Here is a 72,089-nt window from a genome sequence, read left to right on the forward strand (position 1 = left end):
ATATATACTTGAAAAGGTCCTACATCGACTCCACTACCGTGCATATTGGCGCATCCTCTTGGAGCTTCACAATTTTGAAAACAATTTTTTGGGGTCATTTTTGTATGGGCTGTTAGCCGGTTTGGTCCACTTTTAGTCGATTTGCTCCAAAACGTAGGGAACGATTTTAATGAAATTTTCAGGGCATATTCTCAAAAGAATGGGCTATAAGCTGGTGTATCGCGCTTATTGGCGCATCCTCTTATTTCTGAGATAATGCTCAATACAGTGTAGGGGAAATTTTTCAACCCCATTTTTAAGCTACTTATAGAGTGAAGAGCCCGCTCAAAGTAAGAAAAAACAATAGTTTATTCAATTCTTAACAATTCTAGTGTTTATTTGATTAAATTTAGTGGCTAAATACGGAAATAATTGAAAAACAAAATATTCGTTGCTGTGTTCCAATTCCACCGTTCCACTTCGACGCTAACTGAGCGACGCTAGTTTGACGGACATCAATTATGTATAGAAGCTTTGAAAGCTCTCAGAAGCTTTTAACGGTATTTTTTGTTTATACTTGCACAGAACATGTGTTTCGCCGCGTGTGAAATTTGAGCTGCAGTGAAGTGGGATTTCTTTTGAATATAAAAGTTAAAATATAAAACTAAACCAAACCATTAATTTTTTACTGAGAGGTAAGTTAATTTAGTATTAAAATAATATTACAGATATGCAAATATGTAATTGGTATGCATTGTATAAGTGAAATAGTGATAAGTGCCTTGAGGCATCTTTGGGCCAGTAAGCAAACTTTTGTTCCAAGTAGCTATTTCACAATTATTTGCAATCTGCAGTGGTTTAAAGAGGTTTTTCTTAATAAAAATTCTTAAATTAGGAAATATGGCAAATCGAAAGCGCTTCAAGTTATCCGACTTGACAGATGATCAGTTAATGAAATTATTTGAGTCAGTTCCGTCAGATGAGGAGGTCTCAACTATTTCTAGTCACGACGAGGACAATGATTTAAATATGGTGGAAGCTCTAAACGCTGCATTAGAGGAAGCCGATTCTGTCTCTTTTATAGTTGGCAATAAGGAAAATGTTTTAAATAGTGCCCAGGATCTTAACTCTACTGGAAAGGCTTCAAAACGTCCTCGATCGCCATTGCCAACTATACAAGATTCGGGATGCGAATATTTACCAAATTCTGGAGGATTTAATGCTGCTGGTGAACAAATATAACTGAGATTTTTTATATAAGTGATTAATAATTTATATATGGGTAGGTCTTGAATCGATTACAAAGGAACCCACTAAGATTCTCTGGAGGGAGCAATCGATGCAGTTGCATGTAAACTGTATAGCCTTTCGAGGAGATTCCTCGCTTACAGAAGAAATTAAGGGGCTGGAAACTCCATTTGAGATATTTTGCTACTTTTTTGATGGAGAAATTATGAAAATGATTGTCGAGGACACAATGCGCGCAGCTTTAACTGACATTTCAAATAATTTCAAAATTACCATCGATGACATTCATCATTACATCGGCATTCTAATTTACATGTCGATTTACCGCTATCCGAATTTGAGGAGTTATTGGGGACAAAATGCGTTCGGACCCATTCAAAATTGCATGGCCCGACACAGATTTGAGACAATCAAAAAGTATTTCTCTCTGTAAAAGAAAAAATCATACCTCCGGAAATAAACATTGACATCTTTAAAGATGATTTTACGCATATTACAGTACAAGATTTGTATTTGGGATATGCTTTTGAACAAAAGATAAAATCCTTTGAATGCAAAGAGCAAGAACCGGAAATAAGCCAGGTTTGCGTTAATTTTGTGAAACGATTAATGCAACTCCGTGAAAGGTACGAATAAGCTGCAGTTGATTAGATTATCACTATATTTATAGTACACTTTTCCATTTTAGACTTCCCGACAACTTCAATATTTTAAAGAAGATGAATATATTTGCAGTGGATAATATACTGCGACCCCACTAAAATAAATTGGATTTCATAAATATTTTTGAATTTTTTAAAATAACTGATATCGATGAATTAAAATCACAATTGGACAAAATTCACCTGATAAAATGGGAAAAAACAGAAGAATCGATGCAATTTTGGGCAGAGGTGCTAGCGTATAGAGACGCAGGAAACAACAACCCCTTTAAGGCGCTTGCATTATTTGCCATCCAGTTGTTTTCCCTGCCACGGTCCAATGCACAGGTGGAACTAGTGTTCAGCCAAATGAACAGTGTGAAGTCAAAATTGCGCAATAAAATGACATTAAAAAGCTTGAATGCAATATTGAGCATAAAGTTTGTTTTTAAATTGTGTCAAACTTATTTATATTTTAATAATAATATATTTCAATGTTACAGATATGGGTTACGAGGACAATGAATGCTGTCATACCTATTTGTTGCCACAAAAGTATTTTGCCCAAATTAAAAAAAAGACAAATATTTGAATGACGGGGAGAACGACGATATTCAAAGTTTGTTAACGTGTTTAATATAATAAAAACATGAAAATAATTTTAATTTGGTAGATGTTATTGGATTTTAATATATAGCTTATTTTTTTTAGCATATTTTTCGGATTTTTAGTCTATTCTAGCCTATTTTTACCCAAAATCTAGCCTATTTGCGAGCTCAATACCTGGCTACACTGCCTGGTAACCACAGCAGTGCGGGTCGTTTACACTGGCGACGAGGAGAAAAACTGGACTATAAATACTACCGGCCAAATTAAAGAAAAAACAAGAAAGGAAAGCTAACTTCGAGCGGAGCCGAAGTTGATATACCCTTGCAGTTAAAACCGGATATATATTGCAAACATCGAATGTAGTTGGCCGATCCTTATGAGAATATGATAATATAACCCAATTTATTATAATACAATATCTAAAAAAAAGTCCGAAACTTCTATCTTCAAAAATACCAAAGTTTGTATTTCTACCAAAAACCATTTCCGATCAGTTGTTCAATATAACATTGTTCAGTTATATGGCAGCTAAAAGATATAGTCAGCCGATCGTTATAAATTTTGGTAGGTCGGATTAACTGACCAAAAATATAATCTGTACAAAGTTCCTGCTTTCTATCTTCAAAAACACGAAAGTTGATCATTTCCGATCAATCAGTTATATGACAGCTATAGGATATAGTCGGCCGATCCTTATGAAATTAAGCCATTTTGTTTAAATAATGGGTAGGTATATATGATTGTGCTTAGTTTCATTGTCAATTGAAATAATCCTCCAAAAATATGTGTATATTTATTAGAAATCAGCATGAGTGTCAAAAAACAAACATTCAAATGTACAATGCTCAAAATGAGTTAAGTGAATTTGAAAGCAAAGCCAACCCGGTGTGAGAGATTTGGTTCTCTTACGCTTACTCATTTGCACCAATTATAGGAAAAAAAGGAAACGAATTGAATGAATTGAGAATGTTAAAAAACAGAGACGTTTCATTCGAATGATTCGAGTGCAAATGTAAATAAAAGGAAATAAAAACAAATTAAATGTAGTAAATTTTCTTTGAGTCCGAAAAGGCTTTATATGTTATTTTTGGTTTTTTATTTAATATATTTCTAAATTAAAAATAGCTTACAACTCATTTAAATTCGAAGTCAAAAACATTATTTTGTTAATATTTTCCGAATTAGTGGCTATTTGACAACGCTTTTCAGTAATTAAATTTCTTGGGCGACGAATATATTGATTGTATGTTTCGGGATACGATTTTTGGATGTGGTAACAGCTTATTTACGTAGACATTTGCACCATATTTAGCTCCAACTTTAATTAAAAACAAGAAAGGAAAGCTAACTTCGGGCGGAGCCGAAGTGTATATACCCTTGCAGTTAAAACCGGATATATATCGCAAACATCGGATAGAGTTGGCCGATCCTTATGATTACATCATAATAAAACCAATTAATTACAATAAAAAATCTAAAAAAAAGTTCCAAGCTTCTATCTTCAAAAATACGAAAGTTGATATTTCTACCAAATACCATTTCCGATCGTTCAGTTACATGGCAGCTATAGCATATAGTCGGCCGATCCTAATGAAATTTCGTAGGTCGGATTAACTGGCCAAAAATATAATCTGTACCAAGTTCCAGCTTTCTATCTTCAAAAACACGAAAGTTGGGTCATTTCTGATCGTTCAGTTATATGTTATATGGCAGCTATAAGATATAGTCGGCCGATCCTTATGAAATTTGGCATGTCGTATTATTTTGCCAAAAATAGCTCTCATGTGAAATTTGAACTCTCTAACTCTAAAAACACCGAAGTTATACCATTTCCGATCAATCAGTTATATGGCAGCTATAGGATATAGTCGGCCGATCCGGGCCGTTCCGACTTATATACTGCGTGCAAAAGAAAGAAGGGTGTGTGCAAAGTTTCAAGTCGATAGCTTTAAAACTGAGAGACTAGTTTGCGTAGAAACAGACAGACGGACAGACGGACATGCTCATATCAACTCAGGAGGTGATCCTGATCAAGAATATATATACTTTAAAGGGTCGGAGATGTCTCCTTCACTGCGTTGCACACTTTTGGACAAAATTATAATACCCTCTGCAAGGGTATAATGATGCAAACTGTTTAATGCCAGAGTCGTCAATAATTTTAAGAGGACGGCAGTTCTTAAGAACCCATTCGGTTACAACAGATACGCCCTCGTCTTATGTAGCTTTTTTTACTTCCATAAGAGTAGGGTTGCGGAATTTACTGGCATTTACGATGTAGCATTTATGTTTCACAAGGTTTGATGTGCTTCCTGTAAACTTTAAAACAGTATAGCATATCTTACAGGCTACAAAGTCGACCAGTAGTTCTCCATTTTGGTTTTTAATTTTGGAGAAAAATTCCCAAACTTCGCTTCTGCCTCTCTTCTTAATTAAGGTGTACATGCCACTTTGCAGTTACTCTTTGCAGATACCCAACCCTTGCACAACCTTAATATTTCAAACAAATTAAAAAAAAAACACAACAAAAACTTATGGACAGGTCACAAATACACAGGCTAATATACCTAACCAAAACACGAACAAATACAAATAAACAAATGTTTATAAATATACACCCAGCAGTTCGGCTGGTGGCAATAGTTCTTTTTGGGTATGGATTCGGGTACTCTTTTGTGGGTACCCATATCGCTTACTGTTGGTATAGCGGCTTGGGTATTCTCTGCTTCATGTTTTTTTCTATAACACTGCGAGTATATACTTTGGTACTCCCTTTGGATACGACGGTCGGACCACCACAAAGCGCAAACGAAAATTTTCTTTTAAACGAAATGACCGCTTAGAAAGTGGACATGCAGTAAATTGTTTCTTATTGTTGCTAGAAGGAGTTAAACAGATGCGAGTATATACTTTGGTACTCCACCACAAAGCGCAAACGAAAATCTTCTCTTTTTTGATTTTTGCTTCAGTATAACTTGAGCATATTTGGTGACACGACGTGAAAGTGTGGTAAATAATAAATAAATAATAAAAACACTAAATAAATATTAAAAACAGTGACAGTGAAATAGTGATAAAAAAGGATAAAAAAGGTAATAATTATAATTATGGTTTGCAAAAGAGAAAAGAATTTATTTTCAGGCGTCAATTATAAGGCATTTGTTGCAGCCCTGGTGAAGTTGCCAGAAATTTAAAAAATATGCTAAGCGATTCCTTAATGATGGAGTATAAAGTCATTAAAAACAGCGCGAAATGTATATTTAGGACTACTTGGTAAGAATTTAAAAAAAATATTGGTTTTAATTTTAATAATGATTTTTTTTATAATATTAGATGTAATTTCTGCTGATGGCGGCATTGGAAATATGCCTTAAACAACAATAACAACAGCAACAACAACACATAATTTTTGCACACGTAACAAATAAGTATTTTTAAGCCAAATAAAATGGTGTAATTCTGTGAATTTATGATAAGTAAAATAATTTTATAAATTTTTAAAAATGAATTAAATGTATTTCTATAATATTAAATAATTTTATACATATTAAAAAACAAAAATTTTTAAGAAAAAAAAAATCTTTTTCTGGGTGTGTAAATCGATGTCCCTTGGTAGATACCCAAGTGGCTATACTGTATAGAGTACCCAATTCCGTACCTAATTCGATGTCCCTTAGTAGTATGTATTTGGGTACTCTTTTTGGGTACCCCAATTCCATACTCATTGGTATACGAAGAGGTGACGATTGTACACTGCCTATGACATGCCTTAGTTAAATTCGCCTCTGAAATACATGTCTTAGGTATTGACTGGTGGGTACTCGTCTACCCTAGGGGCATAGTGAATTCGACACCCATGCACTAGTGCGGCGAACTGCTGGGTAGTATGAATTACATGTATTACATACATTAAAAGAACACTCATATACAAGGAAACTAATTCAACCGGGGACGGAACAACTTGCCGAAAACACGGTTCCCTAGCAGCAGTCACTTAATAGCTAACCAAACAACGGCAGCCATCGAGCTACCCACCGGCGCTAGTAAACAATTTTTTCAACCAGCTGCCCTCTGCGACATCTTGGGACTGATTCTTGCTGATGCGAAATAAGCAAAAGCCGTCTTGCATTTAATAAAAAACTAATTTACACACAACCTAAAGATAAAACTTAAAAAACTAAAAATACATTCAGATTCGTCGGTTTTTTTTTTATTTGGTTCTCCATATTTTCGTCTTTGTTCTGGAGTTGTCAAAAAAAGAATGCATCGAAATCCTATGAAACAACTCGAATGATTCAAGTATACAAGACATTGTCAAATGTTTCATTTCACTGTATATTTATTTTGAAATTTGTTTGTATTATTTAGGCACCCTTTCAAAGGGTCCATTGTAAGTGCAGTATCTCGAATCGAGGATCAGTGGAGGAATTAAAGTTACACTTTGCCTAAGCTTCTTCAAATAAAAGAGTTCACAAGGCAAAAATATTGAATACGCTTTATTTTATATTTTTAAAGCCAATTTTGAAAAATATGCATATTCTGAACAAATTTTTTCAAATCGAGAAGGGCGATTCGTCGAAACTTCCTAATGAAATTATATTAGCAGTCAATGCGCTAGGAAACCTCATAAATCCTCCCGATGCTAATATTGATATTTTGAAAAATGATTTGGAAGATTGTGAAGTTAACGACATATATAGGGGGTATGCCTTTAAGAAGGAAATCAAAAACGAAAATTATTTTGATAAAACATATAAAATCAGAGAATATTGTAAAAACTTCATCAAGGCTTTAATTATTCAACTAAGGAAGAGGTAAGCTTTAATTGGATTTTAATAAAATGATATGTATTAATCTCCAGCGTAATTTCAGACTTCCTCATAACATTGAAGTGGTAAAAAATGGATATTATTGCCGTTGGCAATTATTTTGTTATTTAAGGGGGGACATCTGAGTAAAGTTTTAAAAAAATCGAAAATTTTTTTTTTCGCTTAAAAAATTCTTTTGGGTCTTAAAAATGACATATCAAAAGATAGAGTCCGGCCAAAGTGTCTAAGTGTCGAAATTTTCCATTCTGCGGCGATGCCTCACAGGTATATCCCACAGTACTTAAAACTTTAAACGCGTTTTTCTCGAAACCACTTTTTTTGAGTTGGCCGAACACATAGCTCGAACCACTCTAAACCTATCGATCTAAAATTTTGACAGTATACTCAGAATACCTATGTCTATCGACACACGTAGGATTTTGCTTTTTTTATTTTGCTTACTTTTTTTTGTATCAACAATTTTGTGACGTTTTTGGTTCGTGAAAATTGAAAATTTTGTTCAATCACTCACTATTTTGCAAAAAAATTAATATATCAAAAAAATCCTACGTGTGTCGATAGCCGTTGAGATACAGAAACTAACCAAACTTGATTTTTTGTTCTAGATCAAAAATTAAGGGCGTTAGGTCTTCGGCCATAGACCCCATTTTAAAAAATAGGGCCTACGAATAAGGGCTGCAGGGCCGCCATTTTGTTGTGTTTAAAAAAAAATAAAAAAAAAATTTTATTGTGTAGTTTAAATATAAAGTAATAAAACCCCATTTAAAAATTTTTGATTAGCTGTTTTTATTTGGCCAAAAAATATTCCAGAAAATCCGCTTTTTTTTCGCCTGTTACTCAGATGTCCCCCCTTAATTATTTCGTTGTTGAAACATTTCAAATATAAAAATATTGATGAAATCGTATCCCAATTTGCAAAAATCCACCTAATTAATGGGGAAAAAAAGGAACAGACCATAGAGTTTTGGTCATAACTTTTAATATACAAGGATGCTGGCCAAAACAAAGCTTTCGAGCAACTGGCGTTATTTGCTTTGCATATACTTTCAATGAAATACCTTACTGAAGACTACCAACTTCCAACGAAATACCTTGCTTTAGTTCAATCATCCGCCAAATATATGGAATCTAATGATGAAATTGATAAAATTATTTCTTTACTATAATAGTTACATAAATATCATATCAATATCGTATCAATTAAAATAAAAAAAAATCATTTATTTTAATGCTTTCCATAGTTAGGTTATTTTTAGCCATTTTTTTGTATTTTTAGCTTATTCTCGCTTATTTTTTTCTTTAATCTAGCTTATTTTATCTCTCAAAATGTGGCAGCACTGCATAGCAGGCCCCAGAGCGAATTCCTACTCTCTTTCATACGCTCACCGTTCGTTCATCTTGCGCTCATATTATTATTGAATGCTTTTTTTTTAGAGGTGCAGATACATCGATGTTTGGACACATCGCTGTTTTTCAAAATACATCGATGTTTTTTCAATAAACATCTATATTTATTATAAATTATTGTTTAATATAAATTAATTACACAAGCAAATTTCTAACCAAAAAAGCAAATTGGGAAAAATTTGAAAATCTTACAAATTGTCTCCATAGCCAGATCCCTGTTTCAACAAACACAAACAAAGAACACAGCAACATAAACAAAATAATACTAAATAGCGCTTACAATAGCATCCCCCAATCCCATCCTCCAAAAACTCAATACAATGTCCCATGGTGGAACAAAAAATTAAATATCTTGAAAACTAAAAAAAACCGAGCATGGAGATTGTTTAATAGGGAAATGAATCAAGAAAACCTAATACAATATAAAAAAGCCAACGCCCAGTTCAGAAGAGAAATTCGCCTCAGTAAGAAAGAAAGTTTGCACGCACTGACCTCCACCATTTCAAGCCAATCCAAAGCGGAATTAGTCTGGAATAACATCAGGCAATTCTGCGGAATTCACAAATCAACACACATTCATTGTATCCAAAATAGCAATAAAAACTCAACGGTCACAAATTCAAAAGACATAGCTACAGCCTTTTCCAAACACTGGTCATCTAATTCAGAGGACCAAAACTTCCCCCAGTCATTTAGAGACGCCAAAAATAACACATACAGATCAGACACCAACTATCTACCCAACAAAACAGCCGACTTTATGGAACAAGACATTACGGACCTTGAATTTAATGCTGCTTTGAACAGTCTAAAGGGGAACACCCCAGGAAACGATAAAATAAACTATATAATGATAAAGCACATCGGAAAACCAGTTAAAAAAAGATTAATAAACTTTTTCAACTCAATCTTAAGTTCTTTTATCCCTCAGGCTTTTAAAATTAGCACCGTAGTCCCAATTCACAAAGCAGGCAAAGACAAAACGACAATAGAATCATACAGACCAATCTCCAAACGACTGTGGTGGTTTGTTACCTCTAACAAACTTCTCAACAGCCGTCAAGTTGGATTTAAAAGAGGGAAGTCTGTGACAGACTGTCTACTATATGTAGACGCTATCATCAGCAGGACCCTTTCAGAAAAAAAACACGCCTCGGTCATAGCACTTGACTTCGAAAAAGCTTTCGAGAAGGTAGGACTTCACACCATAACAAGCCAACTGAACCAATGGGGTTGCGGACCCAAGTTAACAAAATATGTAACACAATTCATGACAAGCCGCCTCTTTGAAGACATTAATAACTGGTGTAATACATCAGGAGCTTCATTGTCTATCACAAAATGCAAACATATGCATATTTGCAGAAAACAATGCTGCACTTGCCAAGTATCCACACAAACACATGTTATTGAATCAGTAAAAGAACTAAAAATATTAGGAGTATCCTTCGACTCAAAATATAGTTGGAAACCACACATCAATAATTTAACTAAATCTCTAACTAAATCGTCAAATATAATAAAATTCCTAGCAAACGATAAGTACAATTGTCAACCAACAACCCTAGTCCAAATCGTGAAAAGCTTATCCTTATCAAAAATAGATTTCGGCCTGCCACTATACGGACTAGCACCAAAAACACAAATAAAACCGATCAAATCTATACTCAACAACGCCCTTCGAACCGCGTTAGGAGCCTTCCGCTCAACACCTATTTATAATATCTACGTCGAATCCAATATTACCCCTCTCGAAACTAGAATACAGCACCTTCAAGCCAAATTATCAAAAACTATAATTCAATCAACAGACACTCCGCTGAAACCAATCCTTGACAAAATCCTAAAAAACAAAATAACAAAATACAGAAACTTAGCCATACAAAAGAGTATCATCTCCTGTAGCAACCTTGGCCTCCCGGTCAACCCAATAAAACCCACGCCAAAGTCAAATCCGCCATGGAATCTAAGTCCTGAATCAATAGACATAGCCTTAAGCAAATACAGAAAAGACCAAACAAATTTGTCAGTATTCATAAAAGAATTTTCAGACATAAAATCAAACATGAACAACTTCACATTTATTTATACTGACGGATCCCTTTACAACCATATACCTGCATACGCCATAACCACCGAAACCACTGTCCTTAAAATGGCCATACTTCCGACCTACTCCTCAGTCTTTACTGCAGAAATAATCGCTATATTAGAAGCCATCGAGATAAGCCGCACAATAAAAGGAAAAATCTGCATCTGCTCCGACTCACTGTCTGCCTTAAATTCAATAAAAAACATTGACAACAACTCACATTACCCCACATTAATTAGAGAATCAATTACAAAACTCTATCCAAAAATAAAAATCTTGTGGATTCCAAGCCACGTGGGAATCATAGGAAATGAATTTGCTGATAACGCCGCTAAATACGCAACTACAGCACCTTTGGTCACGACAAAAAATCTCAACCAGACCGATATAAACAAATACATAAAATCGAAGCTATCTAACAATTCACTAAACCTATTACAAAACACATCAAGCTGGTACCAAACTATTAACATAAATTATACTAACATCAATGATTACTCCAAAAACAAGGAAATCACCAGTCTACCAAGACGAGATCAAACTAAATTCATTAGATTACGTCTAGGGCATACAAGACTCACCCATCAGTATAGAATGCTGCAATCGACATCTAACACCTGCCAGTTTTGCAACCAAGTTGCAATGACTTTGAACCACATACTTAATGAATGCGTAGCATTTAATCCTGCCCGAAACCCCTTCTCAAATGGTAACCTCCATTCTGCCATTGCAAATCCTACAACCAGCAACATCCTGAGAATCCTAAATTTTCTTAAAAAAACAAAGACAATCAATCTTATCTAATAATTAAGCGTCCAACAACACAATAGAAATAAGAAAACTAATTTTCGAATTATATAGAATTGTGCAAAAACTTGAATTCCACATAGACTAATACAGACATTAGGATTAAGTAAATAACAAAAAATGTAACTACGAAAAACAAAAAATAAAATAAATGAGCCAGCCGAAAGCCTTAGTAGCTATGGCTGCAACGCCCCCCCCTGTAGCTTTAGTTTTAACTTTAAGCTAACAGAATGTAAATAAATAAATAAATTAAAACTCGCAATTAAATTTGTACTAAAAATAAAAGACGAAAAACGGCGGGTACGGCGATCGAATATGATTTGTCCTGCTTTACTAAAAGCCCGTTCCGACTCGCAGGACGCTGCAGGCACGCATAGATATTTTTTCACCACTTCCTTAAACGGATCCATGATCTTTGAACTCTCCTTAAATTAAAATAAATTTATTTAAAAATAGTCACAATATGAAGTATAAGCATTTACCTTCCAGAAACCTAGTGGATCGCAAGTTTCAGTCTCGTTTACTGTCTCTGTATGCTGCCTGAGCAGTATAATGGCGTCTGATCGCGATGTACTTATATTTGTTTTTAACTTCAATTGCAGCGTAGTAAAATAAGTTGAAGTACCTGGATCATTTGGTGGTGTAGGCGTTTGCGACGCTGATGTGGATTGTTCACATGACAACTTTTTTATGGCACCTTGAAGCTCCTCTTCCAATGCATGACATGCTTGCTCTGCATGGTTTGTCCTCAGTAAACCTTGTTTTTTAAAGCGCGGGTCTATTATTGTGGCAATCCTTGGAACCGTGCGTGTTTCATAATGCCTAAAACGCTCTTTAAAACGACCACTCAAAGGTTCAAAGGCAAGAATGGCTTCCGGGCAAACTTGTGTTTGCATTTCGCAAATCATCGGTATAACTAGCGACATGGTAGGGTACTTTCCGCCCGATATTAATTTGGTTACTTTTTCAAAGGGACGAAGTAAGGAACAAAGTTTTTCTAACACATTTATCTCATCAGCAGAGAAAGGTGGAGGAGCCTTTGCAGTTTCTAGCAATGCAACTGAGAGGGCCTCTTTTGTACTCAAAATTCTCTGTATCATTTCAAAGGCACTATTCCACCTTGTGGGTACCTCCTGAATAAGGCCAAGGGGGTCAGTAACCTTTTGTGTGTTTTTAAATTTTGCCATTGTAGTTGAGCTACTCTTAATGAATTCGACAACTGGGTTGCGCTTTGTCAGTAATGGTCGAATTATTTCCATTTTTAGTATTTCTTGAACGAGCAAGTTGATGGAATGTGCAAAACATTGAAAATTTTTAATTTCCAGATAGTCGCAAGCCTTCTTCATGGTTGGGTGGTTGTCTGTAACTATACTTTAAACTTTATTTTTAAGTCCCCACTCATTTAGGATCTGTCGAATAGTATCTGCCACATTCATTGCTGTGTGATTGGTGGGCGTTACTAGACCCGCTGTCAATAGGACTGCTGATACCAGCTCGAATTTTTTCGTAATGAAATGACAGGTGACTGTTAAGTATGCTTTATTTGCACTTGAAATCCATCCATCCGTCGTAATTGCCACATACTGGACCCTTCGAGCTCACATTCAACGTCCTTTCTCAAATTAGTGTAAAGCTCTGGTAGCATTGTGTCTCTGAAATAAGTTCTGCTCGGCATTTTGTATTTCGGGTCCAGGTGGTATTTTAAATCCTGGAAACCTTCGTCGTCAACTATAGAAACAGTTGCACATCGCATGCTATCATGAGCATTACATATCTGTCCAGTTAAATTTTTTCTTGGGAGTCTGGCGGGTAAACTGCATTCCGTTGCACATACTTGGTGACTCATTATCGGTCTCGATTTTTTTCTCGAATTTTTATAATTCGGATGAATATTTTTTAGGTGGTCCATGATGTTTGTCGTATTTCCCGACGTTTTTAAAATTTTGCCACAGTGAAGACAGGAAGTTCCTTTGTCCTGATGTTTGTGTATGTGCTTGCAGTTGAGCTTTTATGATCTGTGCAGTGTTCAAGTACTTACGATTTAAGAACTTATCCATCTTTATAAAACACACAGCGCCTCCACCTACACCACCAATCGCATGCCCTATAATTGAAAGTAAATGAATTAAACGTTATAATTAATGTAATAAAAAAACATTATTTTAAGTGACAAATTACAAACCTTTACACTCTTTTATTGCTTCTTCTTCTTCTAAAAGTGATGGCACCAAAACGTCGACGGTCATTTTTTCAAAACATCGAGGTATCGAGTACCACTCGCCACACAAAACAAAAAAGGCAATACCGACACACACAATTTTTGTATGAGTACAAAGTGTCTATTGCCTTTCTTGCACCCATGATTTTGTGCCTATGTGTCTTGAGACGCAAAACACCCGAGTGTTCAGCCACCCTAAAAAAAAGTGGAAAGAGAAAAATGGTAAAAAAAATGATCGTTGAACTAGAGCATTGGTAGGAAAAACACACATGAAAGTCTCGGGTATTTTGGCATTGTCGGGCATGTCTACGCATTGATCGGCTGCTTTCCATTGCTTTTTGGGTAAAAATATCTGTAAGCGATTTCATTGGTCCAACGAATATATGGTTTTTAAAGCTCGCAATGCAAATCAGTTAATTCATGAATTATATTACCTTCATTTTATTAGTTTTTGTTACATTTTGATTTTAAGTCAAATTTTTATGAGAATTCCTTAATGTTTTTTTGGTTCAAAAAGATTTTATTGATTTTTTTTTAATTTTCCTTAACAGTTTTTTAATAATTATTTTTTTTATGTACATACTATGTACATCATATTATTTTTAATTCTAATTATTTAATTAAAATTGTAAGATTTTGTCCTTTTCCTTTTCTTTCCTTTCTGTCCTTTTCTAACTACCTAAGCGTCTAGACTTCGTGCACGGGTACCTAGAACCAAAGATTATAAAGTACATAGATGGGACATCAGGGCCCAAAACGGTCAACTTTTTTGTTCGAGCTTGTTGGTGAGGGGGGAACGCACATGCATACGATTCTATTTTTAGAACTCTTTACATGTATCCGTCAACAAAAATGTGAGCCTATGAATGTATGTGTGACTGCTCGCACGACGGAGTAAAAATGTTTTGACTTCCAAATTTCAATTTCAATTTTTCGTGTTCCACGACACGGCCTGCCAAAATGCCGTAGAGCCCGCACTTATAGACATTTTAACAGCGGGTTCCACTACTAACTGAGGCGATGTTAAGATGATTTTATAATTTTGTATTTTTTTTATTGGATTATAAATTGAGGAAAACACATTAAAATAATAAAACAATAATATAAATAGATTTAAAATTAAAAAAAAATTGACTTCCCGAGCCAGGTTTGAACTCGTTTTACTTTGCACACCAGCCAAGCACTCTACCACTGGGCTATTCCTCATTCGTTGTCGCGCGAAAAATTTCTCAAACTTAACTTGTCGCGCAATGGAACCCGCTCGTTCCAGCGGGTTCCACTGCTGAAACCCGCCATAGAAAATTTTTCTAAATACCCTTTCCACCTCTGCATTTGACCAAGGCAACGACAGTAGGCTTAGCGCAAATGATGACACTTCGGCCCAAAAGCGTGTTGTATCCGTTACATTAGTCCATTTTATAAGGTGGACGTTCTTATATTGAAATAGAATTTCTTCAATATTATCCGGGTCCGGCAAAAATTGTCCGGCAATCTAAAAAAAAAATCGAAACTTAAGAAAAGAGTATTACAATTGCGTTACAACCATACCTCTGCTTAAGCTCACTAATAAGTGCTATTATAAATTTAATACAATTCGAACGAATATGTTTCTCAATTTCGTCCGAGATATTTTTTTTATATTCCTTTAGTTTAGTCTTAAATGCATATCCTAGATAGCAATCGTACTTAACAAATTGTTCAAAATCGTTTTTCAAAATGTCAACATCAACATTAGAGGGTATTATTTTGCTCTTAAGTGAATTTATGGCAAATACTATATCGTTTAACAATTTGCTGGAGTCTGCCGTGCTTGATTGAAAAACTTTGTTTATGTGCTGCATTTGACTTAACACTGGGTGCAAAAACAGAAGATACAAATGATTGGCGTTTTCATTCAATAATTTGTACAACGTTTGTGCCTTATAGTATTTTTCATTCGTTGCAGCAATGTTAAAGTGAAGTTTCTGCTCATTCCATTGTTGGAGAATTTGGGTAACAGCTGCTTCAATTGATAGCCACCTTGTGTCGCAAACTCGAGGAATTTTGAGCGGATCCTAACAAAAAATACATGTTATTCATTTACAAAAAATAAATATATAAACATAAAATACAATACCACGTTACACATAATACAGATAAACACATGTTAATTAGTTCTCAACAGACAATTATTTTAAAGTCGAACAATACAAACATATATGTAGGTCGTTTTACCTCATCAGAATTAATAAGCTGATACACTTTTTATACCCTTGCAGAGGGTATTATAATTTTGTCCAAAAATGTGCAACGCAGTGAAGGAGACAACTCCGACCCTATAAAGTATATATATTCTTGATCAGGATCACCTTCAGAGTTGATATGAGCATGTCCGTCTGTTTCTACGCGAACTAGTCTCTCAGTTTTAAAGCTATCGTCTTGAAACTTTGCACACATCTTTCTTTCCTTTGCACGCAGTATATAAGTCGGAACGGCTCGGATCGGCCGACTATATCCTATAGCTGCCATATAACTGATTGATCGGAAATGGTATAACTTTGGTGTTTTTAAAGTTTGAAAGTTTAAATTTTACAAGAAAGCAAATTTTTTGCAAAATAATACGACATGCCAAATTGCATAAGGCTCGGCAGACTATATCCTAAAGCTGCCATATAACTGAACGATCGAAAATGACCCAACTTTCGTGTTTTTAAAGATAGAAAGCTGAAACTTAGTACAGATTCTATTTTTGGTCATTTGATCCAACCTACCGAATTTCATTAGGATCGGCCGAATATATCCTATAGCTTCCATATAACTGAACGATCGGAAATGGTATTTGGTAGAAATATCAACTTTCGTATTTTTGAAGATAGAAGCTTGGGACTTTTTTTTAGATTTTTCATTTTAATTAAATGGTTTTATTATGATGTAACCATAAGGATCAGCCAACTATATCCAATGTTTGCGATATATATCCGGTTTTAACTGCAAGGGTATATCAACTTCGGCTCCGCCCGAAGTTAGCTTTCCTTTCTTAATTTTGTTTTCAATTTTTCTTTTTTTCTTTGTGAACCTTTTCGTTAATTTTTTCTCGTTAATTTATAGTCAATTATATATTTAATAAAGAGAATAAACATTTTTTCCATTTGCCTAACTTTTTCTTTATCAGTCGCTCCGAAATGTTAAATATGCAAACATGTACTCAATTTTGCTCCTCACAGTGTGTGAAGCATATGAACTCTTCAAAAAAGAACATCCCGCTGAAAAAATATCTAAGTCTTATTTTTTTATGATGCGGCCTCGTCATGTGCAATTAATAAGTAAAACGCCCCACAATATGTGTGCCCCCATAGTTACCATGCTAACTTTGGTTATTTGCTGAAAAGCTGTGCAAAATTGATGCCATTTTTTCCTAGCAATTTCGAAACCTTTCTTACAACTGTTTGCTGCAACATTCTTAGTGAAAACTGCATGAAAAGCCACTGTAAGAAGTGCTTAAACGATTTGAGATACCAACTTTTTCTTCTCTCATATTTAAACAATATGAATGATGAAGTTAGTTGGCAGCATTGGCTCAAAATGAATAACACCATGGCCCTTAACACAACCGATGCAACTCTATCGGATCTTATTGTTGTTGGATCAATTCGTGTTTTTTCTATTCTCCTCAATCGTGCTAATCCGAATGAATTTTGTTGTTGAAGTGCCGAAAACTTTTCACTGCAAGAAATTCGTTCTTGTTTCTGTATCTACCAAAATGGTTGACCTGAAGCGATAAATTTCTTCTTCGCAGAACAGTTTTTTTAAGAAGCTCCGCATTATTTGTCATAGTATATTAATAAGATGTTGTAAAATGGAGGGATTTTTTTAATTGCTATAATAAAATGTATATTTTATTGTACTGTTTTGGAAAAATCAATTCTTTTATTATTAAATGATAACACTTTAGTTATTTTAAGCTCAATATTTCATTTATTATTTTCTTAATCGCAACACCAACGCACATGCACATTTGTTGAAGGAAGAAGGAGGAAAGAGGCAGAGATCAAGTGTGACCAACTTAGGTCTCAAAATATAATACCTCACTTAGTATTTATGCATGCTATTTTTGTATATTGAATAGAGGTGGTATTCCAACATACTGATTTTATAATTTCGTTTTTCAGTGCACCTACATGTGCAATTCTCCCACCAAAGTATTAGTGATTTTTTGCATTGGTATGGTAGTTTGTTCTCCCGTATGCAGAGCTTGGGCACCAGTGCTGCCAACTTTTGATTAAAAAAAAAAGCTGTTTTTAACTAGAGAGAAACAAAAAAAAAGCTAAAAATATTAAGAAAAAAGCGCAAAAAAATCGCAAAAAAATTTTTTTGTTTTTAATCTTCTTTAATTGTGTAATTTATAAAATATTTAACAAGTCGTCCAATTCATTGCGACTATCATTAGTTTCGCTATCATAAAATAAGTTTGTTCCGATCATGCGAAGATAATTTAATGGAATTTCGTACTCATAGCAGAATTTTCCCAGTCTTCGTAAACCATATCTGTATATTAAAATAAAAGATATAAAAATTGGATTTATCTTTTTACTTACAATAAAATATTACCTTATGCTAAGAATGCTGTTAGTCGTGCTTACGCTCATTGAATTTCTTAGCTTGGATTTTACCAGGCTAAGCTGGCTGAATACGCGCTCAATCTCAGCGTTGGAGATTGGATTACACCATGGCAACGATAGCATTTGCACTTTTGCTTATAGTCTTTTGGCATTGTGTAAATTTGTGTAAATGGTAGTATTGGCAAAAATCGACAAGAACATATGATATGTTGCCACTTACATATATACACCACTGGTAGGTGTTACCGCGCTATTGTTATTTTTTGTATTTATTTTTTTTCTTAAATTTAGAAAAAGCGGAAAAAAGCCAACTGCGTTTTAAAAAAAATCCAGAATTCCCGCTTCCCGCAATTCCCAAATTTTTCCCGCATTTAGACTTTGAAAAAAGGCAGATTTGACGTGAAAAAAGCTGAGTTGGCAGCACTGTTGGGCACCCCAGCTATAAAGTATATATATTCTTGATCAGGACCACCTCCTGAGTTGATATAAGTATGTCCGTCTGTCCTTCTGTCTGTTTCTCCGCAAAACTAGTCTCTCAGTTTTGAAGCTATCGACTTGAAACTTTGCACACACCCTTCTTTCCTTTGCACTATGGGGTTTTTGACCTGTTTTTGTGGCATTAATTAATAACTCGGACAGTTTTGGAGATATCGACAAAAGAAAAGTGATCCCTACAAATGCAAGCAAACCTTAGTTGAAAATGCACTGCCAAGAGACTTAGAAAAGAAAGAAAAGTACTTGAAATTTAGTTTAAAGAAATTCCCCAAAAAAATATTGCAAAAACTAAATTTTAGATGACCCTACCAGAGAGCTTAGATGATAAAATTCAGGAGTTTTATATTAACTACAATATTAGTGTTCAGGCCTCAGGAAAAAGGGACACCATTTTGATAGCAGGCTATGTACAGTGGGGAGCAAAAGTCGTCCAAAAATAGCCAATGGACCAAAATTTTCAATTGATGCAGTGGCCGGCTCAAAGCCCTGACCTGAACCCAATTGAAAATTTGTGGTCAATAGTAAAAAGATGATTGACACAATATAGTTCAGCTCCATCCATCCCTATTTATGGGAAAGGGTGCTTAAGGAAAATTTTGGAAAACCTTGAGGAAAGTATGCCAGACCGTATAGAAAGCGTCATAAAAAATAAAGGTTTATGGACGAAATATTAATATTTTACTAAAAATTCCATTTAAAGATCTTGTTTGCAGATAAGAAGTTTAAAATGTCAAAGGTGCATAAACGCATGATACAATTATACAAGGCAGTCCATTCGTAGAAAAAATTATTTTAATTTAAACATAGTAACCGTTGAATAGTGTGACTGAAACGGCTATACAGTACCTCGATTAACCCGCCCATGGGTCATGGGGCTAAAAGTTTTTCTTAGTTGACAAGAGTTGTAGTGTTTATAATTTTATTTTAATTAGTTTTTAACTTGACATTATTCTTTGTTTTTATTTAAGGACAGCCATTTTCTTGTTTAAGATCTTAATTCTAATGTACAGTGGTGGAAAAAATAATAGAAACAAGATTTTTGCGTCCGTTTTTTACATTTTTTTCTTAAGAACAGTAACAGATATTTGTTCAATTATTTTTTTGTTAACAAACATTATAGTATGTATTATAAAAACAAAACAAAAATTTTTTTCAAATTGGTAAAGGACGAAAAAAAATAAATTCAATTTGCTCTCCTTGGAAAAAAAAATAGAAACAAAATTTATAAATTCATCAACTAAAGGTATTTTCCTAAATTTAGTAATCGAAACATAGTTTTAGTTAATATTTAGTGGCACAGCCTTTAGATTTTATAACAGCAATGCACCGACGATGCATAGAATTCACCAGATTGGCGCAAATCGAAGGATCAATGGCATACCACTCGGATTGCACTTTCTGCCACAATTCTTTCTTATTTTTGGGCTTAAAGCCTGCAATTCTTTTTTTTAGTACACCCCACAAGTGCTCAATCGGGTTCATGTCCGGTGATTGCGGTGGCCACTCCATTACATTTATTTTTGTGTCCTGGAACCATTTCTTAACTATTTTTGATGAGTGTTTGTGGTCGTTGTCCTGCATGAACTCCCACTTTAACGGCATTTTTTCCTCGGCAAATGGCAGCATAACATTCTTGAGTATTTCAAGGTATTGTGGAGCACACATTTTGTCGTTAATGCGGAATATCGGACCAACTCCAGAGGAGGAGAAGCATCCCCATAGCATGATATTACCTCCGCCATGCTTAATTGTTTTTTTTGTGTGGTTCGGTTTGAATTCTGTGTTTTTCGGGCGTCTTACATATGATCTACCATCAGATCCAAACATATTTATTTTGGTTTCATCCGACCACAGGACATTTTTCCAATTTTGGCGGTCCTTTTGACGATAAGCAAAAGATCGCCTTTTTTGAATATTCTTTTTGCTCAAGTTTGGTACTTTTCTGGGTGAATGTGCCTTCAAGTCCTTCTCAATCAGTCTGTTTCTAATTGTCCGACTAGTAACTGATGCCTGCAAGTCCATTTTGAGCTCCACCGATGATAGGAATGGGTTTTTTTTTGATTTTCGAGCCAACAAGTCATCAAATCTTGTAGTTGTTGCTCGTTTTCTACCGCGGGTCTTCTTTCTCTCGGTAAAATGAAGGGCCGAAAACACTTTTTTTAGTGAGCACTGCATTGTCTGAGAAATTTCCCTTAATGTTTTTCCTTCATTCTTCAGTTTTCTTATGATGACTCTTTCTTCTGCAGTGCAATGCATTCCGCGACCCATTTTGACTATAAAAGACGATTTTGTTCCTGAATTTTGACAAAATGTTTACTTTTGTGCCAAACTTACATTAATTTAACTAAACTATACCTTTGTTTAAAATAAAAAACGAGACTGAGCAAAAATTTCGGAGCAATTTGGTCGTGTTTCTATTTTTTTTTCCAGCTAAAAAACGTGGTCCCTCACCAAATTACGAATTGCCGCCACAAATATGGGCGAAAACGACCCAAAAGGAAAAGCAGAATAAAGTTCCGTTATCGGTTATGTGTGTACTTTTGGTTTTAAGGGCGATCAAGGAAATTATCAAGGATCAAGGAAATATATATATACATTTATATATATGTATATATATCTGTAACAAATTCGAGCGGCGACTTTTTTAAAGTTCCAAAATATATAAGGAAATTATTAAATTAACGACAATAATTTAATAAAATCTCACAATAACCCAAAATAATAGGGATGTCGGAAATATATCAAAATATCGATATATCGATATATTTTCTCTTAAAAAAATATTATTATCGTGATATTTTTTGGGCAAAAATAGTCGATAATAATATTTTTGAGTTGGTGTTCTCCGATATTAGTTGCGAAAGAAAGGAAATGCAGGTTTACTTGAGTATGCCATTTTGTATTTGGGAGACAAATCCGTTGGAATTCTGGAACTCACAAATTTCAACGATGCCGATTCTAGCGAAGGTTGCTTTAACTTTTCTTATCACGCCTGGAAGTTCGGTTCCATCTGAACGGTTGGCTTCTGCCATTAAATGTGTTGTCTGTGACTCCCGTAGTCGAATGACATACCAGCATATAACCGAAAGAGTTTTTTTTAAATCATTGAAGAAAGATTTATTTTGTAATTAAGAGCATTAAATAAGAGAATTAAGTAATTAGCATTATTAAGTACATATTCCATTAATTCCATGAAACTTTTTTTTTTGTATTAAGTTTTTTTTAAACTTTTTTTTAAATAAATCTGAATACAATGTCCTTAATAATTTTGTTATTTTTTATTTCAAAGAACTTAAATAAAAGTTGCTTGAGAGTGGGTATAAATATTTGTTGTTTTTTCAATTCACTTTTTAAATAAAAAATATGTCTTGTTTGTAGTTCATGGCGGATGACAACACATATTAAAACCTTTTTTTAAATTTAAAAATAACCTTTTTTCAGTTTTAGCTGACTATAAAAAATATCGAAAATACTCGATATATCGATTTTTTTGGTGATGTTTCTGAATATTATCGATTGATATTTTTTTCACAGCAAATATCATCAATACGATATTTTTTCAAAAACCAACAACCCTACAAAATAATAACAAGTGCCTGAAAAATTGTAAACAAAAAAGGTAAACAAGTCCATCAGCTGTTTTCGTGTCTTCACCCTCCCCTAAAAATCATTCCATCGTTAGAGTAGGCATGCACAAGCCTCTTGCAGAACAACAAAAACTTAAAAGCAATCGGCGTTTTGAGTGACTCCGCCGACTGAAATATACTCTGACACTTTCTCAGTATATTGATTTTTAATGATTAGTAAAAATATATATACAGAAAACATTTTACTACTAACACTTAATCTTATTCCTAAATAAATTAAAAATGTATGCTGAAATAATAACAAATATAATATAATATAATAAAAAATAATACAATTTCTTTCGTCATTTCATCAAATAACGAATATCCGAATTTGGTTAGGGTAGCAAGCCTGAAAAGTAAAGCATAGTACTGAGTTGACGAAAATCCGCTGTCCAACGAGTGACAGCTGTCAAACTCCATATAAAAACAAGAAAGGAAAGCTAACTTCGGGCGGAGCCGAAGTTTATATACCCTTGCAGCTAAAACCGGATATATATCGCAAACATCGGATATAGTTGGCCGATCCTTATGAAATTTGGTAGGATGGATCAAAATATAATCTGTACCAAGTTCCAGCTTTCTATCTTCAAAAACACAAAAGTTGGGTCATTTCCGATCGTTCAGTTATATGGCAGCTATGAGATATAGTCGGCCGATCCTAATGAAATTTGGTAGGTTGGATCAACTAACCAAAAATAGAGTCTGTACTAAATTCCAGCTTTCTATCTTCAAAAACACGAAAGTTGGGTCATTTCCGATCGTTGAGTTATATGGCAGCTATAGGATATAGTCGGCCGATCCTTATGAAATTTGGCATGTCGTATTATTTTGCCAAAAATAGCTCTCATGTCAAATTTGAACTCTCTAACTCTAAAAACACCAAAGTTATACCATTTCCGATCAATCAGTTATATGGCAGCTATAGGATATAGTCGGCCGATCCGGGCCGTTCCGACTTATATACTGCGTGCAAAGGAAAGAAGGGTGTGTGCAAAGTTTCAAGACGATAGCTTTAAAACTGAGAGACTAGTTTGCGTAGAAACAGACAGACGGACAGACGGACAGACGGACAGACGGACATGCTCATATCAACTCAGGAGGTGATCCTGATCAAGAATATATATACTTTATAGGGTCGGAGATGTCTCCTTCACTGCGTTGCACACTTTTGGACAAAATTATAATACCCTCTGCAAGGGTATAAAAACGGTGTAAAAAAGGAAAGAAGAAATTTTTGCCTTCTAGATTTTGCGGGTACTGAGTTGACGAAAATTTTTTTTATCGATTTTTATCGTGTTTCCGGATCAAAAAAAATAAACAGCTGCTCTCGGGGAGTTAAAAGAAATATTTCAATTTATTTTTATACTAGGTGTGACATGGAGGGTCAATTGATCAAACAAAAAAATAGTCGGCCCGAAAAATTTTCGACGCCCCAGGACAAATTAAAATTAATTTCTGCGGTCAAGACGAAGTCCATAATATGGGATTTGACCCACAAGGGGCATTTTAATGCCATAAAATGGCATTGAAATGATTAGTGATTGATTTTGATTTTGACCCAGTTTTCTATTTCTTAATCAGCTCCTTAGCGGCGAAATACATAAACAAAACACCAACATCCAATCGTGTTGAATTCATTTTTGCTTATTTGTTTTTTGTTTACAAAGTTTGTAAACAAACAAACAACAGATGTTCAGTATTACCTTATTTCTTCATTTTTTTTGGTCACACTACCTCGGCAGCCGAATAAAGTGCAAAATCGCTATCAGAATTTCAACAGCGGATTTTCGTCAACTCAATACTATGCTTAAGAAAAATCAAAATTTTGTGCGCTGGCTTCGAAACGAAATCGCACGCACACATACACCCGTGTATGTGAATGTGTGACGCGCATACATACGAAGATCAACCGAAGCGCAGGCCAACCTTCTTCATCGCGCTCCGTTTAGAGACTGAGAAACAGAAAACATTTAATGAGAGAATGAGCGTAAGATGAACGAACGATGAGCGTAAGAGAGCGTAAGAAATCCGCTCTGGGGCCTGCTGGGGCCTGTCGCAAGAAATTTTCGCGTCCATTTTCGTTGTATGAAATGGGTTGTCGATATGCTGTATGGTTAGTGCCTGAACCCAATTAAAAATTTGTGGTCAATAGTAAAAAGATGATTGGCACAATATAGTTCAGCTCCATCCATCCCTATTTATGGGAAAGGGTGCTTAAGGAAAATTTTGGAAAACCTTGAGGAAAGTATGCCAGACCGTATAGAAAGCGTCATAAAAAATAAAGGTTTATGGACGAAATATTAATATTTTACTAAAAATTCCATTTAAAGATCTTGTTTGCAGATAAGAAGTTTAAAATGTCAAAGGTGCATAAACGCATGATACAATTATACAAGGTAGTCCATTCGTAGAAAAAATTATTTTAATTTAAACATAGTAACCGTTGAATAGTGTGACTGAAACGGCTATACAGTACCTCGATTAACCAGCACATGGGGCATGGGGCTAAAAGTTTTTCTTAGTTGACAAGAGTTGTAGTGTTTATAATTTTATTTTAATTAGTTTTTAACTTGACATTATTCTTTGTTTTTATTTAAGGACAGCCATTTTCTTGTTTAAGATCTTAATTCTAATGTACAGTGGTGGAAAAAATAATAGAAACAAGATTTTTGCGTCCGTTTTTTACATTTTTTTCTTAAGAACAGTAACAGATATTTGTTCAATTATTTTTTTGTTAACAAACATTATAGTATGTATTATAAAAACAAAACAAAAATTTTTTTCAAATTGGCAAAGGACGAAAAAAAATTAATTCAATTTGCTCTCCTTGGAAAAAAAAATAGAAACAAAATTTATAAATTCATCAACTAAAGGTATTTTCCTAAATTTAGTAATCGAAACATAGTTTTAGTTAATATTTAGTGGCACAGCCTTTAGATTTTATAACAGCAATGCACCGACGATGCATAGAATTCACCAGATTGGCGCAAATCGAAGGATCAATGGCATACCACTCGGATTGCACTTTCTGCCACAATTCTTCCTTATTTTTGGGCTTAAAGCCTGCAATTCTTTTTTTTAGTACACCCCACAAGTGCTCAATCGGGTTCAAGTCCGGTGATTGCGGTGGCCACTCCATTACATTTATTTTTGTGTCCTGGAACCATTTCTTAACTATTTTTGATGAGTGTTTGTGGTCGTTGTCCTGCATGAACTCCCACTTTAACGGCATTTTTTCCTCGGCAAATGGCAGCATAACATTCTTGAGTATTTCAAGGTATTGTGGAGCACACATTTTGTCGTTAATGCGGAATATCGGACCAACTCCAGAGGAGGAGAAGCATCCCCATAGCATGATATTACCTCCGCCATGCTTAATTGTTTTTTTTGTGTGGTTCGGTTTGAATTCTGTGTTTTTCGGGCGTCTTACATATGATCTACCATCAGATCCAAACATATTTATTTTGGTTTCATCCGACCACAGGACATTTTTCCAATTTTGGCGGTCCTTTTGACGATAAGCAAAAGATCGCCTTTTTTATACCCTTGCAGAGGGTATTATAATTTTGTCCAAAAGTGTGCAACGCAGTGAAGGAGACATCTCCGACCCTATAAAGTATATATATTCTTGATCAGGATCACCTCCTGAGTTGATATGAGCATGTCCGTCTGTCCGTCTGTCCGTCTGTCCGTCTGTCCGTCTGTCTGTCCGTCTGTCTGTCTGTCCGTTTCTACGCGAACTAGTCTCTCAGTTTTGAAGCTATCGTCTTGAAACTTTGCACACACCCTTCTTTCCTTTGCACGCAGTATATAAGTCGGAATGGCCGGGATCGGCCGACTATATCCTATAGCTGCCATATAACTGATTGATCGGAAATGGTATAACTTTGGTGTTTGTAAATTTAGAGACTTTAAATTTAACATGAGAGCTATTTTTGGCGACAAATTACGACATGCCAAATTTCATAAGGATCGGCCGACTATATCTTATAGCTGCCATATAACTGAACGATCGGAAATGACCCAACTTTCGTGTTTTTGAAGATAGAAAGCTGGAATTTGCTACAGATTATATTTTTGTTCAGTTAATCCGACCTACGAAATTTCATTAGGATCGGCCGACTATATCCTATAGCTGCCATATAACTGAACGATCGGAAATGGTATTTGGTAGAAATATCAACTTTCGTATTTTTGAAGATAGAAGCTTGGGACTTTTTTTTTAGATTTTTTATTGTAATTAATTGGTTTTATTATGATGTAATCATAAGGATCGGCCAACTATATCCGATGTTTGCGATATATATCCAGTTTTAACTGCAAGGGTATATAAACTTCGGCTCCGCCCGAAGTTAGCTTTCCTTTCTTGTTGAATATTCTTTTTGCTCAAGTTTGGTCCTTTCTGGGTGAATGTGCCTTCAAGTCCTTCTCAATCAGTCTGTTTCTAATTGTCCGACTAGTAACTGATGTCTGCAAGTCCTTTTTGAGCTCCACCGATGATAGGAATGGGTTTTTTTTTGATTTTCGAGCCAACAAGTCATCAAATCTTGTAGTTGTTGCTCGTTTTCTACCGCGGGTCTTCTTTCTCTCGGTAAAATGAAGGGCCGAAAACACTTTTTTTAGTGAGCACTGCATTGTCTGAGAAATTTCCCTTAATGTTTTTCCTTCATTCTTCAGTTTTCTTATGATGACTCTTTCTTCTGCAGTGCAATGCATTCCGCGACCCATTTTGACTATAAAAGACGATTTTGTTCCTGAATTTTGACAAAATGTTTACTTTTGTGACAAACTTACATTAAGGGGAGGGTAAGGTCAAATCATGCGAAAAAAGCCATGTTTTTGTGATTTTTTTCCTGACGACACAGTTAAAATTTATTTATTCAACCAACGGTATATTAAAGTATGACATTAGAAGAATGTTTAATAAAATTTTTACAAAAAAATATTTAACAAGAAAGGAAAACTAACTTCGGGCGGAGCCGAAGTTTATATACCCTTGCAGTTAAAACCGGATATATATCGCAAACATCGGATATAGTTGGCCGATCCTTATCTGAATAGGAATATATAATCCAATTTATTACAATACAAAATCTAAAAAAAGTCCCAAACTTCTATCTTCGAAAATACGAAAGTTGATATTTCTGCCAAATACCATTTCCGATCGTTCAGTTATATGGCAGCTATGAGATATAGTTGGCCGATCCTAATGAAATTTGGTAGGTTGGATTAACTGACCAAAAATAGAATCTGTATTAAATTCCAGCTTTCTATCTTCAAAAACACGAAAGTTGGGTCATTTCCGATCGTTCAGTTATATGGCAGCTATAGGATATAGTCGGCCGATCCTTATGAAATTTGGCATGACGTAATGTTTTGCCAAAAATAGCTCTCATGTCAAATTTGAACTCTCTAACTCTAAAAACACAAAAGTTATACCATTTCCGATCAATCAGTTATATGGCAGCTATAAGATATAGTCGGCCGATCCGGGCCGTTCCGACTTATATACTGCGTGCAAAGGAAAGAAGGGTGTGTGCAAAGTTTCAAGACGATAGCTTTAAAACTGAGAGACTAGTTCGCGTAGAAACAGACAGACAGACGGACAGACGGACAGACGGACATGCTCATATCAACTCAGGAGGTGATCCTGATCAAGAATATATATACTTTATAGGGTCGGAGATGTCTCCTTCACTGCGTTGCACACTTTTGACCAAAATTATAATACCCTCTGCAAGGGTATAAAAATATGGCAATGGTAGCAATTGTCCGGACGTGTCGCCAAAAAAAGTTGAATTGCGGTGCCCCTCATAACTCGGTGCTGGATCATTTGTAATCAAAAAATGAAAATTCATTCGTTAGATAATAGTTCGCCCCAGGTAACGCTGTAAAGGTTTTTTGAAAATTGCAATTTTTTAATTTTTTCGAAGACTTTGAAGTGAAAAACTCAATTTTTTGGGAAAAAATCGGTTAATTTGTCATTGCGAAATCAAAACTATGAAAAACTCGACAGCGTTACCTCGTAAAATATGTACAGAAATAGTGTTTAAAATTTCAAAAGGATCGGTGCAGTAGTTTTGATGTTATGAGGGGCACCGACTTTGAAAACGTGAATTGTGGGAATAACGCTTTAAAGTTTTAAACAAAACAAAATCCAGTGTAAAACGTTTGCAAGCAACTTCGTCAATAACTAATAACTTCGTCAATTTTGCTTTAATTGACTTGAAATTTTGACACAATATTCTTCAGATATTATGCATTCAATTTAAAAATTAAAAAAAATATGGAAGAAAAAAAATTTAATACCTTACCCTCCCCTTAAATTAACTAAACTATACCTTTGTTTAAAATAAAAAACGAGACTGAGCAAAAATTTCGGAGCAATTTGGTCGTGTTTCTATTTTTTTTTCCAGCTAAAAAACGTGGTCCCTCACCAAATTACGAATTGCCGCCACAAATATGGGCGAAAACGACCCAAAAGGAAAAGCAGAATAAAGTTCCGTTATCGGTTATGTGTGTACTTTTGGTTTTAAGCCATTTCCTATTGTACATACTTAAGAATCGTTTTAAATGTGCAGAGGAGAATCTTGTTTCTATTATTTTTTCCACCATATACGTATGTTTACACTAATACAGTGGTGGGCAAACTCTCATTTTACATAGCACGCGAGTATAGGGTAGGAAATTCTGCCGCAGCGCTGCCGGCACACTGTGACACTGTCACTCACACTGAGCACTCTCAAATTTTTTTTAGAAGCTCTCTCATTATACCCTTGCAGAGGATATTATAATTTTGGTCAAAAGTGTGCAACGCAGTGAAGGAGACATCTCCGACCCTATAAAGTATATATATTCTTGATCAGGATCACCTCCTGAGTTGATATGAGCATGTCCGTCCTTCCGTCTGTCCGTTTCTACGCGAACTAGTCTCTCAGTTTTAAAGCTATCGTCTTGAAACTTTGCACACACCCTTCTTTCCTTTGCACGCAGTATATAAGTCGGAACGGATCGGCCGACTATATCCTATAGCTGCCATATAACTGATTGATCGGAAATGGTATAACTTTGGTGTTTTTAGAGTTAGAGAGTTCAAATTTGACATGATAGCTATTTTTGGCAAATTATTGTGACATGCCAAATTTCATAAGGATCGGCCGACTATATCTTATAGCTGCCATATAACTGAACGATCGGAAATGACCCAACTTTCGTGTTTTTGAAGATAGAAAGCTGAAACTTAATACAGATTCTATTATTGGCCAGTTGATCCGACCTACCAAATTTCATTAGGATCGGTCGACTATATCCTATAGCTGCCATATAACTGAACGATCGGAAATGGTACTTGGTAGAAATATCAACTTTCGTATTTTTGAAGATAGAAGTTTGGGACTTATTTTAGATTTTGTATTTTAGTAAATTGGTTTTATTATGATGTAATCATAAGGATCGGCCAACTATATCCGATGTTTGCGATATATATCCGGTTTTAACTGCAAGGGTATATAAACTTCGGCTCCGCCCGAAGTTAGCTTTCCTTTCTTGTTATATTTCAGACTTACTCAATTTGAACCATGGAGAGATAAACAATCCAACAACGTGTTAAAGTTATACAGACTTATTATGCAAATGGGCGTTCACATCAAAATGCATATCGTGCACTTAGTGTTTTTTTGTTTTTGTCAATTTGATCGTCCAAATGTGCGTAAAATCGAAAAAATCGTGGAAAAATTCGAGCGAACCGGGTCTGTATAAGATGTGAGAACACCAGTTCATGCTCGTAGAGCTCGGTTTATGGGCTGGCGGCATCATCATCATCATCACCACAATCATCATTGTAGTTTTTCAAAATGAGGCCGGTCAGGCAGTGACTGTGAATGGTGTTCGCTATCGTGTGATGATAACGAACTTTTTATGGCCCGAATTGGAAGATATGCACGTGGACGATATGTGGCTTCAGCAGGACGGTGTCACTTGCCATACAGCTAACGAAACAATGGCTCTCTTGCGCAACAAATTCAATGGCCGTGTTATCTAACGTAATGACGACGACAATTGGCCGCCAAGATGATGTGATTTGACACCGTTAGACTTTTTTCTTTAGGGTTATTTAAAACAAAAGGTGTACATCGGTAAGCCATCAACAATTCAAGAGCTAAACGATGAGATAATTTGGCCCATTAACGGCATAGAACCTCGTTTATGCCCCAGGGACATTAAAAATTTGGACCATCGGATTGAGGTGTGCCGCCGTGGTCGCGGCGCCCATTTGGCCGATATTTTGTTCCATACATAATTGAATAATACCAATATATCATAATAAAAAAAAATTACAATAATTTCCTAAATAGTTTTTTTTTTTATTCAAAATCAACATCGGCCCTTGAAATTTAACCACCTTTTATTAATTCAAAATTTGTACTTGTGGATGTCCCAACAAACAAACTAATATGCCACTGTGTTTTAGCTAACCCATGCTTTAGATGTTTTTTTATGAAATATTTAAAATATTTTAGAAAAATAGCCAACACGAAATAAATTAAAATTAAACCAAACCGAAATAGCAGAAACAGAAGGAGAAAATTCTAAGATTAACTTGAAGTCCTCTAAAACCTTTCGAAAAGAGCTCACCTGACCACACAAATAGAAGATATAAAAGCACTTAATTTTCAGTTTCATCATGTGTCAGGTCATAGCTCCTTACTTTTATAATAATAACACAGTGCGACAGTGATTTGGAACTTTTGAAGAGACCTAATAGGAATTGTTCATTAGGTCGAGTATAGTATAAAACCGTGTTTGAAATTTTTCTAACACCCTCAAAATCTTGATTTATTTAGAAATGGCGATTTTTCGGGACTTTCTTGTTCCGAAAAATTCCTAAGCGCGTAATTTTAAAATGATTTTAAAATTTTTTACGTTTTTTAATAATTAAATGTTGTAGCTTTTGAAAAAAAAGTAGATCTTTAATATATTTCAACAAAAAGGATAACATTTTTACGCAAGAAACTGACATTTTTGCATTTTTGTCGTGTTTTTCGGACTTTGATGCCATTTTTTCGGTACAAATTCCAAGAAATGGTATCATTTTTGACACATATCAATATTGTCTCGTTAATTCTAAATAAAACAAGACCAAACTCATTAGGAAATTATGAAAATTGGTGAAGTTATAACGATTTTCCCAAAACAAGTGCTTGCTTTATTGTTTTTCACTAATTAATAATAAAGTACTGATGGTTAAGTATTAAACACTCAAAAATTTATCATTCGTCATCATTCTCAATGCTTTTTAAATGGGTACCATTTGGGTACTATTTGTTAAAATGTCAATTTGAAATTAAAAAAAAATTTTGATATTAATACTGATGGATCTGTTAAAGATGATTTAACTGGAAGTTCTTTTTGTCATTTTTTTTTTAGCAACCTCAGTTCTTTGGTCATTGAGGGTTTTTAATGACGTAAATCCGCCCCAAAAAAAGGCAGAATTTAAGAATTGTACTTTAAGCCTAGTACTCTGGCGTTGCCGGATCAAAAAAAATAAATAGCTGATCTCGGGGTGTAAAAAGAATTAATTTGATTTATTTTGACAGCCAAAACATGGAGCGAAAATTGAGAGAAAAACATTGTGGGACCGACAAATTTTCGGCCCGCGAAGATAAAGTCAATCTAATTAGTGCGGTCAGGGCGAAGCCCATAATATGGGATTTGACCCACATTTTAATGCCATAAAATGGCATTAGAGAGGATTGCCGAGCTGGAGAAGGAGTTGCAACGCGCTCGCAGCAGTAACATGGAGCGCACTGACCCCGTTATGTCGAGTGAGGTTGGGGTAGGTCAGCAACCGCCATTTGCAATAGGCCTGACTGTACCTAACCCAATAAGTGCCTTTCATGTGGCGTCAGGGAGACTGCCATCTTGGAGCGGATCTCAAACGGTACTGTGTACAGTTTCGCAGAACTGTGCCACAAGGACTACTCACGCATCGCCATTTTGCGCTACCGGCACTACGGTTCCAGGGCATGGTTTCGGGCTACACAACGAAGCGGCCGGCGGAACATCGGTACGAGCGCCTTCTCCTGGATACGGTGCTTGGGCGACGAGTATTGAAGGAAATGCAAGCTGGGCCCCACGAAAGCTTCCTGAGCTGCCTACGTTTGGAGGGAAGCCAGAGGATTGGCCCATTTTCTATTGCGCGTTTATGGAAACGACGCAAGCATATGGTTGTACGGACATGGAAAACAACTAAAGGCTACTGAAGGCGTTAAAGGATAACGCGCGTGAGACGGTAAAGTCACTGTTGATTCACCCCAGCAATGCGAATGCAGCGATGGAGCAGCTGCGTTTCAGATGTGGCCGACCGGAGCAACTAATACGCAGCCAGCTCAACAGCCTTCGAGATGTGCCCCCAATTACGGAACACAATCTAGGAAAGCTCGTCGCATACGCCACACATGTGAGTAACCTAAGGCCTTCTTGCAGTCAGCGAAGGCAGAGCAGCACCTGGGTAACCTTACCCTGATGGAAGACCTTGTGGACAAGCTTCCGATAAGCAAACGAGTGGAGTGGGCAAGGCACGCTGCAGCTATTTAGCCCTTTCCGACTGTTGTGGACTTCAGTTCGTGGTTGACGGAACTAGCGAATGTGGTCTGCATGGTGGCGGACATTGATGGAAAGGAGCCGAGGCGTCGATTGCTTCATGCCAGCATCGACCATGAGCAGGACGAGTAACAGGAGAGCTGCCTCAGGAATTGTCCAATATGCGAAGGTCTTGGACAACATGAAGTTTGGGACTGCCAACGGTTTATTGGAGCCACGACTACAGACAGGTGGAGGCTCGCAAGAAGACATCGCTTGTGCTTTATGTGCTTGAAAAGCGGGCATATGACTGGATCGTGCGCTGCGTCAGGAGAGTGCCCCATGAATGGATGCAGGAGGAAGTATCACCGTCTTCTTCATGAGGCAAACAATGAAGGCTTCAGGAGACCGCCACAGCGAGGCGGCCATTGGAGAAGCTACAACCTGGACCGACAGGCAGTCGTACCGAGGGATGGCGCCCGGTTCAACGAAGGAGCAGCGTCATCCGTGGATGCTCCTGCGACGCCGGAAAGGAATTTGAGCTGTGTCGACGAGGACCGAGAACGACTACTGTTCCGTATATTGCCGGTGGAGCAGGCAACTCTTCCCGACATGTGCTGAGCAACGTGTATGCCGTTCCGAAATTGAGTTTGCCGATGCAGAGCCTGTACAGAAGAGATGTCAGGAGCGTGAACAAGGACGCTCGATTACCGATGAAGCCCTACGAAAATGCAGTGCCGAAGCTACTTATTGGATTGGATCATGGGCATTTAGGATTGGCATTGAGAACGAGACACTTCGCCAGAGAGGGACCGTCCGCCGCCGCAACCGCATTAGGATGGGTCGTTTTTGGGCCTGTAGAAGGACGACGAGACACGCCATCACCGAAGCCTTGTCTGCTAGCCACGTCGTTGGATGATAATGTGGAACGGATCGTCAAGGACTACTTTGAGATCGAGAACTTCGGTGTGAAGGCGGCGCCAGCGGCCGCAGCTAGCGACGACGTGAGGTCTCAGAAGATTTTGGAGGACACTACGGTGCGAGTTGGCTGCCGATACCAGACGGGATTACTATGGAAAACAGATAACATCGTGCTGCCACGTAGTTATGATATGGCGTACAATAGGTTGGTCAATATCGAGAATAAAATAAAGCGAGATGGACAGTTTGCCCAAGAGTACTCACGAATTATCAATGATTACGTCGTCAAGGGATACGCTCGGCGTCTGGAGCGACAGGAGATCGCTATGGGCGGCGATAGGATATGGTACTTGCTACATTTTGGAGTGGGGAATCCCAACAAGCCAGGGAAGATTCGATTGGTATTCGATGAAGCGGCACGAGTTGGAGAAGTATCGCTCAATTCTGCGCTGAGCAAGGGGCCGCAACACTATAAGGCCTTGGCATCTATCCTCTTCCATTTTAGAGAAGGTGCTGTCGGAGTCTGCAGTGACCTTAAGGAAAGGTTTAACCAGGTGCTGATCCGACCCGAAGATAGATGTGCGCAACGATTTCTGTGGAGAGATGGGGATAACCAACGAGACCCCGATGTTTATGAAATCTGCGTGATGACCTTTGGAGCTGCATGCTCACCGAGTGCGGCGCATCATGTGAAGGCAGCAAATTCCAAGCGATTCCAGGATTCGGATCCCAGAGCAGTCAAGGCCATCGTGGACTACCACTACGTGGACAGCTTCGCCACAGAGAGGGAAGCTATCGAAGTATCTACTAGAGTAAAAGAGATACATGCAGAAGGCGGTTTTGAGCTTTGCAAGTTTGCAAGTCTAGTTCGCCTACAGTAGAGAGGATGCTCGGACCCAGTGACCACGCCCAGAGTATTGGATGGGGTGAAGCCGAGCAAAAGATTTTGGGAATGCGGTGGCAGCCAGCCACGGACGACTTCAAGTTTCGAGTGAAGTACCACAAAGTTGCCCCCATCGTATCCGATGGGAAGAGAATTGCCACAAAAAGGGAATTCTTGAGTATGGTCATGTCACCGTTTGACCCCTTGGGATTTCTGTGTTGCTTAATGGTAACAGCGAAGCTGTTGTTGCGAGAAGTCTGGAGAAAGAGGATCTTGTGGGACGAGCCACTACCGGATGAGATGTACAACGCCTTTATGGATTGGCGTAAGGAAATGAATAAAGTGGAAAACTTTCGGAGCCCACGTCACTATTTTGGATCTGGACTGGTGAAGACGATCGAGATGCACGTTTTTGTGGATGCGAGCCAGTCGGCATTCGCGGCAGTGGTCTACTGGAGAATCACGTATGAAGACGGCGACGTGCAAGTGAGGTTCGTGTGCGCAAAGACAAAGTGTGCACCTACGCGAACGATGACGATTCCACGGTTGGAGCTGCAGGCAGAAGTTCTAGGAACGAGATTGATGCACACAGTCAGGCAGGACCATAGTGACAGTGCTGCGTTGGATTGGCAGCACCCACAGGCGCTACAAACAGTTCGTGGGGAACAGAGTAGCCGAGATTCTGGAGTCAACGAAGGTGGCCCAATGGAGATGGCTACCGTCCGCCGACAACGTGGCGGATGATGCGACAGAAGATGAAGAGGAAATGCCGAGTGAGTTTGTGCTCGTTGGCACGAGGGACACGTTTATATCCTTGCAGAGATTCTCAAGCTACAGGCGATTGTTGAGGACTACGGCCTGGGTCCTAAGGTTCACACGTCGATGCCGTGGACAACAAGACGAGCTTGAGAACTGCGGCCTCACTGCAGTTGAGTGTGAAGCAGCTGAGAACTTGTTAGTCCGTATAGCACAACGTGAGGCGTTCCCCGACGAGATGCAGGCCGCAGAGAATGGCCTGGATGCCGCTAAAGGAAGCGAAATATGTGGACTGGCGCCATACCTAGATGGCAATGGAGTCCTGCGAGCGTATGGCAGGATTGATGCGGCGCTATGTTTGCCGTACAGTACGTCTCCCACCGACACGGTCTCACGGAGATGATTGTGCGCGATGCCCATGTGAGGATGAAGCATCAAAACGTGCTTCGCAGTTTGATCTCGGGATGCAGCGAGTGTAAGCTGGATTATGGGACCTCTGCCAGAGAATCGTTTGGAGGCGTATGGTTGGCCGTTTAAGAGCACGGGCCTCGACTACTTTGGACCACTGCTAGTGACCGTTGCTTGGCACCAAGAGAAACGATGGGTGGCCTTGTTTACATGCCTGACGACCAGGGCGATCCACTAGCACATGACCTGTCCACGGACTCCTGCGTAATTGCAATCAGGAATTTCATCTGCCGTCGAGGGCCTGTACATAGACTGCGCAGCGACAACGGCAAGAACTTCGTTGGAGCCGACAGGGAGGGGGTGAAGGGGTTCTTCACGGAGGTGGGGATGTCGCGGATCGATTATCGATAGTTTAGTATTAAGTCTTATTATTGAAATTTGGTATTGTGCCCTCATGAAGAGATTGGGGACACTAGGTAGATAATTGGTGAATTAGGTGGTGAATTTTTCGTTGAAAGCCATGGAGTGTGGGTGGTTATACTGCGGTAAGGTTTATTATTATTAGTAGCATCTTTCCTATAACTTGTACTTCCCCTAGAATAAAATATATATATTGGATATACATTGGCTTGTGTACTGAGGCGGGTTGCCCCATCGCCGCCGTATGTTTAAGGCAACTCCAACCCGAGCGACAACAACTACATATGGGCATTTCCACAAAAAGGTCTACTGTGGCCAAAAAATTAAAAGTTCTTGAAAATGATTTTTTTCAACATGTTTGCATAAAGAAATGTTCAAGTTTATTAAATTTGAAAGAATTTTGCATTTATCTTTTACAGATTTTAAAATATTCGAATGCAAAAGTCGCACAAACGCACCTTTTGTCATTATGATGTTTGTAGGGCGTATTTTGTTTTGATTATAACTTCTAAAATATATGCATTATGGTTTGTTTTTTACTTTCTTAAATCACTTCGAGTTTCCAAGAATCGAAAGAGAACGCAAGATACTTCTTGAAAGATACGTTACTACGTGCGATCACCAATAAAGGTAAAAATTTAGGTTTGCATTATCGCTTAAGCATAGTACTGTGACGACGAAAATCCGCTGTCGCACGAGTGACAGCTGTCAAACTCCAAAAATATAATACAAAATTTAAAACAAGTCCCAAACTTCTATCTTTAAAAATACCAAAGTTGGTATTTCTACCAAAAACAATTTCCGATCGTTCAGTCATATGTCAGCTATAAGATATGGTCGCCGATCATTATGAAATTCGGTAGGTCGGATTATCTGACCAAAAATAGAATCTGTATTAAGGATGTAGGCTCATGTTCCGGCCTACTTTTTAGAGGTTATTTCAAGAAATTTTTTTTGTAATAAAAAATAATGCGATCGTTTCAATTTTCACATATGTTTTTATAGGCATTATTTGAAAATATTTGAAAATATTTTGTTTAATTTATTCTTGTGTAGTTTAATACACTTTATAGCATGCCAAAGTATGCATATAAAAAAAAAGGTAGGTCCCTGGCGCAGGTGATTTCGACTGCTAGAGTCATCCGAAACAAAAAATTAGAATAGATTATTGTTTTGTAAGCTTATGGCTCTGTCCCGTACTAGAATGAAATATTTTCATCAATAAACAAAAAAAATGGCGAACACACAAAAAAAAAATTTGTTTTAATTTAAAAAATTTGTCTTAAATTAATGATAAAAAAAAAACTAATCATTAAAAATAAATGATTCTAGTACGGGACAGAGGTGTTACTTTTTAGAACAACATATCCAAATTTCAGCTAGATCGGTACCATAGAATTATGTGAATCACCTGCGCCGCACACAAAAATGTCGTTCCGAGAAAAACGCGTTTAAAGTTTAGACGCTACCGAGAAACTCATACTTTTCGGTGTAGGCGCGCTCTCGATTATGGGCTGTATCTCTGTCATTATTTGATATTTTTATTTGAAACTTTAACAGTACATTCTTAATAAACAATACTATCGAAATATGTGAAAAAAAAAAAAATCGATTTTTTCAACCTTACACATGAGACTACATCCTTAAGTTCCAGATTTCTATCTTCAAAAACACGAAGGTTGGGTCATTTCCGATCGTTCAGTTATATGGCAGCTATAGGATATAGTCGGCCGATCCTTATGAAATTCGACATGTATTATTTTGCCAAAAATAGCTCTCACCTTAAATTTGACCTAAACTATCTAACTTTAAAAACACCAAAGTTATACCATTTCCGATCAATCAGTTATATGGCAGCTATAGGATATAGTAGGCCGATCCGGGCCGTTCCGACTTATATACTGCGTGCAAAGGAAAGAAGGGTGTGTGCAAAGTTTCAAGACGATAGCTTTAAAACTGAGAGACTAGTTTGCGTAGAAACAGACAGACGGACAGACGGACATGCTCATATCAACACAGGAGGTGATCCTGATCAAGAATATATATACTTTATAGGGTCGGAGATGTCTCCTTCATTGCGTTGCACACTTTTGACCAAAATTATAATACCCTCTGCAAGGGTATAAAATCGGTGTAAAAAAAGGAAGAAGAAGAAATTTTTGTCTCCTAGATTTTTCCGGTACTCTGACGACGAAAAGTTTAGCTATCGAATCCGGCGTTGCCGGATCAAAAAAAATAAACAGCTGATTTTGGGGTGTTGAAAGAATTAATTTAATTTATTTCGATAGCTAAAACATGGAGCGAAAATTTGAAAGAAAATTGTCGGACCGAAAAATTTTCGGCTCGCGAGGATAAAGTCAAGCTAATTAGTGCGGTCAAGGCGAAGCCCATAATATGGGATTTGACCCACAATGGGCATTTTAATTCCATAAAATGGCATTGAAATGATTTGTGATTGATTTTGATTTTGACCAAGTTTTCTTTTTCTTAATCAGCTCCTTAGCGGCGAAAAACATAAAACACCAAAATCCAATCGGTTTGAATTCATTTTTGCTTATTTGTGTTTTGTTTACAAACAACAGCTGTTCAGTAGTACCCTTTTCCTTAATATTTTTGGTCACACTAGCTCGGTAGCTGAATAAAGTGCGATTTCACAAGCGGATTTTCGACACAGATTTTCGTCGTCACAGTACTAGGCTTTATTTTAATGTCCCGTGCGCGACCGAGAAACGACATTTCCTATTACTAGATCCAAAGCACTTGAATTGCATCAAAATTTTTGCAAACAGAGTTTATGTGAGCAGTAAAAATATAAAAAAAATTTTGATAAAAACGAATATTAGTAATATTTGTGATTATTTGAAGTTTTTGTCCCGTGCGCGACCGTAAGTACATAACAAAATGATACAAATAAATTTTTTATATTTTTTTTAGCAATATAACATTTTAAATTATTTAAATGTAGATGAGCATAAAAAGTTGTCAAAAAAGAAGAATTTGCAAACGGTGGAGAGATAAGTTGAAGGAAGACCCAATAAAATGGGAAAACTATAAATTAAAAAAGGAGGAAAGAATGCGGTACACTAGGCTAAACTACAAAGCGGAAGTAAAAAATGTGGTCGAAAAGAGGAGGCAGCTTGAGCGCACACGTAAGCGCCAATATCGACAAAAGCTTGCAGAAAAGAGAGATGCAGAAAAACTAGATGCTACAAAAAAGAAAAGTGATCCCTACAAATGCAAGCAAACCTTAGTTGAAAATGCTCTGCCAAGAGACTTAGAAAAGAAAGAAAAGTACTTGAAATTTAGTTTAAAGAAATTCCCCAAAAAAATATTGCAAAAACTAAATTTTAGATGACCCTACCAGAGAGTTTAGATGATAAAATTCAGGAGTTTTATATTAACTACAATATTAGTGTTCAGGCCTCAGAAAAAAGGGACACCATTTTGATAGCAGGCTATGTACAGTGGGGAGCAAAAGTCGTCAAAAAATAGCCAATGGACCAAAATTTTCAATTGATGCAGTGGCCGGCTCAAAGCCCTGACCTGAACCAATTGAAAATTTGTGGTCAATAGTAAAAAGATGATTGGCACAATATAGTTCAGCTCCATCCATCCCTATTTATGGGAAAGGGTGCTTAAGGAAAATTTTGGAAAACCTTGAGGAAAGTATGCCAGACCGTATAGAAAGCGTCGTAAAAAATAAAGGTTTATGGACGAAATATTAATATTTTACTAAAAATTCCATTTGAAGATCTTGTTTGCAAATAAGAAGTTTAAAATGTCAAAGGAGCATAAATGCATGATACAATTATACAAGGTAGTCCATTCGTAGAATAAATTATTTTAATTTAAACATAGTAACCGTTGAATAGTGTGACTGAAACGGCTATACAGTACCTCGATTAACCCGCCCATGGGTCATGGGGCTAAAAGTTTTTCTTAGTTGACAAGAGTTGTAGTGTTTATAATTTTATTTTAATTAGTTTTTAATTTGACATTATTCTTTGTTTTTATTTTAGGACAGCCATTTTCTTGTTTAAGATCTTAATTCTAATGTATATACGTATGTTTACACTAATATCAACCTGCTCAGCGGCGTTTAACAATGTTTGTTTTAAATTTGTAGTTTAAAAAAACTAAAAAAAAAAGAACAAACTTTACGCCTAGCCCGGGCTTGCGACAAGAACTGCAAAAAGTCTTTTTTTTGCTTGGCCACTTAAAGGTTAAAGTTTTGAAAAAAAAATCACCATTCAGTTTGACAAGTAGGCACGCACTGAAATTAAGGGACCAAAGCCCGAACGATTTGTCAGCCGAATGGACTACCTTGTATAATTGTATCATGCATAAATGAGTACAAACGAGTTGTTATACCCTTGCAGAGGGTATTATAATTGTGTCCAAAAGTGTGCAACGCAGTAAAAGAGACATTTCCGACCCTACAAAGTATATATATTCATGATCAGGATCACCTCCTGAGTTGATTGAGCATGTCCGTTTGTCCGTCTGTCTGTCTATCTGTCTATTTCTACGCGAACTAGTCTCTCAGTTTTAAAGCTATCGTCTTAAAACTTTGCACACATCCTTCTTTCCTTTGCACGCAGTATATAAGTCGGAACGGCTCGGATCGGCCGACTATATCCTATAGCTGCCATATAACTGATTGATCGGAAATGGTATAACTTTGGTGTTTTTAGAGTTAGAGAGTTTAAATTTGACACGAGAGCTATTTTTGGCAAAACATTACGACATGCCAACTTTCATAAGGATCGGTTGACTATATCTTATAGCTGCCATATGACTGAACGATCGGAAATGGTATTTGGTAGAAATATCAACTTTCGTATTTTTGAAGATAGAAGCTTGGGACTTTTTTTTTAGATTTTTCATTTTAATTAAATGGTTTTATTATGATGTAACCATAAGGATCAGCCAACTATATCCGATGTTTGCGATATATATCCGGTTTTAACTGCAAGGGTATATCAACTTCGGCTCCGCCCGAAGTTAGCTTTCCTTTCTTGTTTTTGTTTTCAATTTTTCTTTTCTTCTTTTTTAACCTTTTCGTTAATCTTTTCTCCTTAATTTATAGTCAATTATATATTTAATAAAGAGAATAAACATTTTTTCCATTTGCCTAACTTTTTCTTTATCAGTCGCTCCGAAATGTTAAATATGCAAACATGTACTCAATTTTGCTCCTCACAGTGTGTGAAGCATATGAACTCTTCAAAAAAGATTTTTTCCCGCTGAAAAAATATCTAAGTCTTTTTTTTTTATGATGCGGACTCGTCATGTGCAATTATTAAGTAAAACGCCCCACAATATGTGTGCCCCCATAGTTACCATGCTAACTTTGGTTATTTGCTGAAAAGCTGTGCAAAAATGATGCCATTTTTTCCTAGCAATTTCGAAACCTTTCTTACAACTGTTTGCTGCAACATTCTTAGTGAAAACTGCATGAAAAGCCACTGTAAGAAGTGCTTAAACGATTTGAGATACCAACTTTTTCTTCTCTCATATTTAAACAATATGAATGATGAAGTTAGTTGGCAGCATTGGCTTAAAATGAATAACACCATGGCCCTTTCCACAACCGATGCAACTCTATCGGATCTTATTGTTGTTGGAAATGGCATTGCCCTCTTTTTTTTTTTTTTTTTTTTTTTTTTTATTTTAACGTTGCTTTTATTTCTTGAATCTTCTCTTTGCGAGACTAACAAGAGGTGTATCAAATCTTATATATTTAACTTAACTAACAGTCATATTGACTGATACGGAGTTAGACGGCCCTAAAAATCGATTGCTGGGTTGGGAGGTCGTTGCGTCTAAGGCGGGATACGCTAGAAACCCGAGTCAATCCCCGAGCGAGAAAATTTGTGTGCGAAGACAGTTTTTCTTTGTATGACTCTTTTTGCTTCTGGATTTCGTCTTTCACTGCGAGGATGCCCAGATCCCGGTGGATGTTTTCGTTGCGAACATACCAAGGTGCCCCTGTGATAGTTCTCAGGATTTTTGATTGTGCGCGCTGTATGATGTCTATGTTGCTGCTGCTCGCGTTCCCCCACAGCTGGGAGCCATACGTCCAGATTGGCTTTAGGACTGAATTGTACAGTAGTAACTTGTAGTCTAGGCACAGTGGCGATCGTGAGTTTATGATCCAGTGGAGGCTGCTGGCTTTCAGTTTTAGATGCATCTTTTTGCATTCGATGTGCTTACGCCAGGTAAGTCGTCTATCAAGGTGAACGCCAAGGTACGTTACGTCGTTAGCTTGAGGGATCTGCATACCGTTTAGTAAAAGCGGAGGGCATGTTTGTCTATTAAGAGTAAACGTTATATGTTTACACTTTTGTTCGTTTATTTTAATGCGCCAGTCGGACAGACACCTTTCCACTATTGTGAGATGATTAGCCAGTTGGGTTGTTGCCTGCGTTGGGCATCTGGAGCGACTAAGAATAGCGGTATCATCGGCGAACGTTGACGTTGTTAGTTGTGCGCTCGTAGGAATATCCGCAGTATACAAAACATATAGACACGGCCCGAGTGCGCTTCCCTGTGGAACTCCAGCTTCGATGGTATAGTCGCCCGAAGTAGCTGCGTTGCATCTCACTGAGAATACCCTATTGAAGAGGTATGATTCCAGTAGCTTGTGGGTGTATGTTGGCAAATACGTTTTAATTTTGTGCATGAGTCCGATGAGCCAAACTCGGTCGAAAGCTTGAGATACGTCGAGGAAAATAGCGCTGCAGTATTCTCGTTGTTCGAAGGCTGAGCGTATTTCGGATGTTAATCTGTTCACTTGTTCGATGGTTCCATGGTTTCTTCGAAAGCCAAATTGGTGTGCCGGGATGATATTGCAAGCTTCCAGATGTGGTATTATGCGAGTTAACAAGCATTTTTCAAACAGTTTAGACAAACAAGATAGAAGGCTTATTGGTCTGTATGATGACGGAATTGTGTGGTCTTTTCCAGGCTTCGGTATCATTATAATAATGGATTTCTTCCACTTTTTTGGGAAATAGCCAAGATTAATGATTCCATTAAATAGTTTGCAGACGACCTCTATAGCGCATTTTGGAAGTTCGATCAGCATCTTTGGGGTCAATAGGTCACCACCGGGAGCCTTTTTTGGTTTTAGCCCTCTTATGACTTTTTCGATTTCGTTCGGCCGGAATGGAGGTGCGGCTGGCTGAGGGGAGGACTCTGGCTGAATTACTGGCAGGAGGAATGAATTTGAGGCTGGGTTTGGCTGGAAGACACTTTGGAGATGTGTGGCGAATGTTTCAGCTCGGTCTTCGTTGCTGCGAGCCCAGCATCCCGAAGAGTTTCTTATCGGGGTGGTCGTTTCAATTGGGGCACTAAGATTTGGATGGGCCCTCCACAGGGGGTACTTTGTGCTTGTTGGCGAGAGATTCTGGATGTACCTCAGCTGTGCATTTTCTTCCTGTTGGTGAAGAGCCTGGTCGAGTGATCGGGTTGCTTCCTTAAGGCGTTGTTTTGAAGCTGGTGATCTGCTGTTTTGCCAATCACGACGCGTGCGCCTCTTTTCTCGCACGAGCTGTTCGATTTGCTGATTAGATTTGAAGTGTTTGTTTCGGTCTACTTCTTTCCTATGAGGAGTAGAGATTTTAGCTGCCGCAACGAGTACTTCTTCCAGGGCGCTCGTAGTGTAGTCGATGTCCGATTCCATGTTAAAATCCGGGGCGAGTTCTATGTGGGCACTCACGTACTTTTTGTATTTTAGCCAGTTTGTTTTTGTCGTCGTCAGACTGAAGGGGTGTTCGGTTATTTCTGGGCTTTGAAGAAGCGTTAGAAGCACAGGCGAGTGGTCTGATGATAAGTCCGAGACTGCTTTGGCACTTATTAGATTGCGAGGTATGTTTTTTGTCACTGCAAAATCAATAAGGTCTGGGAGCTTTCGTGAGTCTGTTGGCCAGTATGTGGGACTTCCAGGGGAAACGTAGTCCAGTTTATTTTTCACATTTATAATTGCATTGTACAATTGTCTTCCTTTGGGAGTCACTAGACGTGATCCCCAGTGCGTATGTTTGGCGTTGTAGTCTCCTGCGGCTATAAATCGATCCCCAAGTGAATTGTAGAAGTCCATAAATTGTCCTTCCGAGATTGAGAAGCGAGGAGGGCAGTAAACGGCAGCAATTGAAAGGATTCCGTTGCTTGACTGAATTTGTATCGATGTGGCCTGCAAGAAGTTTGTTGCAAACCTTTTGTGAAAATGGTGTTTAATTCGTTCTCTGATTAGAACTCCAGTTCCGCCGTGGGCTTTCCCATCTGGATGATCTGTGCGGTAGATTGTGTGGCCTCTTATATGAAAGTTGTATTTGCTTGTAAGATGCGTTTCCACCAGTAGCATAACGTCAATATGGTTTTCGGTCAAGAATTGTGACAATTCTAGTTTATGCCGTGAGACACCATTGGCGTTCCACATTGATATTCGTAGCGCCTGCATAGATTATTTGGACTGTTGTGCTACGAGCAGCTGTATCACCATGTTCTGGTTTTGAACAAGCGTTTGCATGGTCGTTTTCATGAATGACATAAGCTCCATCATACTTTGTTGGAGGGTAAGCATCATAGTTTCCGTTTTGCTGTGTGGCTGTTCTGGGGCCTGTTGAGCGCTTTGAGAGTTAGGCTGAATTGGAATTTCCCTTCCAGATCGTAGAGCATCGGCATAGGAGAAGCCGTTGGTGGTGTTTAGTGGACCGAATGAGGATCTCGCAGCTTTGGCGAAGAAGACGTCTGGCGTGGTTTTTGACGAAACGTACGCATTCTGTGGATTTTGGTTGCGCGTTGCGGTCGCTTGACGCATGCGACTCTTTAACTCCTTATACACAATACATCCTCTATAGTTTGCCGTATGGCTGCCTCCGCAGTTTCCACATTTCTTCACGGTACTGTCCTTGTTTGTAGTGCAGCAAGCGGACTTGTGGGCGTCCCCGCAGACTACACAGACAGCCCGAAGTGTGCAGTAAGACCTTGTGTGTCCATACTCTTGACAATTAGTGCATTGCACTGGACCGTTACGTTTATGTGGCTCTTCAACAGTGATTTTCCGATGCAAAAGATATTGCAGGTTGTAGATTGGGTGGACTTCGTTCTTCTTCAGCGACCTGCTTTCAGGCTCGAGCTCGACCTTGAAGAGGGGTTGTGGCTTTTTATCTTTATTTAGAATGTTAATAACATTCTTGGCGGCGAAGCCCTTTTCTTTAAGGGCGGTTTTTATTTCCTCGGCGGTAACATCAGGTTCTATTCCCTTTACTACCACTTGTAGGCCCTTACTGCTTTTCAGCTGGTACGTGTAATAGTTTTTCTGTACAGTGTCCAGATATTTTGACACTATTCGGAAGTGCTCTTCAGTCTTGGTTTGCACCTTTGTTTCATGGATGTTCCCTTTGATAAGCGGAACAACATGAAAGTTTTCACCGTTCCCGATCAACGACGCAATTTTGTTGACCAGGGCACTCGAGCTTTTTTCCCTAATATAGATTGGAGGGGGCTTGGGTTTTTTTGCGGTGTCTTGGGCTGGTTGGTTTTCCTCAGCCTCCGCCAGTAGGGCAAATCTGTTAGTAGTGGATCTGTCTGGTTCATTATCGTTATTCAGGACACGGTTAATTTTTGTTTTGTTGCCTGCCGGATTACTCTGCGGGCTAAGCTTGCGCTTAATTTGGATGTAGCGATCCATTCCAGTCTGTGTGGCCGTTGCCGCTTTGGCACTTTCCGAGGTTGTTGTTTTTGTACTCGCTGTAGTCGTTGACGTCGTGGTACTTTGAGTTGCAGGGGTTTTCGCTGTTGTTGCAGAAGTTGTAGCGCTGCTTGTTGTTGGTGCGAAATTTGTTTCCGATATTGGAGGGGGGGTTTTACACTGCGAACTCCATGACGCGGGAGTCGGAGTGAGCAGAGCGGGTGAGCAAGACCGTGCCCTTTGGGTTTCAGCGGTCAGTAAAGCCGGGTTGCTTTTCAGCGCCGATTTTTCCACTTCGGTATCGCGGGTTGAAAAGTAAGAGTAGAAGCCGTTTCTTTGGTTCACTGAACTTCTACGCTCGTTCTTTTGGTCGTTGCTCAATGAGCTCATTGCGTGGTACGTATTTTTTTTTTTCAAAAATGCACTAGTTTTGGTTTAGCACATTACAACTGTTATAAAAAAAAAAAGCTTGTATGTCGCTTTTAATAAATTGTATTTCAGTGTCTTTTCGCTTATATTGGCGAAAATATAAGCGAAGTGAAGTTTTCCCGGAGCTCGGACAAAGCACGTCCGCTCAGTTCGGTAGTTCGAGTCCACAATGAGCCCAGCAAAAATATTTTGATGAAATCAAAGAAACTTTGAAATCAACTGATATGCTGATTCAAATTGATTTTGCCGAAAATTATAGGCTAACAAATCAAAGTGAGATACAAAGTGCTCATTATACCCTTGCAGAGGGTATTATAATTTTGTCCAAAAGTGTGCAACGCAGTGAAGGAGTCATCTCCGACCCTATAAAGCAGTGGTGCTCATCCCATTGCTCTCGATGCTCATTTGTTTTTGCAAATGCTCATGTATACGGAGTTGTGTTGTATTTTATAACTGATCACGCCATAAGGCTCGTTGCTCACGCCATAAGTTGGTCCCAGCATAAGCAATGGGCAATTCCAATAACAATTTTTCGTTTTTTTCCTATTCTCCTCAATCGTGCTAATCCGAATGAATTTTGTTGTTGAAGTGCCGAAAACTTTTCACTGCAAGAAATTCGTTCTTGTTTCTGTATCTACCAAAATGGTTGACCTGAAGCGATAAATTTCTTCTTCGCAGAACAGTTTTTTTTAAGAAGCTCCGCATTATTTGTCATAGTATAATAATAAGATGTTGTATAATGGAGGGATTTTTTTAATGGCTATAATAAAATGTATATTTTATTGTACTGTTTTGGAAAAATCAATTCTTTTATTATTAAATGATAACACTTTAGTTATTTTAAGCTCAATATTTCATTTATTATTTTCTTAATCGCAACACCAACGCACATGCACATTTGTTGAAGGAAGAAGGAGGAAAGAGGCAGAGATCAAGTGTGACCAACTTAGGTCTCAAAATATAATACCTCACTTAGTATTTATGCATGCTATTTTTGTATATTGAATAGAGGTGGTATTCCAACATACTGATTTTATAATTTCGTTTTTCAGTGCACCTACATGTGCAATTCTCCCACCAAAGTATTAGTGATTTTTTGCATTGGTATGGTAGTTTGCTCTCCCGTATGCAGAGCTTGGGCACCCCAGCTATAAAGTATATATATTCTTGATCAGGACCACCTCCTGAGTTGATATAAGTATGTCCGTCTGTCCTTCTGTCTGTTTCTCCGCAAAACTAGTCTCTCAGTTTTGAAGCTATCGACTTGAAACTTTGCACACACCCTTCTTTCCTTTGCACTATGGGGTTTTTGACCTGTTTTTGTGGCATTAATTAATAACTTGGACAGTTTTGGAGATATCGACAAAAGAAAAGTGATCCCTACAAATGCAAGCAAACCTTAGTTGAAAATGCACTGCCAAGAGACTTAGAAAAGAAAGAAAAGTACTTGAAATTTAGTTTAAAGAAATTCCCCAAAAAAATATTGCAAAAACTAAATTTTAGATGACCCTACCAGAGAGTTTAGATGATAAAATTCAGGAGTTTTATATTAACTACAATATTAGTGTTCAGGCCTCAGGAAAAAGGGACACCATTTTGATAGCAGGCTATGTACAGTGGGGAGCAAAAGTCGTCAAAAAATAGCCAATGGACCAAAATTTTCAATTGATGCAGTGGCCGGCTCAAAGCCCTGACCTGAACCCAATTGAAAATTTGTGGTCAATAGTAAAAAGATGATTGGCACAATATAGTTCAGCTCCATCCATCCCTATTTATGGGAAAGGGTGCTTAAGGAAAATTTTGGAAAACCTTGAGGAAAGTATGCCAGACCGTATAGAAAGCGTCATAAAAAATAAAGGTTTATGGACGAAATATTAATATTTTACTAAAAATTCCATTTGAAGATCTTGTTTGCAAATAAGAAGTTTAAAATGTCAAAGGTGCATAAATGCATGATACAATTATACAAGGTAGTCCATTCGTAGAATAAATTATTTTAATTTAAACATAGTAACCGTTGAATAGTGTGACTGAAACGGCTATACAGTACCTCGATTAACCCGCCCATGGGTCATGGGGCTAAAAGTTTTTCTTAGTTGACAAGAGTTGTAGTGTTTATAATTTTATTTTAATTAGTTTTTAATTTGACATTATTCTTTGTTTTTATTTTAGGACAGCCATTTTCTTGTTTAAGATCTTAATTCTAATGTATATACGTATGTTTACACTAATATCAACCTGCTCAGCGGCGTTTAACAATGTTTGTTTTAAATTTGTAGTTTAAAAAAACTAAAAAAAAAAGAACAAACTTTACGCCTAGCCCGGGCTTGCGACAAGAACTGCAAAAAGTCTTTTTTTTGCTTGGCCACTTAAAGGTTAAAGTTTTGAAAAAAAAATCACCATTCAGTTTGACAAGTAGGCACGCACTGAAATTAAGGGACCAAAGCCCGAACGATTTGTCAGCCGAATGGACTACCTTGTATAATTGTATCATGCATAAATGAGTACAAACGAGTTGTTATACCCTTGCAGAGGGTATTATAATTGTGTCCAAAAGTGTGCAACGCAGTAAAAGAGACATTTCCGACCCTACAAAGTATATATATTCATGATCAGGATCACCTCCTGAGTTGATTGAGCATGTCCGTTTGTCCGTCTGTCTGTCTATCTGTCCATTTCTACGCGAACTAGTCTCTCAGTTTTAAAGCTATCGTCTTAAAACTTTGCACACATCCTTCTTTCCTTTGCACGCAGTATATAAGTCGGAACGGCTCGGATCGGCCGACTATATCCTATAGCTGCCATATAACTGATTGATCGGAAATGGTATAACTTTGGTGTTTTTAGAGTTAGAGAGTTTAAATTTGACACGAGAGCTATTTTTGGCAAAACATTACGACATGCCAACTTTCATAAGGATCGGTTGACTATATCTTATAGCTGCCATATGACTGAACGATCGGAAATGGTATTTGGTAGAAATATCAACTTTCGTATTTTTGAAGATAGAAGCTTGGGACTTTTTTTTTAGATTTTTCATTTTAATTAAATGGTTTTATTATGATGTAACCATAAGGATCAGCCAACTATATCCGATGTTTGCGATATATATCCGGTTTTAACTGCAAGGGTATATCAACTTCGGCTCCGCCCGAAGTTAGCTTTCCTTTCTTGTTTTTGTTTTCAATTTTTCTTTTTTTCTTTTTTAACCTTTTCGTTAATCTTTTCTCCTTAATTTATAGTCAATTATATATTTAATAAAGAGAATAAACATTTTTTCCATTTGCCTAACTTTTTCTTTATCAGTCGCTCCGAAATGTTAAATATGCAAAAATGTACTCAATTTTGCTCCTCACAGTGTGTGAAGCATATGAACTCTTCAAAAAAGATTTTTTCCCGCTGAAAAAATATCTAAGTCTTATTTTTTTATGATGCGGACTCGTCATGTGCAATTAATAAGTAAAACGCCCCACAATATGTGTGCCCCCATAGTTACCATGCTAACTTTGGTTATTTGCTGAAAAGCTGTGCAAAAATGATGCCATTTTTTCCTAGCAATTTCGAAACCTTTCTTACAACTGTTTGCTGCAACATTCTTAGTGAAAATTGCATGAAAAGCCACTGTAAGAAGTGCTTAAACGATTTGAGATACCAACTTTTTCTTCTCTCATATTTAAACAATATGAATGATGAAGTTAGTTGGCAGCATTGGCTTAAAATGAATAACACCATGGCCCTTTCCACAACCGATGCAACTCGATCGGATCTTATTGTTGTTGGAAATGGCATTGCCCTCTTTTAAAACGCATTTTTTTGTCAAAAGAGCCCAGCAAAAATATTTTGATGAAATCAAAGAAACTTTGAAATCAACTGATATGCTGATTCAAATTGATTTTGCCGAAAATTATAGGCTAACAAATCAAAGTGAGATACAAAGTGCTCATTATACCCTTGCAGAGGGTATTATAATTTTGTCCAAAAGTGTGCAACGCAGTGAAGGAGTCATCTCCGACCCTATAAAGCAGTGGTGCTCATCCCATTGCTCTCGATGCTCATTTGTTTTTGCAAATGCTCATGTATACGGAGTTGTGTTGTATTTTATAACTGATCACGCCATAAGGCTCGTTGCTCACGCCATAAGTTGGTCCCAGCATAAGCAATGGGCAATTCCAATAACAATTTTTCGTTTTTTTCCTATTCTCCTCAATCGTGCTAATCCGAATGAATTTTGTTGTTGAAGTGCCGAAAACTTTTCACTGCAAGAAATTCGTTCTTGTTTCTGTATCTACCAAAATGGTTGACCTGAAGCGATAAATTTCTTCTTCGCAGAACAGTTTTTTTTAAGAAGCTCCGCATTATTTGTCATAGTATAATAATAAGATGTTGTAAAATGGAGGGATTTTTTTAATGGCTATAATAAAATGTATATTTTATTGTACTGTTTTGGAAAAATCAATTCTTTTATTATTAAATGATAACACTTTAGTTATTTTAAGCTCAATATTTCATTTATTATTTTCTTAATCGCAACACCAACGCACATGCACATTTGTTGAAGGAAGAAGGAGGAAAGAGGCAGAGATCAAGTGTGACCAACTTAGGTCTCAAAATATAATACCTCACTTAGTATTTATTCATGCTATTTTTGTATATTGAATAGAGGTGGTATTCCAACATACTGATTTTATAATTTCGTTTTTCAGTGCACCTACATGTGCAATTCTCCCACCAAAGTATTAGTGATTTTTTGCATTGGTATGGTAGTTTGCTCTCCCGTATGCAGAGCTTGGGCACCCCAGCTATAAAGTATATATATTCTTGATCAGGACCACCTCCTGAGTTGATATAAGTATGTCCGTCTGTCCTTCTGTCTGTTTCTCCGCAAAACTAGTCTCTCAGTTTTGAAGCTATCGACTTGAAACTTTGCACACACCCTTCTTTCCTTTGCACTATGGGGTTTTTGACCTGTTTTTGTGGCATTAATTAATAACTTGGACAGTTTTGGAGATATCGACAAAAGAAAAGCGATCCCTACAAATGCAAGCAAACCTTAGTTGAAAATGCACTGCCAAGAGACTTAGAAAAGAAAGAAAAGTACTTGAAATTTAGTTTAAAGAAATTCCCCAAAAAAATATTGCAAAAACTAAATTTTAGATGACCCTACCAGAGAGTTTAGATGATAAAATTCAGGAGTTTTATATTAACTACAATATTAGTGTTCAGGCCTCAGGAAAAAGGGACACCATTTTGATAGCAGGCTATGTACAGTGGGGAGCAAAAGTCGTCCAAAAATAGCCAATGGACCAAAATTTTCAATTGATGCAGTGGCCGGCTCAAAGCCCTGACCTGAACCCAATTGAAAATTTGTGGTCAATAGTAAAAAGATGATTGGCACAATATAGTTCAGCTCCATCCATCCCTATTTATGGGAAAGGGTGCTTAAGGAAAATTTTGGAAAACCTTGAGGAAAGTATGCCAGACCGTATAGAAAGCGTCATAAAAAATAAAGGTTTATGGACGAAATATTAATATTTTACTAAAAATTCCATTTAAAGATCTTGTTTGCAGATAAGAAGTTTAAAATGTCAAAGGTGCATAAACGCATGATACAATTATACAAGGCAGTCCATTCGTAGAAAAAATTATTTTAATTTAAACATAGTAACCGTTGAATAGTGTGACTGAAACGGCTATACAGTACCTCGATTAACCCGCCCATGGGTCATGGGGCTAAAAGTTTTTCTTAGTTGACAAGAGTTGTAGTGTTTATAATTTTATTTTAATTAGTTTTTAACTTGACATTATTCTTTGTTTTTATTTAAGGACAGCCATTTTCTTGTTTAAGATCTTAATTCTAATGTACAGTGGTGGAAAAAATAATAGAAACAAGATTTTTGCGTCCGTTTTTTACATTTTTTTCTTAAGAACAGTAACAGATATTTGTTCAATTATTTTTTTGTTAACAAACATTATAGTATGTATTATAAAAACAAAACAAAAATTTTTTTCAAATTGGTAAAGGACGAAAAAAAATAAATTCAATTTGCTCTCCTTGGAAAAAAAAATAGAAACAAAATTTATAAATTCATCAACTAAAGGTATTTTCCTAAATTTAGTAATCGAAACATAGTTTTAGTTAATATTTAGTGGCACAGCCTTTAGATTTTATAACAGCAATGCACCGACGATGCATAGAATTCACCAGATTGGCGCAAATCGAAGGATCAATGGCATACCACTCGGATTGCACTTTCTGCCACAATTCTTTCTTATTTTTGGGCTTAAAGCCTGCAATTCTTTTTTTTAGTACACCCCACAAGTGCTCAATCGGGTTCATGTCCGGTGATTGCGGTGGCCACTCCATTACATTTATTTTTGTGTCCTGGAACCATTTCTTAACTATTTTTGATGAGTGTTTGTGGTCGTTGTCCTGCATGAACTCCCACTTTAACGGCATTTTTTCCTCGGCAAATGGCAGCATAACATTCTTGAGTATTTCAAGGTATTGTGGAGCACACATTTTGTCGTTAATGCGGAATATCGGACCAACTCCAGAGGAGGAGAAGCATCCCCATAGCATGATATTACCTCCGCCATGCTTAATTGTTTTTTTTGTGTGGTTCGGTTTGAATTCTGTGTTTTTCGGGCGTCTTACATATGATCTACCATCAGATCCAAACATATTTATTTTGGTTTCATCCGACCACAGGACATTTTTCCAATTTTGGCGGTCCTTTTGACGATAAGCAAAAGATCGCCTTTTTTGAATATTCTTTTTGCTCAAGTTTGGTACTTTTCTGGGTGAATGTGCCTTCAAGTCCTTCTCAATCAGTCTGTTTCTAATTGTCCGACTAGTAACTGATGCCTGCAAGTCCATTTTGAGCTCCACCGATGATAGGAATGGGTTTTTTTTTGATTTTCGAGCCAACAAGTCATCAAATCTTGTAGTTGTTGCTCGTTTTCTACCGCGGGTCTTCTTTCTCTCGGTAAAATGAAGGGCCGAAAACACTTTTTTTAGTGAGCACTGCATTGTCTGAGAAATTTCCCTTAATGTTTTTCCTTCATTCTTCAGTTTTCTTATGATGACTCTTTCTTCTGCAGTGCAATGCATTCCGCGACCCATTTTGACTATAAAAGACGATTTTGTTCCTGAATTTTGACAAAATGTTTACTTTTGTGCCAAACTTACATTAATTTAACTAAACTATACCTTTGTTTAAAATAAAAAACGAGACTGAGCAAAAATTTCGGAGCAATTTGGTCGTGTTTCTATTTTTTTTTCCAGCTAAAAAACGTGGTCCCTCACCAAATTACGAATTGCCGCCACAAATATGGGCGAAAACGACCCAAAAGGAAAAGCAGAATAAAGTTCCGTTATCGGTTATGTGTGTACTTTTGGTTTTAAGCCATTTCCTATTGTACATACTTAAGAATCGTTTTAAATGTGCAGAGGAGAATCTTGTTTCTATTATTTTTTCCACCATATATGTACGTATGTTTACACTAATACAGTGGTGGGCAAACTCTCATTTTACATAGCACGCGAGTATAGGGTAGGAAATTCTGCCGCAGCGCTGCCGGCACACTGTGACACTGTCACTCACACTGAGCACTCTCAAATTTTTTTTAGAAGCTCTCTCATTATACCCTTGCAGAGGGTATTATAATTTTGGTCAAAAGTGTGCAACGCAGTGAAGGAGACATCTCCGACCCTATAAAGTATATATATTCTTGATCAGGATCACCTCCTGAGTTGATATGAGCATGTCCGTCTGTCCGTCTGTCTGTTTCTACGCAAACTAGTCTCTCAGTTTTAAAGCTATCGTCTTGAAACTTTGCACACACCCTTCTTTCCTTTGCACGCAGTATATAAGTCGGAACGGCCCAGATCGGCCGTTCCTATAGCTGCCATATAACTGATATATATCCTATAGCTGCCATATAACTGATTGATCGGAAATGGTATAACTTTGGTGTTTTTAAAGTTAGAGAGTTCAAATTTTAGGTGAGAGCTATTTTTGGCAAAATAATACGACGTGCTAAATTTCGTAAGGATCGGCCGACTATATCCTATAGCTGCCATATAACTGAACGATCGGAAATGACCCAACTTTCGTGTTTTTGAAGATAGAAAGCTGGAACTTGGTACAGATTATATATTTGGTCAGTTGATCCGACCTACCAAATTCGGCTGAATTATCGGCTGACTATATCCTATAGCTGCCATATAACTAAACGATCGGAAATGGTACTGGGTAGAAATATCAACTTTCGTATTTTTGAAGATAGAAGTTTGGGACTTGTTTTAGATTTTGTATTGTAAAAATTGGATTACATATTCCTATTGCCATGATTCACGTGTCATGATGCATGATTCACGTGTCAATTTTCATCAGAAAAAAGTAAACAAAATTTTTTTTTTAAAAAGTGATAAATTTGGAACAGAGTGACGTAGCCGTTTTAGAAAAAAAAAATTACGCAAATGAGAGCACTTCAAAACTTGACTCAATGTTTTGGGCAAAAAATTTCGTACTAAAAATTGCATAAAAATTTCTATCCATTGGATCGAAAAAATCCTACGTCACTCTGTGGAAAATCTATGTAAGAAGATGTGTTTCAAATTTCAAGTCAATCGGTTGAACAGTTTTTGAGTAATCATGCCCACCGTCTTGAAAAAAGTGGTTTCGAGAAAAACGCAAAAGAAGAAAAAGAAGTGTCTTAGGTGCCCTCCTGCCGTGCCGACTTCAAATAAACATAACTTCCATAATTATGAAGATATTGTCTTCGGGGACGTCTTAAAATACGCGTAAGAATATAGTCTTTTAAATTAAGTAAAAAAAATCGATTTTTTTTAAATGGTTTTATTATGATGTAACCATAAGGATCAGCCAACTATATCCGATGTTTGCGATATATATCCGGTTTTAACTGCAAGGGTATATCAACTTCGGCTCCGCCCGTTAATCTTTTCTCGTTAATTTATAGTCAATTATATATTTAATAAAGAGAATAAACATTTTTTCCATTTGCCTAACTTTTTCTTTATCAGTCGCTCCGAAATGTTAAATATGCAAACATGTACTCAATTTTGCTCCTCACAGTGCACACTGGTCCCAATGCCCAATATTCTTGCATAAACTAAATGAAGCTACAGACTTGAAACTTGGCACACTATATAGTTATTATAAATGCAAAGTCTGGACCAAATTTTGTGCAGATCGGGCCACGCCTTCCTTTCCGCCCCATAGAAAGCAATGCACTGTAGCACAAAAATTTTGAAATTATCCATGAAAATCTGGCCTATATATCAAATAAATTGTAGATATATATATAACATAATTTTTGTTAATATCGCCCCGATGCCCTGCCCCACCCCCTCTACCACTTTTCAAACTAAACAATTATTATATATTTATTTAATTCATTTTTAATCACTTTCAACATCTAAATCGTAGGAATATGAATCTATACATTTAAATGTATCCAGGTCATCTTCATCATCGTTATCTGTAGTAGGATAACTATGTACAAAATCTACATTTGGTGGTGTAAAAAGATCAATAACTTCTAATGCATAACTGCTGCGTTTTTTGTTTTGCTGAACTCTTTCCTTGATGTGGATGCTGGAAACCATCGGATCTGATGAATCAAGTGCTCTACAAAAAACGTCAGTCATGGTGTTTAAACGACTATTTTGTCTTGCATGCGAACGTCTATCACTTTTATAAATTTTGTTCCGAGCTTCGGATGCATTTTCCCCTAGGCATCCAAGTGGAAGGGTCGATGCGGAAACGATCTGGGCCCCATGAGCTAGTACTTTATGTACCGTTGCTGACATTGGGTACCAGGGATATTTTTCTATATATAATGAGGCAGTTTTTGCACACAAACTTTTAAATTTTAGAACATCTATTTCAAAGTTGCTTGAAATTGCTATTAAAATAAAATAGAAATTTTGTAGAACATCCTGGTCGAAGCCTAGAGCATTTGCAAATTTGAGGGTATGAAAAAATGCTCTCCTCGCTGTGTTTCCGTCGTATGTACTGCCGCTTCCATTTGCTTTAGGCTTATCGACATGAAGCCCAAGCTCCGCCCATAATTTATGCTGAATTTCTTTTTTCCGGGCAGCCACTTTTTCTTTCTCTTGAGGGCCACGTATTTGCCACTTGTCTATACCAATTCTGTATGACACTTTTAAAACAAATTCGAAAAACCGGATCCACGCGTGTAGAGGTCTTACGCCATACTCGAGCACTTGGGAGTTCTTTGGCTTAAATTTGTCCGATTGAACATCAACGACAGTCATGAATTCCAGGGGCTTCGCTCCACAGATTGGGCAAGACTGGGTCGAATTGGTTTCTGTCAAAATATTTAGTACTTTCCCGTCAATTAATGTCATTTTCAGTTCAAAATTGATAATGAAAACGCTGTTGTTCTTGTTTGTAAAACCAAACGGCACTAAATTTTCAATTTCAGAATCCAGTCGTTTTTTCTCTGTTCTGATATGATTTTGTGTTTCTTTTATGAATTCAATTTTTAAAGGTCTGCAAAATCGAACAGACTGCGGAGATCGATTCATCCAAATAACTCGACCTATTGAATCCACTAACTTAAGTGGAATTAGTGTTGTCACAAACAGAGACTGATCGAATGTGTCTGTAGCATCCAATGCAAAATTTTGCTTGTATAGGCTTTGCCCAGTTGAGCCATCAAATCCATAACTGGCAATTAATGTTAAACCCGAAATGTCTTTATAAACACTGAACACGTCTTGTTGTAACAACATTATACGCTCGGCTGTGTGGTTTAACAAGTTCTGTAAAGAGACTGACTGACGCGACAGATTCCGTAATATATAGACCTTTCGGTCTGCATTTATCTTTTGCATCAATAACTTGATTGTAGCTTGGGTAAATGTCACAATTTCTTGTTTTGCTTTCCAGTCTAATGCTCATGTACTGTTTTTTTGTGAAGCCATTCTCCATTAAAAAATCTAAAGCTTCTTCTGGAGTTAAAGGTACAAGCTCAGCTTTCGTTTTTGCTTCCTCAACGGGCTTCAAGCGCGCTTTCTTGGCAGCGACAGCAGCTGCATGAGCAAGAAGATTTGCATCATTATCATTTTCTGCTGCAACTTCGCAAGCTAATCTTTGCTTCAATCGATAACGCCCTTCATCATAGCTTAATCGTGGCCGTCCTCCACTATTTGAAGATTCTTTAACATAATCTGATTGTTGAAATGTTGCTTGGAAACGTGATGCAAGAAAACTTTCCTTCTGAGCCTTGTACCTTGGAACTATACGTGAGCATTTTCTTATTCCAGCATCAACATAGGCAGCAAAGTTCCTAATTCTCTTTTTTAATGGGTCCTCAATATTTTTCTTCAATTTTCCCATTCGATGCTGCAGCACAAAACCGAAAAGGCTTTCTGTTTGGCGTCCATGTGCCAGCCAAAACTCTAGCATTTCTGCATAACTGAGGTCTATGTTGTCTAGCAAAAAGTTTATTTTTGAAAAAAGGAGCAAAAACGAGCAAAAAAGATTTATGTCATCGTATTGTAAATAAATTTAAGAACAAAACTGCGTTAATAGTTTTTACAATCCGGCACAATCAAACCTACTTTTATTCCACGAAAGACGAAAAATGCTAGGCTAGAATTGTTCAATATACAACTTTACAAAAGCACATATAAACAAAGACACATCACATTAAACAAAAATTGTATTAAACACTTATATTTAACATACCTTCACTAATATTTTCCATTTTACTTTGTTTTAAATAGTTACGTTGATCTTTCGCAATCTTACTTTAAAATGTGCTATTATTTAGCGCGCCAATAAGCCAATGTTTGTGATCAACGAACAGCTGACTTCCAGGGCTCTCGAATTTCGCAGGGTTGCAATTTCAATAACGAAATATCGATTTTTAAGTGCAACGTATATTATTCTATGGGAATAAAATGTTTTTTTTTCCTAATTTAAAAAAAAAAACAAGAAAGGAAAGCTAACTTCGGGCGGAGCCGAAGTTTATATACCCTTGCAGTTAAAACCGGATATATATCGCAAACATCGGATATAGTTGGCCGATCCTTATGGGAATAGGAATATATAATCCAATTTACTACAATACAAAATCTAGAAAAAGTCCCAAACTTCTATCTTCAAAAATACGAAAGTTGATATTTCTACCAAATACCATTTCCGATCGTTCAGTTATATGGCAGCTATGGGATATAGTCGGCCGATCCTAATGAAATTTGATAGGTTGAATCAACTGACCAAAAATAAAATCTGTATTAAATTCCAGCTTTCTATCTTCAAAAACACGAAAGTTGGGTCATTTCCGATCGTTCAGTTATATGGCAACTATAGGATATAGTCGGCCGATCCTTATGAAATTTGGCATGACGTAATGTTTTGCCAAAAAAAAAAAATGTCAAATTTGAACTCTCTAACTCTAAAAACACCAAAGTTATACCATTTCCGATCAATCAGTTATATGGCAGCTACAGGATATAGTCGGCCGATCCGGGCCGTTCCGACTTATATACTGCGTGCAAAAAAAAGAAGGGTGTGTGCAAAGTTTCAAGACGATAGCTTTAAAACTGAGAGACTAGTTCGCGTAGAAACAGACGGACAGACAGACGGACAGACGGACAGACGGACATGCTCATATCCTCAGGAAGTGATCCTGATCAAGAATATATATACTTTATAGGGTCGGAGATGTCTCCTTCACTGCGTTGCACACTTTTGACCAAAATTATAATACCCTCTGCAAGGGTATAAAAAATAGGTTTTTGCAAGAATATTGGGCATTGGGACCAGTGTGCAGTGTGTGAAGCATATGAACTCTTCAAAAAAGAACATACCGCTGAAAAAATATCTAAGTCTTATTTTTTTATGATGCGGCCTCGTCATGTGCAATTAATAAGTAAAACGCCCCACAATATGTGTGCCCCCATAGTTACCATGCTAACTTTGGTTATTTGCTGAAAAGCTGTGCAAAAACAAGAAAGGAAAGCTAACTTCGGGCGGAGCCGAAGTTTATATACCCTTGCAGCTAAAACCGGATATATATCGCAAACATCGGATATAGTTGGCCGATCCTTATGAAATTTGGTAGGATGGATCAAAATATAATCTGTACCAAGTTCCAGCTTTCTATCTTCAAAAACACAAAAGTTGGGTCATTTCCGATCGTTCAGTTATATGGCAGCTATGGGATATAGTCGGCCGATCCTAATGAAATTTGGTAGGTTGGATCAACTAACCAAAAATAGAGTCTGTACTAAATTCCAGCTTTCTATCTTCAAAAACACGAAAGTTGGGTAATTTCCGATCGTTCAGTTATATGGCAGCTATAGGATATAGTCGGCCGATCCCGGCCGTTCCGACTTATATACTGCGTGCAAAGGAAAGAAGGGTGTGTGCAAAGTTTCAAGACGATAGCTTTAAAACTGAGAGACTAGTTTGCGTAGAAACAGACAGACGGACAGACGGACATGCTCATATCAACTCAGGAGGTGATCCTGATCAAGAATATGTATACTTTATAGGGTCGGAGATGTCTCCTTCACTGCGTTGCACACTTTTGGACAAAATTATAATACCCTCTGCAAGGGTATAATGATGCCATTTTTTCCTAGCAATTTCGAAACCTTTCTTACAACTGTTTGCTGCAACATTCTTAGTGAAAACTGCATGAAAAGCCACTGTAAGAAGTGCTTAAACGATTTGAGATACCAACTTTTTCTTCTCTCATATTTAAACAATATGAATGATGAAGTTAGTTGGCAGCATTGGCTTAAAATGAATAACACCATGGCCCTTTCCACAACCGATGCAACTCTATCGGATCTTATTGTTGTTGGAAATGGCATTGCCCTCTTTTAAAACGCATTTTTTTGTCAAAAGAGCCCAGTAAAAATATTTTGATGAAATCAAAGAAACTTTGAAATCAACTGATATGCCGATTAAAATTGATTTTGCCGAAAATTATAGGCTAACAAATCAAAGTGAGATACAAAGTGCTCATTATACCCTTGCAGAGGGTATTATAATTTTGTCCAAAAGTGTGCAACGCAGTGAAGGAGACATCTCCGACCCTATAAAGCAGTGGTGCTCATCCCATTGCTCTCGATGCTCATTTGTTTTTGCAAATGCTCATGTATACGGAGTTGTGTTGTATTTTATAACTGATCACGCCATAAGGCTCGTTGCTCACGCCATAAGCTTCGTTGGTCCCAGCATAAGCAATGGGCAATTCCAATAACAATTTTTCGTTTTTTTCCTATTCTCCTCAATCGTGCTAATCCGAATGAATTTTGTTGTTGAAGCGCCGAAAACTTTTCACTGCAAGAAATTCGTTCTTGTTTCTGTATCTACCAAAATGGTTGACCTGAAGCGATAAATTTCTTCTTCGCAGAACAGTTTTTTTTAAGAAGCTCCGCATTATTTGTCATAGTATAATAATAAGATGTTGTAAAATGGAGGGATTTTTTTAATGGCTATAATAAAATGTATATTTTATTGTACTGTTTTGGAAAAATCAATTCTTTTATTATTAAATGATAACACTTTAGTTATTTTAAGCTCAATATTTCATTTATTATTTTCTTAATCGCAACACCAACGCACATGCACATTTGTTGAAGGAAGAAGGAGGAAAGAGGCAGAGATCAAGTGTGACCAACTTAGGTCTCAAAATATAATACCTCACTTAGTATTTATGCATGCTATTTTTGTATATTGAATAGAGGTGGTATTCCAACATACTGATTTTATAATTTCGTTTTTCAGTGCACCTACATGTGCAATTCTCCCACCAAAGTATTAGTGATTTTTTGCATTGGTATGGTAGTTTGCTCTCCCGTATGCAGAGCTTGGGCACCCCAGCTATAAAGTATATATATTCTTGATCAGGACCACCTCCTGAGTTGATATAAGTATGTCCGTCTGTCCTTCTGTCTGTTTCTCCGCAAAACTAGTCTCTCAGTTTTGAAGCTATCGACTTGAAACTTTGCACACACCCTTCTTTCCTTTGCACTATGGGGGTTTTGACCTGTTTTTGTGGCATTAATTAATAACTCGGTCAGTTTTGGAGATATCGACATGAAACTTTACCAATCGCTATTATTTTATCCTAGGCACACATAGTATGAAAATCGTTCGGATCAGGAAACTATATCCTATAGCTCCCATAGGAACGATTTGGTAAAAGTAAAGATAAATTAATGAAATTTAAGGAGCTGATATTTGTTGCTATTTTAATACGATATAGCAATTTTGAACCAATCCCTGGGAACTGTCAGTTTAAAATACCGGATTTCAGTGTTCTTCCATACAAATGCATTTAAAAGTTGAAAAAGAAAAATTCCTTCAAACAGTAGTATTAATCTTATTATTCTTTTTTTTTCATTTTCTATAATATATCAATATTATCTAAAAATAAAAAGCTGGAATCGTTAAATTCGTCATCTTCGAGACAAACATTATTTTCGTATTCGTACGAAAGCATCTCAATTACCTCAATTGGAAGTAAAAGACTCTTTAGTTTTTTATGCATCTCGATAAATTAAGGACGAAATAATTGGATCTTATGTATCCATAGCTCTGTTGAACACATCAGCGATGGAATGTAATCGGTAGTGTTTTCTTAAATGGTGACGCCTGTCTGATTTATACAGCTTGTTTCAGGACTCAGACGCTTCTTCTCCAAAATAGCCGACTGAAAGCACCGTATTTTCCATTACTTCCATTAAAAACTGGTGGCTTTTTTTCAAAACGGCATTATCCACATTGTTATTTGCATGGCGTTAAAAAAAAACATTGTACAGCCATTTGATGCTCAGCCCGGCCCCTTTCGCTGTTCCAAGCAGCGACCAAGTCGGCTTTTGGAGAAAGTGAGGTTATCTAAAAAAAATTCAAATTGCACCAATAGCGGAGAAAAGTGCACAAGACTTACAGCCTTTGCTCAGTATTGGCATTGTACAGGACCTTATTGCTTGCGTGGCTTCTCCCAGGTCACTATGTGTCTGCAAACAGCAGAGATGTTCTTAATAAGCTTGTTTTTGTCAGCCTTCTTAATCTCCACAAACCTCATGTTAAGCGGAAGCTGTGTTTCTTTATTACGAGGGGTATAGATGCGCAGAACGCAGTGTCTGCAGGCACTCAATAATGTCCTCCGATGGGACGTCATGATGAATGTTCCTCATTACTATGCGAAAGGGTCGGTCTTCTGGCAGCTGGTGGTGGTGAAAAACAGTCCCTTTTTCGCGGAAGTGTTTGGCAACAAGCCTGTATGCGTTGGAGGAGTTGCACTGAACGGCACAGTCACCTGAGTTTAGCGCTTTGATGGAGTAAGAGTCTCCAATAAGAGCATCCAGCTGACTGAAGAAAGCAGAGTAGCTGACCACACCAGGAACCATCATCCTTGGGACCTTGGAAGATCGAGCGGCTTGCTGTTTGGGCTTGTCCTGAGATGTTGAATTTTGCCGGCAGCAAAGTTGCGTCGCACTTCGTTGTGGCGCGGTTCGTCACGGCTTGCGAAGCGGAAGGCCCGACGTCCATTTCTTCCTCGTCGCTTAACCCTAAGCAGTTTCCAGATTTGGCGGTATAGCTTGTCTTCTTTTGGCTAACCTTGGGAGAGAGAACGGTACCTGGTCTCCTTTGTTTGCTGCTCCTTTGTTTGGCTTTGCGGTGACTGCCTGGGATGGGGTTGAATGATGGCGTGCTAGTAGAAGCAGGATCATGCCACGTAATGGATGCAGCGGAACACAAACTGCCATTCAAGCTTTTTGTGAACGTCATTTGAGATGAGATCGAGGACGTTGCAGTAAAAATTGTGATGCAGCTTGTGGGAGCCCATCTAGTTTAACTGCCAGCATTAAAGCAGCTGTCCGTTAAACTGTCTTGCAAACTAGCTCGTAGTTCGACGAGAGTTTCTCCTGCAGCATTCCTTACTGATCCTATAGCTGGCATATAACTGATTGATAGAAACTGGTATACCTTTAGAATTAGAGTTGGAGAGGACATGAGAACTCCCATTGTTACATGAGATCTATTTTTGGCAAAATAATGCGACCCACACAAATGTTTGCAGCGTGCGTATGCAGACCTCACAGACTATTTCATGAGCCTTTTATTATAAAAAAATAACATTGGAATTAAATTTGTTACATTTTTTGTTTTAATTAAAACAATAATTTGTTTTATTTTAGAAACTTATTACAGTTCGAGTCAAGCTTTTCCAAGAGTAAGACGTGTTTTCTGTGATTCATCAAGTGTATTTAAATAAACAAGAAAAGAATGCTAACTTCGGGCGGAGCCGAAGTTGATATACCCATGCAGTTAAAACCGAATATATATCGCAAACATCGGATATAGTGGGCCGATCCTTATGAGAATATGATAATATAACCCAATTTATTATAATACAAAATTTAAAACAATTCCCAAACTTCTTCCTTCAAAAATAAAAAAAAAGTTGGTATTTCTACCAAAAACCATTTCCGATCGTTCAGTTAAATGGGAACTATAAGATATAGTCGGCCGATCGTTATGAAATTTGGTAGGTCGGATAAACTGACAAAAAATATGATCTTATCTATGTTCCAGCTTTCTATCTTTAAAAACACGAAAGTTGGGTCATTTCCGATCGTTCAGTTATATAGCAGCTATAGGATTAAGTCAGCCGATCCTTATAAAATTTGACTTGTCATAATGTTTTGCCAAAAAAAGCTCTCGTGTCAAATTTAAACTGTCTAACTCTAAAACCATTAAAGCTACACCATTTCCGATCAATCAGTTATATGGCAGCTATAGGATATAGTCGGCCGATCCCGGCCGTTCCGACTTATATACTGCGTGCAAAGGAAAGAAGGGTTTGTTTTCAAGATGATAGCTTTAAAACTGAGAGACTAGTTCGCGTAGAAACAGACAGACAGACGGACATGCTCATATCAACTCAGGAGGTGATCCTGATCAAGAATATATATATGGTAAGAAAAATTCAAATTGCACCAATAGTGGAGAAAAGTGCACAATAAGACTAACAGCCTTTGCTCAGTATTGACAACGCTACAACATAAACTTGGACGCATTGAAAACTTTTTATTCCTTCTATTTCAAAACTCTTCTCAAAGTTGAAATTTGTTTCCCTAAATTCAGCTTAAGGTGCATCTATAAAATTACAAAATTTTAGTATAGACACGCACAATTTAAACAGTTAATACATTTAACATGTGGTACAAACCTGTGAAATCAGTGTCTATTACTATTTTTCTTTTTAAATGGAGTTTTAAACAAATAATCTAATTTCACAAATCACTATGTGAAAATTGCAAACTTAGCGCACGTGCTTTCGAATGCAACAGCTGACTTTGCAGCTGTTATGCTAGCATATGGTGCTAATAATTAATATTTTGATTATGAGGCATAATAGTTTGATGGATAAACTTTGCGCCGTGCAGTCTCCAGGCCCAGGATCACGTCTAAAACAAAAAACAGCAACTGGGCATTAAACTTAGAGGTACAGCGCACAACATGAATTATTTCATATGCAAAAAAATAGTTTTTCCATGAAAAAATTTGAAATTGAAAAAAATGTTAAAAAAAACACACCTTTTTTCGACTTTGTTCGTCAAAAAAACATGTTATAACAAATAAATATGAAAAATCCTTTAATTCATGTTGTGGAGAATTTCATTTCAAACATAAAGCAAAAAACCGCATTAGATTGAAATTAAATCTCTGACCTGTACATTGCACGGCGACTTTGAAAACACGACTTTTCAGTAGAAGCGTTTAAAGTTTACCACTCACTAAAGTTTACCACTGACACGCACTCACTAAATTGCGTATTACTTTGAAAATAAGTACCGGACAGCTTTATGCTTTTAAAGGCTTATTCCCAGACATATTTAGAGTACATTAAGACAAAAAAAAAATTTTCGAAAAAAATAAATTTTTAATTGTATTTCCCCCCTTAAGGCACCGAGAAGCCAATCGTAAGGCAGCGAATGTCGCCAGAGCACTATCGAGGATTATGCTCAATTGTAGGGGCCCGAAGCAAGGTCGGAGACTACTGCTCCAGACCGTCTGCAGCGCAACAATGCTCTACGCAGCCCCAGTGTGGGCGGAGGCAGCCACAACAAGATCGTATACAAAAGGACTGACCAGCACATATAAACTGTGCGCCTTAAGTGTGTGCTCGGGCTACCGCACGATCTCTGACGACGCGGCTCTCGTCATAGCAGGCATGGTGCCATTCGACCTGCTCGCGGCGGAGCGACAGGAGCTATATCAGGCCCTAGTAGCGCTGAGCGGGCTAACTCCGTCAGCGACACGACGTCGTCTAAAAAAAAGCTCGAGAGCTACGAGCATACAAAAATGGCAACATCGATGGGACGAGTCGACCAAGGGACGCTGGACCAACCAACTAGTCCCTGACCTCAAGGCTTGGCTCCAAAGAAGTCACGGGGAAGTGAACTACTGGCTCACGCAGCGGCCACGGATGCTTCAGGAGCTACCTTTACAAATTTGGTCACGACGACGACCCAAGTTGCCCTGAATGCGGGGTGGACGAGACGGCGGAGCATGTGGTCCTGGACTGCCCACGCTTTGCTATCCTCAGGCGGAGACTCCTAGGGGAAATAGTGACGGCGGACCTCATCGGACGGAGGTGGCTGGAGAACGCCCAGTTCTGGGGAGGAATGAGCTGCTTCGCCGCTTACACGATGAAGGAGCTGAGACGGCTGGAGCGACTCCGAGCGGAGGCTAGACTAGCGTAGTCATTCAGTAGTGAGGCGCATAAGCACGCCAATCCTGGCCCTGCGAAGCAAAGCCTAGCGGCATTACCGCAGGTGACAGGGATTTAGTAGACAGTAGACTTAGACTTTTTATACCCTTGCAGAGGGTATTATAATTTTGTCCAAAAGTGTGCAACGCAGTGAAGGAGACATCTCCGACCCTATAAAGTATATATATTCTTGATCAGGATCACCTCCTGAGTTGATATTAGCATGTCCGTCTGTCCGTCTGTCTGTCTGTCCGTTTCTACGCGAACTAGTCTCTCAGTTTTGAAGCTATCGTCTTGAAACTTTGCACACACCCTTCTTTCCTTTGCACGCAGTATATAAGTCGGAACGGCCCGGATCGGCCTATATCCTATAGCTATATCCTATAGCTGCCATATAACTGATTGATCGGAAATGGTATAACTTTGGTGTTTTATGCTCATATGCTCATATCAACTCAGGAGGTGATCCTGATAAAGAATATATATACTTTATAGGGTAGGAGATGTCTCCTTCACTGCGTTGCACACTTTTGACCAAAATTATATTACCCTCTGCAAGGGTATAAAAATACGAAAGTTGGGTCATTTCCGATTGTTCAGTTTTATGGCATCTATAGGATATTTGCCAACAATAGCACTCATATGAAATCTGAATTCTCTAGCTATTAAAACACCAAAGTAATAGCATTCCCGATTAATCAGTTATATGGCAGCTATAGGATATATATTCGGCTGATCCGGGCCGTTCCGACTTATATACTGCGTGCAAAGGAAAGAAGGGTGTGTGCAAAGTTTCAAGTCGATAGCTTTAAAACTGAGAGACTAGTTAAAACGTACAACGCGTTGTACGAAAAACATCCCCGCACTATGATTTTGAGGCCACCGTGCTTTACAGTCTTCAGCGCATGGTTTGGGCTTGTTGAGCTTGTTGGTTAAGGCGGAACGCATATGCATACGATTCTATTTTAGAACTCTTTACATGTATCCGTCAACAAAAATGTAAACCTTATTATGTATGTGTGACTGCTCGCACGACGGAGTAAAAATGTTTTGGCTTCCAAATTTCAATTTCAATATCTCGTTTCTGTTTTCGATGCGCCGATGTGGTAGTTGGTAGAACAAATAGTATTTTTAATCGTCGCGGTTCGGGACAGGATGGTAGCGTAATGCATAGAGTAGTAACTCTATGCGTAATTTTTCTGTGTTCAAATCCTCGTAAGGACTTTGAACTTTTCCTTTCTTTTATAATTTTTTTTTTTATTTTTCATTAATTTTAATATTTTTCTTTAATTTTACAATTGTAAAATTGTTTTATTCTTCATTATTTCCCGCTAATAAAATGCTTATAAAATTTCAAGGGAGTCCTTCTGGCATTTTGTCATCCAACACGTCCGTCACTTATTTTTACAACAATTGTAATAGAATGCAATTAAAAGTAATAATAATAACGTTAAAATTAAAAGTAAAAAATAAATAAATTAATAAAAAAATAAAAGTAAATATAAAAAGAATCATTAAACTAAAACTTTATCAAAATTGAAAAAATCGCCCGCTAATGAAATCGAACACAGGACTCCATGAATAAGGACCGCGCACTATCCATCTAGGCTACCCTCGAAGTTGATTTTATGATACTTAAAATTGGTGTTAAGGAGGCGCTAGAATCCATACCAAAAACAGAGCTGACGAGTAAGGATAGTTACTATAGTTAAGGATAGTAAAAAGATATTTCTGATATCTTTACTCTCACATTGGTTCGATTACAACGTTTCAAACTTTCATCGTTCTAAAGATGTTACGATCTAAAAATAGAATTCTCTCTTTCCCTCTCTTATCTGCCAGCCGTTTGTCGTGGAACCCGCTCTCAAATGTTGCCATTATTACAGGGGGTTCCACGACGGAAAAAATGAAAACATTTGAGAGCGGGTTCCACGACGCGGCCTGCCAAAATGCCGTAGAACCCGCACTTATAGACATTTTTACAGCGGGTTCCACTACGAACTGAGACGATGTTAAGGTGATTTTAAAATTTTGTTTAATCTGACCACGCCCATACCTACCGCCCCCAATTCCATTAATTTGAACAAAATCCATGTACGCATAAATATTATACAAAGACATTTTATATATTTTATTTTTGTTTTTAATGTTATAACTTAATATTATTTGTAATAGTTATATTATTTCTGCGTCCAGTTCCAATGAAAAAGAATCATTTGAATCGGAGCTGGAGTCGCTGTGTTCAGCTTCAGTTGTACATTCGCTCGTCAAATTTAAAAGAACTGAAGGACTTTCCAAAAGTTTGATTACCTCATGTGGGAGAACTTTTTTTTTATTTTTGCGTAGTCTTTTGTTCATATAAAGGCTGGACAATAAAGGATCAGAGGAGTCCATGGACCTTTGAAACACATCTAACATGTTATTCAGTCTCGAATTCTGTCGATCGTAAGATCGCCTATAAAGTTTATAAAATTTATTTCGTGCTTCTGACGCACATTCTCCTAGACACTCGACAGGTACCACTGAACATTTCATTATATCTGCCCCGTGTACTACAATTTTATGAACGGAAGATGACATTGGGTACCACTTATATTTTGATAAATACAATTTAAAAGTTGTAGCACAGATGTCATGAAACTTTATGGTATTGATCGAAAGTTCACAGGATATGGCAATAAGAATAATCTTAAATCTTTTTAATATATCAAAATAAATCTTTAAAATATCTGCCAATAATTTTACATTGTTAAACGCCATTCTAGCCGTGTTTCCGTCATTAGTGTTTCCGCTACCGTTTTGTTTTGGCTTATCAACATTTAGCCCCATTTCTTTTCGCATTCTGTCTTGAATATTCTTTTTTGTTGCGGCCATAATTAATTTATCGCTGTTATCTCGAATTTGCCACTTACAAATATTAATTTTGTAAGCTATGTTCAACACAAACTCAAAAAATCTAATCCATGCATGCAGTGGGCTCACACCATATTGAAGGCTTTCTGGTTTTGGCTTAAAAGTTGTTGAATGTATGTCATCGGTCTCGAAATTGTGTTGGACCGCTGCCGCATACAGGACATTTTTGGCAACAATTTGTGTTTGTTAAAACATTAAGCACTTTACCATCTATCAAAGTCATATGAAGATCAAACGATACAGTTAATGTTTGTTCTTTAGTAATATTATGTACTAAAGGAGACAAATTTTTTATTTGCCTATCCAAATCATTTTTTTCTGTAAGAATATGTTCTGAAGTTTCTTTTTTAAATTTTAATTTTAACGGTCTGCATAACCTTACAGACTGGTGTTCGATTTATCCACAATACTGTACCAATAGCGGGCCCGGCAGGACACGTTCGGCCCGAGTGGGTAGTCTTCCTCCGAGTAGAGGGAAAAAAAAAATTTTTCATACGATAATTTTTACAATTTTTTATATTAATAAATCAAGTATTGTGTCAAGTATTGTACAAGTATCAAGTACATTGTTTAGGTGAGGGGCCGTTGGGCCGCTCAGCTGAGCTTAAGAGCGCACCCGCGCTCGCCCCTCTATGCACCCCTCTCGCTCTTTCGTCGGCCGTCCTCGATCGTTCGTTTATTCTCTTCTAAGTTAAGTTTAATCTCTTGTAAGCAGCGGAATAACGCTGAACGCGTTTCTTGAATTTACCCCGAAGACGGTAAATTTGGTCCTCGACAACATTTGGTCCTTCGAGCCGGATAATTCCTGGATTTTCTTCTACCAGCAGTTCTCGGCATTGTTCCGCCAAAAGATAAGTACATTTTTCCGTCTCCGTCTCTCTGCCGGTCTTCAGAAGTGGTCTGAACATTAAATTTCGTTCACACTGCTGCAAGATTGTTTCCCTCCGTGTCAACTCCAAGTCCGAGTTTTCCGACACAACGGCAGTTTAAGATTTTTCTACTCTTCTTCGTCTTCAAATTCTGCAAATTTTTCCATCCGTCTCCGTTTTGTGTGCTGCCCATATTCCTCCCCGTTTTCGGCCTCTCCGTTATCCATTCGCTTGCCAAAGGTCGAGGCATATGTGCATCCACATACATACATACACACATACATATTTTTTTGGTGCCATTAATCCGCGAAAAATTCACAAGTGAACAGTGAAATTGTGTGGTGACAAAAAGAAGGTCTAATTAATATTGGCCAGCCGGTGTGAATTAGTTCCGGAATTTCCAAATTCACCGAACAGTCCGCCGCTGTCGTAATATTTGTTTTTTATCTTTCCCAATCAGTGTAATTTTTTACACCACATAACTTTTCTGTTCCCCCAATTATACAGTCCACTTATCAACGTTCCACTGTGCCTACGTATTCCCCACATGCCCTTACATATATCCGTACTTGCATGCATGTCCATATATGTATATATTTCCATATATTTTCTGCCTTCAACTTCAGGAAATATATAACTGATAAAATTACATAAGAATCAAATTTTATTATAACCGCCAATTATAAAACGCCATTTCACTAAAAATCGATGATTGTGTCGCTTAAATTCGCGACCTATCCGTGTTGTGTTTTTGGTGCTGTTTTTTTTCTTTGGGGTACGTTCAGGGTGCCGACGGCATAACCGGCTGCGTAACAACTAACTTCAAACAAAAAAAAAAAAATAAATTAATTTTAGAATTATATATTTATAATTATAGCCACCATAATTTATTTAATTAATATTTCCGTTCACGCGAAGGGCCAGTTTTGTTTTAAGTCACCTTTCCGGCCACTCAACAATTAAAATTATTAAAAAAATTAATAATCGAAAATTATTAATAATTTAATTATCAACCTTCTGTCCGAATAGAGCCGCGGTTTCAATTCCACTTTTCCTCGGGATAATTAAATCCAATTAATTAAAGATTAAGGTTTCAATTCCATTTTTCCGGCTTCCTGATAATTAAATCCAATTAATTAAAGATTAAGGATTCAACTCCACCCTTCCATAATAATTAAATCCGACAATTAGTCAAAAATTAATTATTAATTATTTATTTTCTTTTTTTTGTGTTAAATCCAAGCCAAGGTCAAGTCCACCTTTCCGGCTCCGCAAATTCGAAAAAAGTTAGGAATTCAGTTTCTACGTACGAGCCACACTTGTCGAAATATACATAAATAGACCGTCATCATTTTTTTTCCGAACGAGCACGAATTTTCCGGTACTGGTCCATTTTCCGTCCCTCTAACGCTGCTTCTACTTCGCATCAGTCAACATCCGCCTAGAATCTCCACAAACCTCGTCTCCTTTTGTGTTTTTTTTTGGTTCCTGTAGTTTTGTTTCCACGTTCGAATTGTGCGGCACACGACTTTTCTTTCAACATCGGCGCCACTAGTTCCCACTTGCTCCTTGTTATCGCATTTCATCCGCGATCTCACCCTTCTCATCACATTAGTGCAGTGGTCGGCACGGCTCTATCCCGAGGGCAGAGGAAATTTCTCTGCCCGAGCTCTGCCACACACACACAGTATAAATGTGTGAAAGGTCATGCTCACAGCCTACTTTCTGCTATTCGGAACTAACACTAATGCGTTAAAATTATATCAATGTATTGGGGTGCCGACCACTGCATTAGTGTGACCGGCCACCACTTCGTATGAGGCACCTGTTGCGCAAGTCATTCGACAAGCGCTGACCAGC

The 72,089-nt window shown here is 37.4% G+C and overlaps 2 protein-coding genes and 2 long non-coding RNA genes across 4 annotated transcripts; 2 read left to right on the forward strand and 2 right to left on the reverse strand.

Annotated features, from left to right (window-relative positions):
- Nucleotides 1-14,973: 14,973 nt before the first annotated feature.
- Nucleotides 14,974-17,877, reverse strand: LOC138925559 (uncharacterized). The gene is made up of 3 exons (XR_011441804.1): nt 17,817-17,877; nt 15,379-15,884; nt 14,974-15,322 (listed from the first exon to the last, which is right to left on the reverse strand). It is a non-coding gene; the product is annotated as an uncharacterized lncRNA (long non-coding RNA).
- A 323-nt stretch (nt 17,878-18,200) lies between these two features.
- On the reverse strand, nt 18,201-18,758 carry LOC138927739 (uncharacterized). The gene is made up of 3 exons (XR_011444199.1): nt 18,649-18,758; nt 18,418-18,570; nt 18,201-18,354 (listed from the first exon to the last, which is right to left on the reverse strand). It is a non-coding gene; the product is annotated as an uncharacterized lncRNA (long non-coding RNA).
- Nucleotides 18,759-33,789: 15,031 nt separating this feature from the next.
- LOC138925629 (uncharacterized) lies at nt 33,790-34,935 on the forward strand. The gene has a single exon (XM_070276481.1). It carries the CDS (start codon nt 33,790-33,792, stop codon nt 34,933-34,935), a length of 1,146 nt encoding a protein of 381 aa, XP_070132582.1.
- A 5-nt stretch (nt 34,936-34,940) lies between these two features.
- Nucleotides 34,941-36,096, forward strand: LOC122321992 (uncharacterized). Its single transcript, XM_043213165.1, has 2 exons — nt 34,941-35,423; nt 35,530-36,096. The coding sequence occupies exons 1-2, from the start codon at nt 34,941-34,943 to the stop codon at nt 36,094-36,096; spliced, it is 1,050 nt and encodes a 349-aa protein (XP_043069100.1).
- Nucleotides 36,097-72,089: the final 35,993 nt, after the last annotated feature.

This window comes from Drosophila bipectinata, chromosome XR (assembly GCF_030179905.1).
Source record: "Drosophila bipectinata strain 14024-0381.07 chromosome XR, DbipHiC1v2, whole genome shotgun sequence".
Taxonomy (NCBI): Eukaryota; Metazoa; Arthropoda; class Insecta; order Diptera; family Drosophilidae; genus Drosophila; species Drosophila bipectinata.

Coding starts and splice junctions, on each gene's coding strand:
- LOC122321992 (XM_043213165.1), top strand. CDS start 34,941: ATGCTCGGACCCAGTGACCACGCCCAGAGTATTGGATGGGGTGAAGCC. Junction 35,424..35,529: donor ATGAAGACGGCGACGTGCAA/GTGAGGTTCGTG, acceptor TGATGCACACAG/TCAGGCAGGACCATAGTGAC.
- LOC138925629 (XM_070276481.1), top strand. CDS start 33,790: ATGCAGAGCCTGTACAGAAGAGATGTCAGGAGCGTGAACAAGGACGCT.